Source organism: Pogona vitticeps, chromosome 6 (genome assembly GCF_051106095.1).
Source record: "Pogona vitticeps strain Pit_001003342236 chromosome 6, PviZW2.1, whole genome shotgun sequence".
Taxonomy (NCBI): Eukaryota; Metazoa; Chordata; class Lepidosauria; order Squamata; family Agamidae; genus Pogona; species Pogona vitticeps.
Genome location: NC_135788.1, coordinates 98520249 through 98592005, shown reverse-complemented (window position 1 = coordinate 98592005; position 71757 = coordinate 98520249). Strand labels below are relative to the sequence as shown.

General features: G+C 42.3%; 2 protein-coding genes across 3 annotated transcripts in view; both read left to right on the top strand.

Annotated features, from left to right (window-relative positions):
- Nucleotides 1-22465, top strand: part of FAM117A (family with sequence similarity 117 member A) — a 35473-nt gene extending 13008 nt beyond the window's left edge. Inside the window, exons 2-8 of the mRNA XM_020794010.3 lie at nucleotides 4272-4441; nucleotides 11027-11116; nucleotides 12971-13084; nucleotides 14108-14242; nucleotides 16092-16320; nucleotides 18812-18932; nucleotides 20832-22465. Of these exons, the coding sequence (XP_020649669.3) occupies nucleotides 4272-4441; nucleotides 11027-11116; nucleotides 12971-13084; nucleotides 14108-14242; nucleotides 16092-16320; nucleotides 18812-18932; nucleotides 20832-21177 (1205 nt within the window). The 3' untranslated portion in view covers nucleotides 21178-22465. The remainder of the gene's footprint in view (nucleotides 1-4271; nucleotides 4442-11026; nucleotides 11117-12970; nucleotides 13085-14107; nucleotides 14243-16091; nucleotides 16321-18811; nucleotides 18933-20831) is intronic.
- Nucleotides 22466-24328: 1863 nt separating this feature from the next.
- Nucleotides 24329-51818, top strand: SLC35B1 (solute carrier family 35 member B1). 2 transcript variants are annotated; one of them, XM_020794012.3, is made up of 9 exons: nucleotides 24329-24837; nucleotides 26989-27092; nucleotides 29771-29901; nucleotides 31484-31514; nucleotides 35119-35279; nucleotides 37930-38056; nucleotides 43849-43955; nucleotides 48738-48891; nucleotides 51419-51818. In XM_020794012.3, exons 1-9 carry the CDS (start codon nucleotides 24344-24346, stop codon nucleotides 51469-51471), a joined length of 1362 nt encoding a protein of 453 aa, XP_020649671.3. In that variant the 5' UTR covers nucleotides 24329-24343; the 3' UTR covers nucleotides 51472-51818. The 2 variants fall into 2 exon arrangements, with proteins under 2 accessions (XP_020649671.3, XP_072860475.1); XM_073004374.2 differs by having other exon boundaries at nucleotides 24828-24979.
- Nucleotides 51819-71757: the final 19939 nt, after the last annotated feature.

The window sequence follows — 71757 nt, the reverse complement described above, 5'->3', positions numbered from 1 at the left end:
CTTGAAATGCAGTGCAAGTTGCATGTGCCTCAAATAACCGACCCTGATGTCCTGTCAACAACCAGTCAAGAGAGGCCTTAAATAGCTGTTTAAGTGCTGTGAGTCAGGAGCTCTGAACTGGAGCTGCCAGCGATCTTCCCTTCCTTGGCAGCGCACCAGGAGGTCCCGGATTTATGAGCACATATTAATTTATGTTTAAATGAAAAGCAAACAATCCCCAGCCTTGGGCTTTGGTTGGCATTTCCCCCCCCACCCTCTGCTTAAATGGAATAGCTTGGGAGCGTCATGATTGAGAATGAGATCTGTAAGAAGATACCTTTGGTTCAGAGCTTTCCTGCCTCCTCTACAGACTTGATGATGGTTTTGTGTATGTTCCTCCTGTCAGTGTTAGGCCTTTCTTCTGTGTGTACAATGTTCCTCCGTGTTATAGGGGAAATGAGATTATTGAGAGAAGGCATGTTGGACTGCTCAAATACCCATAACAGTAAAGTGCTGTGATTATTTCTTTCAGTCTTTTTGATGGATTAAAAAAAGTTTGCCATGTAGACTGCTGTCTCCTCACTTGCATGCTATCCTATCCCCATGTTAGATGGGTAGTTAACAGTTTCGCTGCAAGATGATAGCTGTACATAATGCCTTTCTCTTTAAAGTCTAAGAGAAGGCAATGCATAGTGATGAATGAGATTTCATAGGGTTCAAATAAATGCCCCCACTTATAAGAAGAAACAACAGTGTAGATTTATAATGCCCACAGTGATGGTGGTAGTTGTGGTAGTCACAATTTTCTGTTCAGATCACCACATAGTCTTCCCATTGCTAGAATAATTCAGGCATTGGGTCGAGTAAAGCCATTCTACATGTCTTCATTTTTCATACATTTAATTTTGCAAATGTGTTGATGATAACTCAGTGGTTTAGGTATCTGGCTGCAAAGCCAAAAGTTGGGAGTTCAATTCCCCACTAGGCCTCCCTAACAGGCTGGACTCGATGATCCATGCAGTCCTTTCTAGTTCTGCAGTTCTAAGATTATATGACAGGAAGTTATTTGAAATCACCAGTGTTGGCATAGGCTTTCACTCAACAGGGTTTTTTGCACTCTTGTTCCATATCCCTCTTGGCCACAAAGGAATCGGGAGAGGGATCCCCTATAAAGGTATCAGGAGAGGGATCCAGGCTTAAAAGGAAAGTACCTCAAAATGCCAGATGCAGGGGAGGGGTATCAGGAGACAGATATCTAGTTGCCTCATGTGCTTCCAGAGGCATCTGGTGGGGCCACTGTGAGATACAGGAAGCTGGAGTAGATGGGCCCTTGGCCTGATCCAGCAGGACTCTTCTTATGTTCTTACACATTTTCTCCCTCTTAACACTTGTTCCATTCTGCTTTCGATGCTGGGAAATAAATGCTCTAGCCAAAATGCTGTAAATGTCTGCCTCCCTTTTCGAGAAACAGTTGGCAGCTGCACATTCACTGTACTGTAGTTCTTCCTCAGAGCTCCTTAGATGGTAATATAATTGGTCGTTCTGCCTTCACTTTTTCTGGTTGTCTTGTCCTGTAACAGAGCAAGCAAATATAGTATTGACTGGGATTGGGGTTCAAATACTTGCATTGCCTGCAGAATATCCCATGTTATAGCAAGCCTGAAACACATACTTCACTTGCCAAGGTCTTGGAAACTGTCGTTGTGGGACAAGGCTTCTAAGCTGAGATCAGACTGTGGGTCTGGCTCAGCATAAGGCTTCCCATGTGACTTCTATCTCTTGGCTCCCAGCATCATGGTTTTTAACCACTGTGCAAGATTTTCCAGAGCTCTGCATCCTTTACAACAGTGGCTCCGAATCTTCAGATGTTTTTTACTTTTAAGTTAAAATAGCTCTATGTTCTGGGAGGTGAATTCCAAAATTTTTGGAATACCAAAGATTGCAAACCATTGTTTTACAATTATCTTATTGGTTCTTGGGCTGGCAGTGTGAGGGAAATTATTCCTTGGGGAGGTGGCATTACACAGGAGGTGAAATTTGAATGTCATCAACTTCATTTACAACAAGGGGGTTAAGGGAACTTGTGACACTTTAGCTGATTTTAAGCTTTCGTCTCCCATCAGCTTCAGCTAGCATGGCACTGGGGGATGGATGATTGATGTGGTAGTCAAGCAATATCTGGAGAGTCACAGGTTCCCTATCCTTGATATAAGGCCTAACTTTATAATGTTTGGCACCTGGAAGGTATTATTAAGACATTATGTTAGCATAACCCCAGGATGATGAACTTTTGGCACTTAAGATGTTTTGGACTACTGTTCCCAGAATCCACCACCTCTGTTACAAGTGATAAAAGGCTGTGGGAGTTATAGTCCAAGATATCTGGAGTGCAGAAGAGTCATACACACCTGGCCTAGTTCCTCATGCATTTGTAATTAAGGAATAAAGACAGGTCTGTAAAATCATTTTAGGCATTGTGGCTTCCCTAAGACTATGTAACAAACTCATGACAAAACACATGCTCCCTTATAGTGACACATCAAGCTCAGGATTGTCTGTATTCACTGGCAGCAGTTTCCATAGTTTCTAGGGCAGCTAAAGAGATAGGAGGGTTTGACCCCGGAACCTTTTCCATGTAAAGTATGTCCTTTACCACTGACTTCCCTCTCAGCTGTGTTGTGATTTCACAGTTGAAGGACTGGATTTTTGGATCTCTGAACCAAGATAAAATCTTAGGAGATCAGCTTACAGAAAGGTTGATTGTAAGGGAGAGTGGTGGAATCTGAAGAAGAAATATACTCTATGTATGGCTGTTACTGACAAATATGGCTGCAACTTTGGCAAGAGAAATAATCTATAAAAGATTTGCTCTGACACTTCTGTGGAAATAATCTCTCTACTGGGAAAATGTCTAAAATTGCCAATTTCTTTATAGCAGTAATGGAACAGTAGACAGTAGCATTGAGCTCAGCCTATGGCACAGAGGAGCTAGGCCAGGTGTGTATGGCTCTTCTGCACAGAGTCTAAAAATAAGGAGCTAAAATGTATTCTAGTATAGAAGCAATTGGGAAGTGAATATATTAATATGAAACTAGACTGCTATCCTGAGGGATGTGTTACAGTATGTCTCATATTTCATTTCCACATATTTGAAGAAGACACAGCTGAGAGAAGACTTATCCCCAGGGCATGAGTGATGTAGGGGCTGACTTCTCCTGCTAAGTCTTGTGTTTTTGTTCCAGGTGCCAGACTTCAAAAATTTGTTTGAATGGCATCAACTGCAAACAATGCCCATGCATGTTTCCCTTTTGATATCTATAGAAACCACACCCAATGCTTTTCCAAGTATTTCTTCTGCATTTACAAGGGTGTATTTCACAACTTATACATGATACAGTACAAGTTTAGCAAGGATGGTGTGAGGACTCCCCCTTCCCATGCTTTGGGCTTCAGCTGATAGAAACCCTAGTCAGCAGGACCTGTGATAAAGGATTATGTCAGTTGTAGTCAAAAATGTATGGTGAGCCACAGGTTCCCTAGCTCCATGTAAGAAACTTGTTACTGGCCCTGTTGCATTAGAAATCCTGACACATTCATTAGGCTGACCCACGTAAGTGGTGAGCAGTAGAAAATGAGCCTAGTATATTTTGAAATATACTTATCTTATGTGTCATGAAACTCCAAGGCTAGAAAGAACAATCATGTAAAAATGATTATCTCATGGAATCAGGAAGAGCAATAAGCCAATGAATAAAATGGTGACAAGAGACAGACACAGTCAACAGCAATTAAAAATAGAAAATAAGTAGAGTTAACATGGTGTGATGTAACACTGCTGGCTGAAATGCAGTCTTTTGACCAAACATCTCTAAAAGCAAGCTTATTGCAAGTCAAAGGATCCTGGCGGGGAGAGAGCGTTCCAAAGCTTGGGTGCTAGGAATGAAGACAGAATCTTGTGTCCCTGTCAGCCATATTGAAAGTCATGGAGTAGGGAGGTCTTCACATGAAAGACCACAGCAAGTGAGTAGGAAAGGGTTTTTAGGAAATCCTGGCCCCAAACCGTTAGTGCTTTAAAGTTGCAAACCAGCTCTGAATTGGGTTCAGAAAATGGAAGTTATTGATGGTAACACAGCAAGTATGCCCCAGTTAGCACTGAATCAGCTGATGTTTCTAGGTATTGGAGGCAGTTCCTGATAGATTTCCGTGGAGGAATTGAAGCTGGTGGTGAAAGTGTTTGGTAGTAGTTGTGGGACAGCCCAAATTCTTATGTGTTTCTCCTTCTTTCTATCCAGCTAGCGTTCCATGTGCTACTGGCCCCATTGAGAAGGCATGCCGGAATAGACCTCCCAGAGTGAGGCGCACTTCTTCCCTGGACAACGTCCTTGGATCATACCTCCTGGGTCAATGGCCCCGGGATGCTGAAGGAGTCACTGTAGCACATATGCGGGACAAGTCTACCCAGGTATTACCGCTATAAGGTGTGAGACATTGTGGAAAATGAGTTGTGTTGGCTAGTTGGACAAAGAGAGTTAGTTGCAAGGCATCTGTTTTGCTTAGTGGAGGTTCTGTCTCCAGAACTCAGAGGCAGTGGAAACAGTTGGGTATTGAAACAGAGAATGCTCAGCCAGAATTTTTAACTACAAAAGGGATGGGGGCTATTGTAGCTTCAAAAATTGTCAGTCTCTGGCTACCTGTTTTACTTCCTTAGCCTAACCAAGAGCATAAGTAAAGGTCTGTAGAATCAGACTAAAAGCCTGTTTATTCATTTACCCAGTGCTTGCTAACCTTGGCTAACCCAGGTGTTCTTGGACTGCAACTACCAGAAACCTTAGCCAGCACAGCTGGTGGTGAAGGCTTCTGGTATTGCAGTCCTGTGATCGCATGTGTTACCCAAGATTGGGAACCATTGCACTAATCTATTCCAGAAGAGTCCATCTAGATGCCTGTAGAAGCCCCCAAGCAGAATAGAATTCCTCTGCTTGGGGTCTCTAACCACTACTATTTGAGAGGCATACTGTCCTTGATAGTGGAGATAGTATATATGGCCACTTGGCTATTGGCCACTGATAGCTTTTTAATCTCTTTTTACAGTTGTCGTTTTGTGACAGTGAGTTCTGTATAGTTTAACTGTGTGTGTGAAGAAGCATTCCTGTCTGCCTTATCTTTTGTCTATGTTGAATCTTTCTTCATTCACTTTTGATGGATGAACCCAGATTCTAGTATTGCATGAGATTGAAAAATGTCTGCCAGCCCATTTTCTGCACACCTTGAATAATTTTATTCACCTCAATATCTTGTTCTCCCTTATTTATCTTTCCTCCTGAACACTGAAAACTTTCCTAATAGGAGAATATTTTCTAGTCCCTTGATCACCTCAAAATTTCCCTGAAATATAGTTTAACCCTTCTAGGAATTTCAGAATTCCTCACAATATTACCTCCGCTGATCCTGTTTAGCCAAACAATTTATAAAATCTACCTGTTGGTAGTCTTAGGTTATGTTTAAGGGGACCTTGGAGTCTGATCAGTTTGTTTAAATTGGAAACGAGAAATTTTAGGTTTGTTTTCTGCTCAGATATTTACAGTAAATTCCAGGTCTGTGCCTGAGCATTTTTAAAGTATACCTGAACTTTAAAAAGTGAAATACATGTACATGGCACAACTGTACTGCATTATGGTAGCACGATCATATTAAATATCATGTTTTGAAATATGCCAAGGTGCCTTGTTAATTTCCTTGCAAGGCTGGGAGTGCTTAAGTTTCAGTATAATTCCTTTGATGCCCATAACAATAACATAATCATGATCTCAAGTTCTGTCTCTTTTGTTCCATAGCTTTCTAGGGATGGCTTTCCCTTGTTGTGCTTCTGTTGCTTGCAGGCAGTGCTTGACTTCCCTTGGCTTTATAGCACAAGCAGCTGGCCTTTGGCACTCTCCTTCTGGAATGGGCTGAACTCTGGAGGTTTTTCAGCTCTGCTTGTTGTGCTGGGCCAAAACCCTTATATAACATTCATGGGCTGTTGGCCATGTTCGGCCTTAAAAATGAGGGCTCTTGCAATGGAAGAGCTTGCTCAGCGTGAAGCTTTGTAGTTTCCCAGATGGAGTGGGAAGCCTCCAGCCATCGAGGAACCCTTAGCAACATCTAAATATTTCTAGAGAGCAGCAGTGATCCTTTGGCGACAAAAGAAGAACATCAGCTGTACAATTCAGATACAATTTATTTTTAATTTGTCAGGATAGGTCAGGGTGAGCAACTTGGCAGGTTTAGGGCCCCCAGTTTTGCCCCTTTCAGTATTTGTAATGGGTTGCACCAACCTTTCATAGTGCTGATACCTGACAGCAACAGAGGATTTTTTTAAAAAAAATTATTTTACTTGCTCTAAATGTAATGATTGGTTTGCTGCCTAATTTGTGTGACAAACTACTATAAGCAATTGAAAACAAGTAGGTGCTTTTAAGTGGGTTTTTCCTATTTGCTCCCAAATTTTAGCAGTAAACTATAACAAGCCATTTAAAGCAAGTAAAATACTTGCTTTGGATGTCCTGCCTCACCAAAGATTCAGTGGCCCAGTTTTCATTTGTGGTTTTGGAGTGCTCAAAAAAAGAAAAGATTGGAAAGAGCCACATGGTTCTTCCTTGACATATGTGAAATAAAAACTAGAGGGTTCAAACATAACTAAGTAAGCACACTGGGAGTTTTCAAGGTTCTTTCGATACAATTTATTCTGTGATTTTCTAAGTGCTCCTGCAGGACGAAGATCTACCTACTGTATTGCATTCTAGGATCAGCACTTGTGTGCAGTGTACCATTTCCCCCCAGTCTGCAATCTTAACACACTTGAGGGCACCAAGTCCCATTATGCCCAGTCAGCAGTTGTAACCCAAAACAACTGGGCAGCAGCAGTCAGTGATAGCTCATCTATTTCTACCCACATTATAAACTTCTCAAATGGGTGGGCATTCCCCTTGGAATGGCAGAGATGTGGGAAAGTTCCAAGGAGAGTATGATACTGAGACCTTAATAAGAAAACAGTGATTTTATCAGCTTAAGCAGACCATTGTGACAGATATTCTGAACAATATTTAGTATTTCTTGTATTGTGCCGATACAGCACAATGAGTAGGTATCTCAAACTTTGGAGAGCTCTGCTTTGCAGAATGATATTCTCTCTTTGTGCAATGTCCAACAGTGTGTAAGTAGACCCCAATATCTTGTGTTTTTGGGTTATATAGCTTGTTTTTTTTAATGTAAATATATTAGATCTTTTTAGAGGCATGAGACTTGAGACATGTCTTCTCCCCAGTTTAGCTGACCTTGTGGTTTCAGACTTGGTAGCTTCTCAAAGAACTTTCCTCTCCTTGCTTGCTCAGAGGAAGCTCTTTAACCACGATCAGAATTATGAGTTCAGAAACTTCCTCCCACACTACCCAGAGGCTTGGCTTTGAAATAAGGTACCCAGAGTCAGGGCTTCCTATGGCAACTCTTAAGAATTACAAAATGGAATTGGAATATTCCCATCACCTCTTTCCCCATGCCAGAGCTTGTGTAGGCTTTGGTTGGGATTGGAAGCAGTCTGTGGCTTTCTTTCTGCTCAGAGCACGAGACAAACAAGAGCCTACCAGCTAGTTCGCCATCTCTTTCTGATGTGTCTTTGGTGTGACTGCCTTCTGCACTAAATTTTATTCCGTTAAAGTACAAGGCATAGAAAATGTCTCCCCACTCCATTGTGAAATAATATAACTAGGGAGAACATAGCACGTGCAAGTGAAAGGGATAGAATGGGAGTCTGATTTGGCAAAAGGATTAACTCTTCCTGTAGCTGTCTTTCAGATGCCAAGTTAACTCTTAGTCAGAGACATTCATGTTGGTTGCTTCGCAGACACTGTCCAGCCATCTCATCCTCGGTCGTCCCCTTCTCCTCTTGCCGTCACATTTTCCTAACATCAAGGTTTTTTCCAAGGAGTCTTCTCATGAGATGGCCAAAGTACTGGAGCCTCAGCTTCAGGATCTGTCCTTCCTGAGTGCTCACTGGAAGGACAGATCCTGAAGCTGAGGCTCCAGTACTTTAGCCATCTCATGAGAAGAGAAGACTCCTTGGAAAAAACATTGATGTTGGGAAAGTGGGACGGCAAGAGGAGAAGGGGACGATCGAGGATGAGATGGCTGGACAGTGTCTGCGAAGCAACCAACATGAATTTGACACAACTCCGGGAGACAGTGGAAGATAGGAGGGCCTGGCGTGCTCTGGTCCAGGGGGTCACGAAGAGTCGGACACAACTAAACGAACGAACGAATAATGCAAAGCACTGGTAGTTGTAGTGCATTTTCTGCTCCTTAAATAATTGTATTGGCAGCCTTGTGAATACCCCAGTCCCAGTTCCTAACTTACAGTAGTAAGGGAGGGTTATGGATATCTGCATTTTTAGACTGGATGTCAAGGAGGGTGTTTCTCTTAACTAGCAACCCACTGTCTTTCTCTGCTAGTTGCTGAGAGAGGACAGTGTGCTTAATTCTTAAATCTGGGTCTCTTCACTTGCATGCAATTTCTGGCTGATTAAGGCTACTAGGCAAGTGCTTAAATCACAGGTGGGCAACTATGCAGACATTGTTGAACATTCAGCTTCTACTATCTGCCATTGGCTGTGCTGGCTTGGATTAAAGGAAGTTGCAGGCCAACATCTGTAGAGTCATAGTTGCCTGTCCATGGCTTAAGTACAAGGTTGTTTTATTCTTGCTGTTGGGCTTTAGAATTGTGTACTGCCTGGAGACAAAGAAATGGATTAACGCTAGCATAAATGTGGGTTGAGCTTTCTCACGTAATCAACCTTAAATATAAATAGATACATATTTTAGTTATTTGCTCCAGATAAGCTCATGAACTCTGGTGGGGTGATGTAGAAATAAAATTGTTTCCTGTTGCTTCAGGTGGACTTTGTAGGCAGTGTATAAATGCTGGCTCCTTTATTCAGATTTGAGAACAGGAAGGCAAGAAGTAAATTGCAAAAGTACAGAGGTTCGTGACTGCATAATGAAGCCAATTTCCTGACAGAGGCATCCTCAGCTGTTTGGTAATCTCAGCTTGGATAGGGAGCTCTCACTATGATGCAGTTGTTTGTGCTTTGCATTGTCTGTGTGTAGGGGGCTGGTCTGTTGCAACAACATGTAGGAGATGTTATTTCTTCCTGGTGGAATTCTTCAATGCCAGGATTGGTGTCATTTCTTTCCATGGTGAAGACTTAGTCAGTTGAAGTTTACTGTTTTCTTGATTCCACCCACCCACCCATTTTTGCAGGCTTTCCCTGATATTTGTCACTGCCCTCACACCACATTATTATACAGCAGGCTAGCAACTTTCCACCTAACATTGATGTGACACTTTAAGATACGATTTCTTCTTCTGTTTTCCTGCATTTGTCAGGATGTCTGAAGCTTCCTCGTGTACCTCAGTCCCTATGTCTATAAGGTTCTACCAGTTGGGAAGGTGGCTGGCTCTACAGTAGTTTTTTTTTGGTTGTAGGGTTCTTCAACAGAAGTGTTCAGAAAGGCAGTCACCAGATGTTTATTTTGCAACAGGTCTTGGAAGCAGCCACTTACAGCTACCGTGGCAGTGGAAGGAAGCCTTTGGGATAGAAATGAAACTGTCTCCAAACAACCTGCTGAAATGGGAAGCAGATGATCAGAGTGGAAATCTATAGATGAGGGAAACTTTATTCTTTAATAGCTTTGCCTGTAGTAGTGTTCGTCAGTTGATGTTGATCCTGAAGTATAGCATGGTAGAAGCATAAAATGTTTTAGCAGCTTATCCTTCTGAGGTATACCAAGAGATGGATACCCTGTTATTTGCTTTCCCCTTTTATTCCCCGCTTGTAAAGCAGAAAGGCTTGAATAGTGAATCTGGCAAGCTGCTGGTTTGGGAGTACTTGTATTTACCTGGATAATACCAAACATTTAATTTTTATTTTCTTGGGAGGTGTCACACTGGCCCATCACAGCCAGTGGTCCGGTGGGCCAGATAGGCGGGGTATAAATTAAATAAATAAATAAATAAATAAATAAATAAATAAATAAATAAATAAATGTTACCATCTTGGCTCCTTCCTTCCTGTCCTGTTACTTCTGGCTCAAATTATGAAGGTGTATATAGACGAGAAAAAGTGGAAAGATTTTCTTTTCATGAGGGATTTTGTTGGATAAGATCTTATGTGTAGCAGTTTGTAGCAGCTTGATTTATTTGAGGTCTCTTCAGAAGTGGTGACACCAATTCCTAGTTCAGGTTTTTCCCTTCTGCCTTTCCTCTGGGTGTAGAGGTCTTAAGAAGATCCAGCAAAAGTGTATAGTCTACGTTTCTGTTGGAAAGTGAGCGGCAATCTTTGGGTAAAGACAACAAATAATGCCGATCTGTAAATTTGCATACTGGTTAGGAGGCTTCAGAATCACCTCAGAATGATTCAGGTCAAAACTCCTGTGGATTTGACTGGCTCCAGTGTGGGCAAACATGCTAATTCTGGAATTATTCTTGTGAAAGGAGGTAAGGTAGACACTTGCTGTTTAGAGATCTTTCCTGAAAAATCTAGTTGAATTTTCTGCTCATAACTTTAGCAGTATTTTGGGAGGAAGGGACAATTCTGTTAGTCTGTTGCAACAAATAAGTCTCATATCACCATAAAGGCTAACAAATACAGGAGTTGGTCTTCAAGGTGCTACTAGATTTTTTTGTTTTGTTTTGTTTTTACAACAACATTTGCTTCTGTGTGGGAATGTGTAGACCCTCCAGGCAAGCTGTCGCATAAGGACAAATGCAGAGGTTACCTTTTATGCTCTGCTGTTGATATACGTGGCAATGATTGACCAGAGCTTGCCATCCCGTATGCCCTCTCTTTCCATATGGACGTGAGACTCAGTGTTTTTCAACACGTCCTGCAATCAGTCTATACTTCCTTCCTCAGAATGTTTTCAAAATTAGTCTTCAGGAGGAAATTATTGTGCTGGCACTACCCTTTTTAACAGTTGTGGCCAAGTTCTGAGGCACTCCTTTCACTCTTTGCAGACTCCTGTGTCCTGGCATGAAGCAGAGGCAGGAAGGGCTGCAGCCCATAAGCGTTCTGCCTCTTGGAACAGCATGGATCATCGTAAAGAGGTGAGAGAGAGCTATTTGGCAACTCAGTATCTGTCTTCCTGCTGCTCATTCTGCAAAAGAAATTAAGCTGCCAATGTACACGTTGTGCCATAGTGTTTGCACTCTGTATCAAAGAAACCTAGATTTAGTGTCTACCATACCTGATGGCTCTTTCATTTAAAAAGAAACTTTCCCCATTTGTTGTGCCTCACCAGTACAGTCCAGCTGGGATCTTCATTGCAAGCACCCAAACAAGTCAAATGCTCAGAATGGGGATTAAAAATTAGGAGTTGTTTTCAGTTGTTGGTGCATCGAGTGGATTTCACCATATAGTCTTATGGGTGGTTAAAATATACTTGTAATACCTTTTCTATCAATGGAAGAAACAATAGAAGGCGTCTTAGGTAAAACTACTGTAAGTGAAATTTGTAGGCTGGAATACTGTACTATCAGTCCTTGTATGTATGGTTTGTGTAATCTACTGTGGTTAATTGATGTGACAGGGTAGATCTCAATTGAGCAATTGGTCATGCTTCGGCATCTCATCAATTAGCTACAGTAAGTTGTACAAATCATACTCAAACAATAGCATTTTGACCATTTTATCTTGCTAGGATGACAGAGCTGACACTATTGAGAAGCAGATCGTACATCAAATGTCATAAATCATAACTTGAGCTTTCTCTTTATTTATTTATTTATTTATTTATTTATTTATTTATTTATTTATTTATTTATTTATTTATTTATTTATTTATTTATTTATTTATTTATTTTTCATTTATTCTGTTAAGGAGGAACAATATGTAGCTTTTGCAATATGCAATATCCCATCCATTCCTTGTTTTGCAATATGCAATATCCCATCCATTCCTTGTTGTTGCAGGGAATGGATGGGATATTGCAGGAAGTAGATAAATTTAAAAGTGGGTTTGAAAAGATAGCAGTTGGAGCATTGTCTTCACTTATAATGTCCTAGAAGGCATTAGCATTTATATTTAACTTCCATTTACACATAACAGAGAGAAAAGCTGTGTCAGGATTATGTGGCTTCTACATATTGCCCTAGCAGGGGAGTGTTGACGGCAGGATTAATAATCATGTGCTGTCAAGTCAATTTTGACTTATGGTGACCTTTTTCAGGGTTTTTCAGGTATGCAATACTCAGAATTGGTTTACCATTCCCTTGTTCTGGGGGCTCTCTGGGATTGTGCAGCCTGCCGAAGGCTACCCAGGCTGGCTGTTCTCCCAGAAGGTATAGTGAGGAATCAAGACTCCCAACCTCTGGCTCCGCAGTCAGATACCTAAACCACTGAGCTATCCAGCTACCTCTTAGATAACTTGTAAAACAAAAAAATGGCAGGATTTTCTCTCTGCAATATAATCCTGGAATGGGTCCTTTTAAATCTTGCTGAATCTTAAAATCTTTGCAGGCACCTAGGAGGATCTATCAAGACTAAACGGCACAGGAGAAGCAGCAACATAGAAATAAAGAAGAGGGTTCATGTTATGATAAAAATCAGATTTTGCTATTCATTCATTCATTCAATTTATATACCACCCCATTAGTACAAGGATGGCTCTGGGTGATTTACAAGAGTAAAACTTGAAACTCTCAAAACCCTACGGTAACAAAAAATACATTGTGAATTAAGTTATCTTAAATTGATCATCTGGTGACCTAGTTGTTGGGACATTTGCCTTTGTTGTATCAGAGTGATTTGATAGAAGGATAACGACCGGTATAGACCTATAGCTTTGCAAAATTACTAAAAAAATTAGTGTCTTATTTTTTGGGTGGGCAAGAAAGATTGCAAGGAGTAGCTGATGGCCAGCTGGGGAATACTTAACTCTCTCTACTTCCTAATTATCTAGATTGCTAAACTGAAGCAGCAGCTCCAGCGAACAAAACTCAGTGCCTGCAACAGCAAAGAGAAAGACCAGAGCTCCCCCATCCAGGGGGATCACACGGTGCTCTTGTCAACTAAGGTATATTTCATACCTTTCTCCCTCTTTTTCTTATTCTGGCCCAAAAGATGGTTGCAGCTTGAGGAATCAGGGCCCAGTTTCCACTAAACCCTTGGAAGAGGGTCATTTAAGGTTATTCTTGGGAAAGTTGGTTTTAAAGCGGATGAAGAACCTTAAACCCTGTCCTTCAATCTGGTTCACCTGGAGTAAACATTTGACCCTCTGAAGTTATTTATGTGGCCATACCATCATTTTTTTTACTTCCTTACTTTTGTACAGATTTTATCCCATTCTAAAATGTTGTGTTGCCTGTTCTAAAGCTTTGTTATTGGCAGCAAGACCTTTAAACTATCATTTCACAATTTTACCTTTTGCTGTCTACCAGAATGTGGCCTACAAAAACATATCTGAAATTAAATATAGCCTTCAGACTGAAAGTGATTCCCCACTAATAGTTAAAATACTGGATTCTAGTGTTATATTTCTAGTAGTGGAATGTACAGAACCCTTCTGTTCTCCACCCTGTAACACTAGTAGGAATTTGGCCATTTTCCTCTCAACTGCCCATGCTGGTATTATGTGTAGAGGTCCAAGAAATGTGACTTGGTATGCTGGCTGTCTGCTCACAGTCCCTGGGGGCTTTGGCTCAGCTACAGTTTTGACCCAGGCATATTAGGCTCTTGCCCATTATTTCTCCTAGACCTTTCAAAATCTCAGTGACAATTGCTGAGTGAGCCAGGAGCTCATTGTTTAGGGCCTATGGTTGCCTTTCAGATAGTTCCAGGTTCTTTCACTGGAGCATCTCCCAGTCTCGGAAAGCAATCTTAAGGGAGACCTTTATCTGATAATTTGGAGACTTATTTGTCAGGTGGTAGTCTTGGTGGGCCATTTTCTTCTCTCAGGTCAACCTCATAATGTTCACACAACTGATCATGGAGTGGAGGTTGGTCCACTAAGTGTGTGTCTACTTCTGTGTGGGACAGATGTATTTGCAGGAAAGTGTCATTGGTGTCTTTACTCATTATTGTACATCTTTGTTTATAGGTTTCACCACCAGCTCCCTTTCCAGTCTTGGCTACTGTGTCTATTAACCCCTGTTTTCACAACAGCCTTGATGGTATTAATCAGGAATTGGAAGAGGTGTTTGTAAAGGAACAAGGAGACGAGGAGCTTGTCAGGGTGAGTTATGACTGTCTGGGGCAAGATAGGAAACAATATCTAGAGTAAGCATGGAACTTAAGATAGAACTTTGCTATCATGTTGTCTGTGTGCTTGTGTGCTTTACTTTAAGTTCAGACCCATTACCCCATTCCACATGCCTCGTACACATGCACATTTGTATAGTGAGGTGCATAATTAAATTCTCCATCTTCACATTTCCACACAATTTGAACATAGAAAGTTCTGGAAAGCATCATGCCATGTGATTTACAGCATTCTAAAGTCAGCTCAGAGTATCTTTTAAAGATACAGTGGTGCCTCGCTTAACGAGTGCCCCGCTGAGCGATTAAATCGCTTAATGAGGGGCTCTGGGCCATCGCTGGAGCATTCGCTCAGCGATGGCCCCTATGGCGTTTTTTCGCTTTGCGATATTCGCTAAGCAATTCGCTTTGCGAATATCGCATAACAAAGCGGGGGAGAACAGCTGATCGGTGGTTCCAAAATGGCCGCCAGAAGGTCCGCGCTGCATTTTCACGCCCTGCCCTCGCTTACCGAGGGCGCGAAAATGGCGCTATGGAGGAAGATCACTTAACGGTGAGTTTTAAAGCCATAGGAACGCATTGAATGAAGTTCAATGCGTTTCTATGGCTTTTTAATTTCCGTTTAGCGATGTTTCGCTATAGCGAAGGTTAATCCGGAACGGATTAACCTCGCTATGCGAGGCACCACTGCATTTGCTTTGTTTCTGTCAAACTGAGGAGCAAATAACACTTCGCTTTTCTGCCAATTATTTTTAAGTGTTGCAGAAAAAATGTAATGAGGAGGAAAGTGCTTAATTCTTTATCCTTCCAGCCCCCTGTTAGATCTCTACCTCTATAAACTGCATAGTTTAACCCTGACTTGTGCAAATGCTGGAATGAGCACTGGGTAACATTTGTTGACCTGTCCTGCCTTGGGGATTCAAATCTGTGGCCTTTGCCTCCCTACTCACTTTTTCCAAAAGTGATATTGGCATACCAGGTTGTTTCTACAGCTAAATGTTAGTCAGATTGTGGGGTTTTCACTCACAGAAAATTACCTTCTGTCCTGAGCTGGTGCCATAACATTCTCATATAGCAAAGAGGGCATTTCTATCCATGGGATACAGACTTATTTAAGGAAACTCATTTTGGTCTTTTGCGTTTTCCTGTTTCCCAAACACTATGGGATTCTAACAAATACCTTTATTGAAGAACATCCATATTGCTGGCTGCTGCCAGAGGCTGGCTAGATAGCTAAGTGGGTTAGTTATCTGACTGCAAAGCCAGAGATTGGAAATTGAGTTCCCTGTTGTCCCTCCCAGGAGAAGAGCCAGCCTATGTAGCCTTGGGCATAAGAACTGTAGACCACTTCTCAGTACTATTATGCCTGGAAAGCCCCAGAAGAGTTTACGATAACTCAGAATTCGGTTGTCGGCATGCAAATATTCTTATTATGCCACTGCCAAAGTGAAGCAACATCATCAGGTCATCCAAGAGGCCAGTTCCTCCTGTACTGAAACTTTCCACTGCAGCTGGTCGTTACTGAACTATTAGATAAGAATTGGAGCCCAGGTTTTTTCTTCTTCTCCTTATCACTTTTTTAGCTTTGCATTTCATGTCCTTTTGGACTGTAAGCATACGAGACAGGGACAATTTTGTTTTTGTTGATCTTATATAAGCTGCTCTGGAATCTTATCGTTTTTATCTTACGTAACCCACTTGTTGGCTGAAGAGTAGAATGAAAACGTCCTAAGTCAAAATTCATTTGCCCAGATTTCTCTTTTGCTCTCAACATTCCTGCTGGCCTCCCCATGCTTAAGATATATCTCTTTTTCTTTCTTTCTTAGATTCTGGATGTCCCAGATGGCCACAGGGCCCCAGCCCCACTCCAGGGAGTCATGCAAGACTCCTTACTGCTCCAGCTGGATCCCAACAGTAGCAGCTGTAGCAGCCTTTCTCTTTCTCCATCCCCTTCAGCTGCACCCATGCAGTCTCCAAAAACTCCTGCCCGAGCAACAATAGAGGAGGCCTCTCCCAGTGTGGTAGACAGACCCGTGCAGGATACAAAGGGAAAAGGTAAGGCTTTTGGGCCAGCAGTGGTCTTCTCCCAAGAGGTACATTGTCTTGAAGAGTGGTGAATTTGAAGAAGCTTCGAAAGCATTGTTGCACCAGATTTCCTTTGATGCAGTAGCTGAGAGCTGTTGGACATTGTAGGCTGTACTTGGCAGGAACTACCTGTGCTGTCCATGAAGAGGTGGGAGAGGGGAAAGGAAACAAATGAAAGTATGAACATATTCTGTGATTTTAATTATGTAAAAGAGCAGTTATGAATTCTAAAATAAAAAAGGCTAGCTTACCCTAGTGGCTTTTCCATAGACAGTTTATTTTTCCCTGGCTCCTTCTAACTTAATACCCATAAAAAGGAGGGGCAGGAGAGCTAGGAATCTGATCATGCTCCTCCAGAGCTTGATGTCTCTTGAATGTGTCTCATTCCCAAAATAAAATGGCATCCCAGGGAATGAATCACTTTGAAAAGGCCCTGGCATTAAGAGCTCTGCTTAAATCTTACAAACTAAATGCCATGGCTTCTTTTACTGAGTCATTCCATCTTATGTTCAGTCTTCCTTATGTCCTACTGCTTTCCAGTTTTCCTAGTAGTAGTGTCTTCTCTAGTGAGTCTTGCATTCTCATGTGTCCAAATATAGTAGTTATTTTCTCCATCTTCAGACTTAATTTGATTTAGCATGCATTTACTTTATGGACGTGGTGGCGCTGTGGGCTAAACTGCAGAAGCCTGTGCTGCAGGGTCAGAAGACCAAGCAGTTGTAAGATCGAATCCACGCGACGGAGTGAGCGCCCGTTGCTTGCCCCAGCTCCCGCCAACCTAGCGGTTCGAAAGCATGCAAATGCGAGTAGATAAATAGGTACCATCTTGGTGGGAAGGTAAACAGTGTTCCGTGTCTAAATCACACTGGCCATGTGACCACGGAAAGATTGTCTTCGGACAAACGCTGGCTCTATGGCTTGAAGAGCGGGATGAGCGCCGCCCCCTAGAGTCGGACACGACTGGACAAAAATTGTCAAGGGGAACCTTTACCTTTTTTTATGCATTTACTTGCCTAAGTTTGCATATTCACATATCTTGATCTTGGGTCTTGACAGTAAATGTCAAATCCAGTCTCTTTTAACTGCAGTGCAAAGATTTTTTCCCCCTGATGCCAGTCCTTAACCAAAACCAACCAAAGCTGTAAGAGTCCCTAATGCTCAGGAACCACTTGGATGCTTGAAGCTCTGCTGGAGTTCACTGTGCTGCCTGAACTTCAAATAAAGTATCTATCCTTGGGCTATTATTAGCTGCTTGTGTCACAAGACCAGTCACTTGTAAAGAGTTATAGGATTTCATTCTAGTACTTCTTGACTAACAGATTAATTTCAAATTAAAACATGTTAAAGATTTCTTAAATTTAGTGCTATCTGATGTCTTTAATTTTGCTGGTGTCTGGTATAATTAGTACATTATTTTGTATGGCGTTTCTCTTTGCTTCTGTATTTCTCTGAATAAGTAGCTTAGCATAGCAGATCACACTAGAATACAGTGGTGCCTCGCACAACGGGTGCCTCACACAATGATGAATTCACACAACGATGCCTTTTTCTGTTAAATTTGCCGCCTCACACAGCGATGTTTCCTATGGGGGATTTTCACACAACAATGTCTCTTTTTCGTTCCTGTAAAAGTGTCTTACAATGTTTGGAAGCCATTTTAAATGCTTGCAGCGGTTAGCCCACCTCCTGAAACCTATGCAAACTGATTTTGGTGTTGTTCTGACACTTCGTTAATTTATGATGATTTTTTGTTTTCTCCATTGGAAACCATTAGACAGACCATTCAATGGTTTTCAATGGAGAAAACAAAAAATTACCATAAATGAACGAAGTGTCAGAACAACACCAAAATCAGTTTGCGTAGGTTTCAGGAGGTGGGCTAACCATTGCAAGCATTTAAAACGGCTTCCAAACATTGTAAGACACTTTTACAGGAGCAAAAAAGGACTTCGCAAAGCCATTGAAATGTATTGCGTCGGCTTCAATACATTCCAAATGGAGGAAACATTGTTTCACACAGCGATGTTTCCTATGGGGATTTTCACTCAGCGATGGCAGTCCGTTCCAATTGGAATGGATTAACCGGTTTTCAATGCATTCCTATGGGAAATGGTGTTTCACAGAACGATGTTTCACACAACGTTGATTTTTTTGGAACCAATTAACATCGTTGTGTGAGGCACCACTGTATGCCTATTGAACCAATGGGAATTTGTGTCAGATCCTCTGAGTTCCATTGATTCAAATGTGCCTATTCTAACTGACTTACTACACTAAGGTAAGTTGCAGTTCAAGTAGGCCCATTTGAATCAATGGGACTTACAGAGGAGTTGATTCACCAACTCCCCATTGGTTCAGCGGGCTTATTCTAATGTATTCTAATACCGAGCTAAGCAACAAGATTTTAGCCAGTGTGTCATGCTGAATTTAAGCCTTCCAATATTGTGTTTTGTTACACCAGAAGACAGTAACACTTCTCCAGTTGTTGCCTTTGCTCTGTCTCCTCGTCCCAACCACACCTATGTGTTCAAGCGAGAACCTCCAGAGGGTTGTGAAAAAATCCGTGCTTTTGATGAAGTGATGTAAGTAGAAGGATTTTTTTCTCTGGAATGCACTTCTGTTCTAGGTGACAGAGCAAGAACATATTGTTTGACATCAGTTTTCTTCCAAAAAGCTCATAGTAACATACATATGCCGTATTATCCTCACAATGACCCTGTGAAGAAAGCTATCCTGAGAGTTAATGACTGACCCAATGAATCTCAGAGCTGAGTGCAGCTTTGACTAACAGTCCCTCCAACCCTTGTTTTACACTTCAGCTTCTACTCTATCTATTCTGCTAAAAATGTAAGGGTGCTATGTGTACTGTGTACTTCAGCTATAACACTGAGCAGGAATCAAGAGCTTTTGAAGGCATCAGAGATGAAGAAAGGAAATTCTGCCACTAGGCAGCTAGCAAGTCCACCGGGCAAATATATCTCCTCCACACCTTGAGCAAACTTGTTTTTTGCTATTTGAAGAATAGCTCCTTGTCCTGTGCTGTCAAGTTGTTTAACTGAATGATGACCATTAAAAGGTTTTCAAATTATGTGACAAGTTCAAGGAATGGTTTATAAGTATGTGCCATCCATTTTTTATTCCAGTTTCTGAATTTTTCAAGAATTTTCCAGACAGAACTCTGGGAGTCCCAGCCCTCAAACTCATACGAACAGTTATCTATATTTCACTCACATGTAGAAGAGCCTCCTCAGAGGCTGCATGACTATGTGTATTTCCTGATGCTAATGGACAAAAAAGGAAGATGCCAATGTGCTTCTTGGTAGATGTTGTTTCACTGCCCTTTATGTTCTATAGAGGGCACCTCTTGAAGATCTATGACCCATAGGAAGCACCATGTCATCTTCTGTTTTTGCACATGAGCAACAGGAAATACAGTCTGGAAGTGTCCGTGCAGCCTCAGAGAAGGCCTGTTACCAGGTGAGTGAAATATCTGTAGTTGTGGTACTCCAGGTCAGAACTCCATAATTCTACCTTGGAATTGGTGTCTCCCCCCTTCCTCCTAAAAGAATGGCACATTCCTAGTGATTTATCACTGACTATTCCACAGTGAATTTCCAGCGTTGAATGGGTATTGGAACACAAATTTTCTGACTCTATATCTATTGTTGTATACACACTGGCCTTACTAGAATGGAATTTACATGTTTCTATTTAAGGAAAACTCTCAGTGTCAGTGGTAGCATGGACACACTTGATAAATATGCTAGAAGTCAAAATACTGAATCTTTGATAAAACAAAAGCAGTGGAGTGGAAGTGCTGTGGGAGAGGCTGGAATTTTGTCTCAAATGTATACTTCTGACCCATATGATGGCCTGTTTGGCCCCATAGTAAGTAGAAACAGACTCAAGTGTATTTAGGATTGGTAATATACATAGTTGAGGAACTATTTCTAGATCCCTAGACATCAGCATCACAGTTGTTTCTGGGCACCCATAGTGGCTTATTGGCAGACCATTGTACTTAAAGCCCACTCATGCAACGGTTTCAGTTAATGACTATGAAAGAAGAATTGTAGCCCTTTATACACTGAAAAATTCCAAGAATTGTAACACTTTGTACATTGAAGAGTTTGTCACTGCAAACACTGTACTTTCTCTTTGCGGGCAGCACTTCCTGTACTAACAAGACTCCCTTACAATGTAAAAATTTGGAGAGATGTTGGCTTCCACTAATGTGTGAAATCTGGTTTTATATATAGATATATACATCGTTTGCAGTAAGACAGAATGAAAACATGGAAAATGCTTTACATATATACATATCTGTTCTCATGCGTGTATATATCTTCCATGTATTAATTCCTTATTTCTATCTTACTGCAAAAGATCTTACAGTGATCAAATAGTCAAAGCTGTCAAACATGGTATTATAGTAATCCTTACATTTTCCTTTTCCTTTTCACTGTGATTTCTTTCTCTAGGTCACCATGTCCTGATCAGCCTTTCCTGCCATCCTGTCCTGATAAGAACAAAGTCCACTTCAACCCGACCGGGTCTGCCTTTTGCCGATTCAGCTTGGTGAAGCCTCTTATTCCCAATGTAGAGTTCCTGTTCAGAGACTTCCCTTCGTCTGCCAGTCCCATGCCACCAGGCTCGTTCTCCTCATGCCTGCCTACTTCCACAGTCCCAGTCCCCAGTTTGCAGAAAGACTCAAGGGGAGACGGTTTCAGTGAGGCCCCTCTGTCACCTCCACTGAACTTGGAACCGTCGTGGAACCGGCACCAGACTGAAGACAGTGTCCTCTTCCATAGTTCCTTGGTTGTTTGAAGCTCAGGAAGTAAGGAAGACCCAAAATCAATCTGTGGTCCTTCTGTGGCCTGTGGAAAAAAGAGTGCCTTGGAATTGGGAAAACTGAGCACTCCCAACAAACAGCCTTAAAAGTGCAGATTGCCAATCTTTTGTAACCACAATAGGTTTGATTCCTCTTAACCCCTGGTACTTAACACCCTTCCCTTCCCTATGGGTTTGCGTCAGTTGTCCTTCTGCTATTTCAATGTCCAAAGAGCACCTAGTTTTCTCTAATGGGATATTTTCACTAGGAGCCATCAGATTTGTGTCTCTGTTCGCTTGCTTAATGGGGCAAGAGCTCATTTATAGTTCTTTATTAATGATCTTATCTTTCTCAGGCTTCCTTTGAACTAGGGAGTACAGAAGAGCTTACACATAGCCAGAGGCGGTATGCACTGATTTGGTGGAGGACACCTGGGAAAATAGTAGAGTCGGGCAGTCTGTTTCCAGGGATGTTAATTATACAAAAATCCACATTTAAGCCTCCTTTTTTGTACCTCTTTTTGACCTCTATGGAAGTTGCAGGAACACAATCGCCAAATGCTTGAAGCATTTTTCTTTTAATGTTCATGCTGTAACAGGTAGCTGAACAAGCAAACATTCAGCTAGTGTGCCTTTTTGAGGTAGATGCCTTCAGATGGGTTTTCTTCTCTTATGGAACAGGAACAGGGAATCTCCTGAGAATGTTGCTTCTACTAGAGTTCTGGAGAAGGAGACTGAAGTCCTAGGTTTGAATTTCCCTGGTGGAATGCAACTATTTATGGAAGGAGTATATATTATCTTTTCTTTTTTAAATTACAGTAAGTTGGTTGGTCTAGCTACTGTCTTACACTCCTCCTCCTCTAACACGTGAGTTTGGGGAATCTGCTTAACATCAATACCAACTTTTAATGCACATGCAAACACTCCAGAGATCTGAGGCTCACTCACACCTACATTTTGTGTCTTCCCCACCCACAATAGAAAGGCCTTAGACCTGGTGTTGCCTTGACTGCAAAGTATATAAAGAATGAGAGTGACTTTTCTTTGGTCATGTTAAAACTTTTTGATTGTATTGAAAGGGTTTTCTTGAATCTGAGATTGAAAAACTATATTTTCATTTGAAAACCATATTTTTGCAACTACTTTTGAAGTTTTGTAATTTTAATGTATGTATCACAAAAGGATAATGGAGAAAACGTTAGCCTCAGAGGGTTTTTTTGGCCTTGTGTTGAGTTAGGGTTTTGCATATGTTGGTGTTTAAACCAATTAAAAATTGTGCATATGATTTGTATAGCACCTTGTTGAATGAAAAAAGGAGGAATTAATGGGGCTGGACAGAGTATTGGATATATGTGGTGTTCTGGCACCAGCAGTTGGCACGGTACTAGTCACCAAAACTAAACTAGAAGCTACCTGAAGCTGCACATGGATGGCCTAGTGATGAATTAGTGATAGCGTTTACATATCACAATAAATTGCAGTGTAGTCTATTAATACTCATCTTGATGTGATTGTGAACCTGCATCTATTAAGAAGTCATGGTTTGTTACTCAACCACAAGCTGAACCATAGTTTATTTTTAAACCATAGTTTCTTGTGACAAATTTACCTACTGTCACAGTTTGTTTCCCACTCACCAATCTGGAGACAGAATCTTAAAACAGACAAAAACACTGGAAACACCTGCCATGGTTTGTTTGGTCATCTAGCATGCAATTCACACAACAAATTGTGGGTAGAACTAACTGTACCACCACATGACGTGTGAACAGAGTATCTGTCATTCATTATTTGGCATCACATTGCCTCAACTTGTGATCTCCAAATCATACTGTCAGTAACAACCCTGTCCAGCTCTTGCAAAGTAAGTTCCTAGCTTTATTGAGTTTCTTACTTAAGCCCTACATTTAATTCTAGGAAAAGCATGCTAAACTAGAAACTATATTGGAAGACGATGGATTTTACTTTACATAGTATATTAGAGTTTCATCTCTCCAGTTGCAAGACTAATCGTAACACAGCAAATTGATAACAGGAACAGCAAATGTTACTGGTGTGATGTGTTAAACATGAAGAAGCAGAGAGAAATCAGGTATTATCAGGTAAAGATTTGACCCATCTGAAGCCCATGTAAAGTAAAACCAAGGCACTTGGATGCTGAGTCAAAACAAGCTTCTGTTGGATGCTATGGCTACTTTAATATGCTGCCTTTCACCTTGTAGGGGACCCAAGGCAGCTCACAATAGATGAAACATTAAAAAACTCAATATAAACATACTTAATGAACAAATATTTAAAATTTTAAAAACCAAGTTTAAAAACAATTTTAGAACATCTAAAAGTCTGTAAGTTAAAAACCAGCCTTCCTGAGACAACTTGTTAAAAGTCTGCCTGAAGAGGAAGGTCTTCATACAATGAGGACCAAAGCCATTAGTTCTGTCTAGGTCTCTGCAGGTCTTTAATCAAAGAATAAACATTCCTGTGAAATTCCACTTTCAGGTTCCTGCTCAGCAAGGGGGAGGATTCAGACTACAATTAAACTCAGAATAACAAATTCTGCTGAAACTGTTCCAAAACTGTATTAGGTCAAACAAAACTGGCTGTTGGGTCAAGCACATGTGCACAGAAACGTGTGCAAGCCAAAAGCACTGACGTGTCCTTTGGGTTAAGCAACTGGCCTAATACTTTCTTAATATTCTTCTGGCCAGCAAAGATGGATAAACTACCTAATCTTTAAAAGGGTAAATCGAAGATAAAAGAGTTTTAGGGAACGGGCCCTGAACCTATAGTTTTGAACGGGGTGAGGGTGGGGAGGAATCCTGCGTTTTAACAGCACGTCTTATTCCAGAGAGAATAGGTCAGACGTACACCCTCGGTTTGTGAGCGCAATGTTCTCATACTTTTATTAACACGTATTCACATTTCGTTTATTCTGTCCCTTAGTAAATAATGCAATGGACCCAGTACACCAAAAGTAAGCGTGGACAAGCCAGGTCGCCCACGGCTATTTGATAGGCTTACCGTCGCCTAGCAACGGTTATTCGCATCCTCCGCCCCCCCTCCTCTAGTACCGGCAATAAGAGGCTGACACGAGGAAAGAGGAAGGGAAGCCCCGCCTTTAGCTCACCCAAACAATCACAGCGATCCACATTGGCTGACGCATATGAACTTGCAGCCTCGCTTCTGTCAGGACCCACCTTGGGGTTGTCTGCCGCAATGCCCAAAGAGCCTCAACCCGCGGCCTAGGGAAGGAAAAGGCGACACAACGCAGCAAGGGAGCGGGAAAAGGAGACGGCTGTGCTCGCAGCTCTGCGCGACTCAACTGGCCGCGGTTCCGCCGCGTTCAGCTAGTCAGGCAGCGCTCAGGACAGCCCTCAGCCCGGAACCGGTGGGAGGCGGGTCCTTCCGGGCTGTAGTCGCAGCCGCTTCTATGAGGCCTTCGTTTCCCCCGCCGGCGGTGCCGCTGCGGGATGTTTGCGTGGAGCTGTCACAGCTGAGGCTGCCGGGACCTCAAACAGTGCCACCGCCGAGCATGGGGGTGAGCGGAGGGACGGGAGGCGGAGGGGCTGCCCTTTACCCGGAGCGGCTACGGCTGCCTCTCTGCTGCCTGGGAGTCTTCGTCTGTTACTTCTGGTACGGCGTCCTGCAGGAGACAATGTAAGTCGCCCGAAGTGGGAACGCTTTCATTCACTGCCTCTTCATCCCGCTTGCAATTTGGGTGCTTTGTGTTGTGAGGGCTGGCGACAGACGTCTCTGCCTTCATCCATGGACTTTCGCAGATGATAAAGATCCTCCGGAAGTCAGTCTTGTCCCTGTTACTCTCCCACCCCTAGTTTATATATTCATTTCTCTAAATGCAGACCCTTAACTATAGCAAGATTTTCTGTTCCTTCTTCCAGTCGCTGCTGTATGGCCTAGGGAGGTTTCTGTAGGCTAGGTCTCAATTTAGTTATGCTTAAGGGTAGACCTATTAGAATCAATGAGATGTGACTTAAACGCAACTTGCCTCAGCGATTTAAATTAGTTCACTTTTAAGCATTACTTTAAGCAAGCTTGTGGTTTTAATTGCAGTGCCACAGGTAATGCTCTCGTTGGCGTATCTCTCCGCTATTTAGTGTGTCCACGGGTGCTGGAGTATCTGTACAGAAATTTTGCACTTCATACAGCTATTAAAGCTACAAAAACTTCTCCTTTCTCTTCAGTTTTGCAATTGTTCTGCATTCCTTTCTGTCGATGTGCCTATAATCACACAAGGCAGAGGAAGAAAACCCATGCATTCATTTTTTTGATATTGTTTTATATTCAATAATTTCAAGGTAATTAAATTCTAGAAACTTTGTAGGAGCAACTTTCTGCTATGAGCACAATGCGCTTTTCTTAACTGGAGGCAATTTTTATACTATCAGGTTCCTTCTCTGTGCAGCTCAGGTTAAAAACAAAAGCTGCAGGGGTTAACAGCTGGTAACTAAGGTTTTTAGAAGACTGTAGGCTGCTGTGTCAGTGTCATCAAAGCTACCAACGTGAATTTGACCCATCTCCGGGAGGCAGTGGAAGACAGGAGGGCCTGGCGTGCTGTGGTCCATGGGGTCACAAAGAGTGGACAACTTAATGACTAAACAACAACAAGTTGCTGTACATATTTTAAAAAACAAATGAGCTCATAGGACCTTGTTTCTGAAAATACAAGTAGAGACTTTTGCAGTTAGTTTCCTTGGAAACACAAATAACTGTTAAGAGATACAGAGGCTAGGAGGGATAATTCTGATGTGTGTGCTATAGCTGTACCCTAAAGCACTATATTTTCACATAGTGAATTTGTCCTTGGCTCTTTTTTTCCCTCCTTACATTTACTGCTGTCTTGGATGAAGTTTTTCATGGCTTAGCTTTTCAAAGTATACTCTTATGAGCTATTTGAAACTTTACTCTCCTAACACTTGGCTGCCTGGTCTTGCTCTTTTCTTCTCCCTTTTTAACTGTTATCCTCCATGTTATGCTTGTCTGGAAATTCACATAAACTCAGTAAGACTTATAATCTTCTGAAGGGACCTCAAATGCTTTCCAAAATGCATACTTTCATAGTTTTGACAAATACACTCACAATAAGACACACTAATCACCCATCTCCTGAAAAGGACAAAAGCTGATCTCACAGCCATAAATACTCAACTCCCAAACAAACTGCACCACAGCACAGAGTGCTGTCCTCTGAAGATGCCGGCCACAGACACTGGCGAAATGTTAGGCAGAACAACCTTCAGAACACGGCCAAAGAGCCCGAAAAACCCACAACAACCATTAGATCCCAGCCGTGAAAACCTTCGCAAATACAGAGTATTCTTTGTTCAGTGGTTAAGTAGTATCTTTATTGAAACACTAAAAAGTTGCAAATAAGGTGAGCTTTCAAGTTCTTTAGAACTCTTTTATTAGGTAAAGGTAGTATAAACCTTGTATTAAATCAGAAGATCCAAAGATAGGCCACATGTGATGTTCCTAGTTCATGCCTTGGAAGGCAAACTGGGTTATACTGTATATTCTACATGAGACGGCGTGACAAAGGTATTAAATTGCAGGCTCTCCATCCTCTGTTGCCTGTAATCTGAATGTCTAGGGAAGAAATGAGATGCGCTGGTGACCCCTGGTAAATTGATGGAACATCAGGAAAAGACAAAATGTTCCATGGCCCATCATTCCACCCACAAAACTAGAGCTTATGTACTTGTAGATGATAATGTGCAAATAAGATATAGTTGCGCCCATACATGTCTCATTCTCTGCAACTGACCCTCATTTTATTTTGTCTTTCTACAGCACAAGAGGAAAATATGGGGAAGGAGCAAAGCAGGAGAAGTTCAGATTTGCTCTGTCTTTAGTCTTTATCCAGTGTGTGATAAATGCCATTTTTGCTAAACTATGTAAGTATTTCAAAAGAAACAGGAAATCCCTGTGGTTTGAGTTTTTCAACGTACACTTAATACTGTTGAGAAATCTCTGTATTTTTGTAAGTACCATATTTTTCTGTGTATAAGATGCCCGCATGTATAAGACACCCCCACTTTTCTAACCCAACATTAAGAAATCTAAGTGGGGCTTAGCAAGTGGTGGGGAAAAGCAGGGATCAAAGTGCTGCAAGATAGCTTTGATCCCTGCTTTCCCCTTTCTTGCTAAGCCTGCTTAGCAAGTGGAGGGGGAAGGCAGGGATCAAAGTGCTTTGATGATTCCTGCTTTCCCCCTCCACTTTCTTTGCAACAAAGTAGAAGGGGAAACAGGAATCAAAGTGCTCTGATCCTTTCCCCCCTCCTTACTTCCGTGTATAAGACAACCCTCAATTTTTAATCTAAAGATTTTAGACAAAAGTATCATCTTATACATGGAAAAATACAGTACTTCCTGTCATCCTTCCCAAGAAGGAAGTGCAGTTGCTTCAATGTGATTATTCTTATATGAGTCATGTATGGTCAAAAGATTTGTCTGGGCATTTCGAGCCTAAATAGGAAATTCAGTCCTTCTTTCATGGAAGCAAGAGCAAGCTTGTTTTCTGCTATTCCTAAGGCCAGGGCCCACACTAATGGATTCAAATTGTAAGGAAAGAGATTTTGGGAAGAATATCATGACAGGAATAGCTTTTCAACAGTAGAACAGACTATCTCAAGAGGTAGTGGACGTTTTTAACCAAAGATCGAAGGATTTATTTTCAAGGATGGTTTAGCTATGGTCTTCCTGCTCTGGGCCCATTAGCCTTTTCTGTCCTTTTCATCTATAGAGTTATAGATGAAATGTATTCGTGAAGGGTTTCACAGCTGGGATCTAATGGTTGTTGTGGGTTTTTTGGGCTCTTTAGCTGTGTTCTGAAGGTTGTTCTTCCTAACGTTTCGCCAGTCTCTGTGGCCAGCATCTTCAGAGGACAGCACCAGAGCATAGAGTGCTGTCCTTTGAAGATGCCGGCCACAGAGACTGGCGAAAAGTTAGGAAGAACAACCTTCAGAACACGGCCAAAGAGCCCGAAAAACCCACAACAACCATTATAGATGAAAGTTTGCTGCTGCTGCTTACTCTGATCAGTCCTTACTGTCTCTAGCTTCTTGAGCAGGGGACATTTCTCAGAAGTTTCCTTCGGGGTCTCACAGGTGTCTGTGTCAGAAGAGAAAGCCAGGGAAGACTGTTACATTTTGTTCTTGTGCGCTCTTTTCCCAGTTTTCCAACAATGGCTGGATGACAAGGGTCAAATTAAATATAGTTTTATTATTATAATATTCCCTGAAGGAGGAGAAAACACATTGAAGAGAGTGATTTGATCATAAAAGCCAACAAGAGAGCAATTCCCACCCTTGTATCCCTTTCCCACCATTGGCTACATCAGAGATGTGCATCGTTCCTTGTATTGTTCTTACTGGCAAGGATGAGAGATTGAAATATATTTCTTGCTGGTGAGGCTTGTGCTCTCAAAGGTGTATTTGTATTGGTAAGAAGAATATTTTTTTTAATTTTCCCTCCCTAATTTTACACCAAAGTGCAGAATAGAATGGTATGTGTGAAACTAGAATGCCTGCTGCTTTATTTTAGAATTTTAAAGTCTAAATGGGCTGTTGGCATCTTTTGTAACAGTCATTCTGCGCTTGCTTTGTGTGTGAACAGGCATCCATTGCTCCTCAGATGGAAAGTATATTGGAGACGTTTTACATAACTTTCAGAAACTCTGAGGAATTAAAACAGAGTTCTTTGTCCAGAGATGAGAAGTATTATGGGACCTTAAGAGTGTTCTATGAGGCATTTCATTGAGTAAAGGAGGTCTAAATCAGTAAAAACAAGGAAATCAGCATTGTTTTTGTCCTTCTTTGTTTCAGGATCGTGTGATATTTTGCAAAATAAAATTACCATTAGCATCATTAAATTTATTTGATCTAATTTGTTTTAATGTGCTTCCTTGTTATTTTAAGAGGAGAAATTTAGGGAACTGGGGTAATTATAAAGATATTTAGGGATTTTTTTAAAAAAGAAGATTAAAAGTAGTATGTGACTTGTAGGTTTATTAATAATATCATTACTTACGAATAGTGAATGATATTACTGTTTAAAATAGCTTTCTCCATTTCTAAGGAAGTTTAGTTTTGGGATGCTTCTTTTCACAAAAAAGAAAACCAGCTGGAGGACACTTATCTATGTAATGTCTTGTTTGACCGTAACATTTGTTTCCTGCCCCCTCATGTGGCCTCTGTTCCCTGCTCTTTTTTTATTTTTTATGTTTTTAATGGACCCTGCATAGTGAAGAAAAGTAGCCCACCTGCTGTTTATGTCTGCCTTCACGTTAAGATCAAGTGATCTGAGAGACAGAGATTGGATCATCTTTCTCCAGTTAGGTGCCTTTTAGATGTGTTAGACAGCACGTCCTCTCATTCTCAGCCAGGCATCTTGTTGAGGGATGCTTTGCATAATATGTCAACATATTTGGAAAGTGCCTGGTTTGGGAAGACGGGTTCCACCTCACCTCCTTTTATACATGGAAGTAAGGCCCTTGCTGTTCTATAGCTGTTAAACAGTATGCTTTGATGCCAACATGACTGGTTTTTTTTTTGCACATTTTCTCTCCAATTAGTGATCCAGTTTTTTGATTCTGTCAAGGTGGACCGGACGCAAAACTGGCTCTATGCGGCTTGCTCCATCTCCTACCTAGGAGCCATGGTCTCCAGCAACTCGGCTCTACAGTTTGTCAACTACCCAACCCAGGTGAAGATTGGCAGGTTGAAGGGTGGAGAAGTGGGCTGATTGTAGGGTGGAGGACGGTCTTCTTATGGAAAGGTCTCCTTGTTGATGAAAAGCTTGGTATGCGGTTGCTTCACTGTAGGGCAAACAGTGTTTTAAATCCCCAGAGCAATGTAGGGTAGCAAGATTTGGCATTGGCTACCTTGGGTCCTTTTAAGGAGAAAGGTGGGGTAAAATATTATAAATTAATTTGCTTCAGGGCCATTGGAGGGGCCATTATTTTAAAAGCATTACCATTTCAGGTTTATAGAGAGCATCCCAGAAGTTCCCATGTTCCCTAGAACAATTCTCAGTTTGAATATCCTGACTCTTCCAGGTTAAGGGAATTAGTCTATTAGTTCCAGAGCCAGGGGCCCCTAAAAGTTTTGAGAGAGAGTATAGGCTCAGAGTATTCAAAACAAGTCCTGTTTGTTTCCCTCCATATGGCCTCTGGTGACCTTGAAGTGACAAGGCTTGTGCAGCCCCACCTCAGCGTTCACCCAGTTTTCTCTCTTCTTTGTGAACTGCTCTCCTGGTGCATGTGTTCCCCTATGCATTTTCATTCTTCCATAGCCAGGGATGGGGATCCTATAGCCATCCAGATGTTTTTAGCTGCAACTCCCACAATCCATTACCTTTGGCCATAGGGACTGGGACTTTGGGGGAATTGCCACCTTGAACGACTGTAGATGCTGCTGCATTAAATTTCCTTTTGAAGTCCAGCATAGCGTAAGAGAACTTGTCATTCACATCATCATAATCCAGGGAAACCTTTAGCCTTCCAGATGTTTTGCAGAACACCTACCAGACAGACCTGCATTTTGCTTACTCTGGAGAAGAGCCTAGCTTGAAGATTCTGTGGCTCGGCTCCGGCCTCGCTTCTTATTTTAAAAAAGAAGCTGCCCCAGTTCTATCTGTGAGGAGTCTTGCTACTCATTAGATTCTATAGAGGGCAGTATAAAGCCTGATGGGCGGCAAGGCTACATCTCCTATGAAGCCCTAGTATGAGAGGTATAGCACCAGGACAACTTTCTTTTTTTAACAGGAAGCTAGTGAGCAAAATGTAGGTGTGTGTCTGTGGCCTGAAACCCCCAGAATTCTGTCTGAGTAATTCTTGGAGAATTCTGGGGGCCCAGAAAATTCAAATGGCACATCCCTTACTTATATTTCTAGGAGGATTTTTAAAAAAAATTAAATGAGGAAGATGTCTAGTGAATAAAGAAGTATAGTTCCATAGAGTTCGTCAATTTGCAGACCAAGACAATGCAAAAATTTATAGAGCAGAGAGGATTAAGAGAGGCAAAAACACAAGCTAGTGAAGTAGAGTGAGGGGGAATAAATATGAAAGAGGAAAAAGAGCAAAGAAATCCTATAAAATAGGAGGTGGAATCTTAAAATTGATGTAAAGGATTACTATTTTGGCAAAGGGGACAGCAGACGTACTCCCCAAAATATGGAAATTCTCTCTCATTGAGCAGCTTTTACCTAAATTTGGTATTAAGGGGGTTCTGATGTTTTATGGTTTTTGAAGGCTAGATTTAAATAAGTTTCCTTTTCCTCTGTGTAGGTCCTTGGGAAATCTTGTAAACCCATCCCAGGTAAGCAACCTATTAAGCTACAACTACAATTTGGTGTACACTTTGCCAGAAAATTGCTTAGATAAGTTAGACATCCATAAAATTATTTGAAAGAACTGGTATGAAAAAGAAGAATGGAGGATTTACTGTTAAAATCATGTGGCTTGTGGAATTAGGGGAGTATGATTCATAAGCACTGAAGTTCTACTTTAGATCACTGAGGGAGCTAGTTACATATTCTTGGTTTGCGTGTGTTAAATCATCAGTTCGTCTCCCTGTTTTCAATATTTTTTCAAATATTTTCAAAATGCAAAGACAATCAAAATTATGTGAGTTTATTGCTGTGCTTGTGGAAATTACTTTTACATATACTCGTCCACTTACTTTATTCCTGAGATTTCTTTATGTATTTCACCTGGTTTTTTGTCTTTTAAACTGAAGATACAGGGAAAACTTGGAAACATTCAAAATCCTATTTAGGATATGGTACAATTGTAACGTGGTGGCGCTGGGACGTGGTGGCGCTGCAGGCTAAACCGCAGAAGCCTGTGCTGCAGGGTCAGAAGACCAGCAGTCGTAAGATCGAATCCACGCAACGGAGTGAGCTCCTGTTGCTTGTCCCAGCTCCCGCCAACCTAGCGGTTTGAAAGCATGTAAATGCGAGTAGATAAATAGGGACCCCCTCGGTGGGAAGGTAACAGCATTCCGTGTCTAAGTCGCACTGGCCATGTGACCACGGAAGACTGTCTTTGGACAAACACTGACTTTATGGCTTGGAAACGGGGATGAGCACTGCCCCCTAGAGTCGAACACTACTGGACAAAAATTATCAAGGGGAACCTTTACCTTTACCTTTACAATTGTAAAAGTTGACAAGAGTTAAAAAAAATCAGTGGTTAAACAGATTCCTTGCTACCATTCCTTTAAGTAACCTAGAATGGCATGTGAATTTTGACAACACTCTAATGAGGTAGATTAAGCTGAGAGGCAGTGACTAAAGCCCCTTAGTGGATACTCTAATAGAGTGGTAATCTGAAGCTGGCATTCTCTATGTTCCATACTAGAGATTAGCACAAACCTCCAGACGTTATTGGACTGTACAAAGGCTAATGTTCCTGCTTATATCAAGTGTTGAGGAACACACAAAGGGGGCACCATTTCATTAGTATCTTGTTCGTAGTTTTCTGGAGTCACCTGATCAGCCAACCTGTGAATGAAATGCAGAACTAGGCAGGCCTTTGGTCTGATCCAGCATGGTGCTTCTTGCATTCATATGACTACTATTGCCAGGGTCCATCACCAGTGACTGTACTGGCTGAGACTCTCAAGAGTTTCAGTCCAAGAGCATTGGAGGCCATACTGTTCCATTACTTACTCCAGTTACTTCACTGCAGATACATATATTTTTAGGTTCTGTCAGGAATCTGTGGGATGGAAGGGGGAGTCTTTTAATTACTGAAAATCAACACAGCTGGGATGACTTTGCCACCAGTATCACCACCAGCAGTTTTTGATAATTGAGGACTTTCCTGTTACTGCTGCTGTTTGTGATGTCATTAGCCTTTGTAGCCTTTTGTTGTGGCAAAAGAATTTCAGCCCCTGGGTGGGTAACAATACGTAAAATAAAGCACAGTAACATAAGAAGGCATGCCAAATACTTAGTAACCTGTCATTGAAAGTTAGGAAAAAGTATTTGATGGTACAAACAGTGACACAGTGGAGTTGGGTACCATGGGCCAGGTGGGCCTTTGGTTGATGGTGCTTTTCAAGCAGACACTGGTGGCTTTCAAGCAGACTGTGGACAGCCACTGTGGCAGGATGTGCTCTCTGGCTATTTGGGATTGACAGGAGAGGGGCTTGACTATTCTATTGGTTTGCAACCTTTGGTCTTGCAGATGTATCTGAGTCAGCATGGGCAGTAGTCAGGGATTCTGGGACTTGGACTTCCAAATATTTGGAGGGTCAGGTGTTCAAAATTAGCTGACCAAGAAGCCCCCTCCAGCTACACGGTCTGTGAACCTGGATGTAAGTCTACAGACTTTCCTCAACTCAATTCAGATCCTGCTCAAACAGGAGTGGGGCCACAGAACCCTTGAAAACTCCTGGTTATAATTCAGTTTCTGTCCTAGAGATTCCACGTACTTAGAACTGTTTGAGCTACATGCCGGATTCGTAGGGTGAAATCATAATTGAATAAGTGCAGCGCCTAATACAGTAGTAGCTCTTGATTTGTGTTCGGTGCTTCATGTATCACTTTTTGTGGGCAGCGGCAGGCAAATTGTGGCCTTCCAGATGTTTTTAGACTGATGCTCCCCTTGTTTCCTTTCTATTAGCTATACTACCTAGGGCTGCTGGGAGCAGCTTGCCAAAAATATATTGAGAGCTGTGATTGGCCATGTAGGGGTTGGTGCTGGAGATGTGGAGGTTCTGGAGATTTTGAAGCCATAGGGGTACCTCCCCCAAGTTCTTTTCTGTTTTCCTTGCAGACAAAAATTAGAAATTCTGGTGGGGAAATGAAATATGTCTAATTTTTTTCGTGTCAAGCTTTAACTTCTTTTTTCATTTTAGCAATATTGCCATGCTGCCAGTAGCAGGCTGTCTTTATAACTTAGTTCACACAGGAGTCTGCATAATTTTTTTATGAAATTCAAGAATATCCTATACTAAAGAGAAATCTACAAACTGCTGCATACTATGCATTGCAGTTCACAATCAATCAATCAATCAATCAATCAATCAATCAATCAATAAACCTCCCATATTCTCCTGTCATCATGGAGATGGCAGTATTTACTGAGCACAGACATTTGGCTTCTGTTTTGTATGTGTATATCTTTACAATACATGCAGGAATTCTGTTTCTCTACTTCTGCAAATTATCCTATGTATGACTATACCATTCAGTTCATAGATATGTGAACAAAATCTTGTTTTTAAACCATTAAATTCATTACAAAAATCAAAATAAATAGTTGCAGTGTTTTTCTAAGCTTCCCAAAGTTTCTGGGTTTTCCATTGGAAAAACGGAAGAGATGTAATTGGAAAAGCAAATGGAGGGAAAACTTGCATACGTTCCCCCCACCCCATTTTTTTAATTTTAAAGGAAGGCTCTTATGTCTCTGGTGGCCCGTGAAGCTTTGTTGGCAAGTTGTATGCAGTGCAGTGTTTCCTATTTGAGAGGCGTGGCAACATTAGCTGGAAACTACAATTTCCAGAATCCACTAGCCAAGCTTGGAGTTGTAGTCAGAAAGTAACATTTCTAAGTTCCAAACCATAACAAGAACATTTTGACCTCCAACCAGGTTACTAAGAAAAGAATATACAGATGTGGCTGTTTCTAGATGTCATGGCTGTTAATTAGATAAGATCAGATTTAGAGACAGAGTTTGGAGGCTTTGCCCACAGGGGCTTTCACTAGTTAGTCAGCTCAAATTACTCATCTCTTGGACTTGATAGGCAGCATTTGGTAAATAGAATGATGGAAAGTACTTTCCCCCTTTGTGACGGGGTGAGAGTCTTGCTTCGTGGGGTACTGGTTGCTGCACCACAGTAAAGGATGCCATAACAATCTGCCGTGGTTACATTTCCCGGCGGTCACTTCTCCATTGTTCTTTTTCCTCTGTAGTTATGCTCCTTGGAGTGACAGTGCTGAGGAAGAAGTACCCACTCGCCAAATACCTATGTGTCTTACTGATCGTCACTGGTGTGGCCCTTTTCATGTACAAGCCAAACAAGGCAGGAGACCTGGGAGATGACCATATTTTTGGATATGGGGAACTCTTGCTGGTAAGTCCTGAGCGTTATTAAAGTCTCTGTTGGTAATAATTGCATATTAAATTGGTGCTGCACAAGAAGGGAGGAAGATTTGACCCAGGAAGTATAATTCTTGCTTAATATGGTGCTGGTTAATTCAGTTGTATGTCTACTGTGCTAATATAAGCTTGGAGCAGAGCATGACAAAAGGAACTTTGCTGTAGTGTTACTTGTCCACAGCTTGTTTAAGAAGCCTAGTGGCATATCAAGCTTACATCAACCTTGGGAGGAAAGTTAGGCTAAGGAATAATGATTTGCCGAAAGTTACCTGATAAGCACCTCTCATGTTAGCTGGGGATCCTGGGAGCCGCCATTCAAAAATGCAAGCCGCCTTGGGTCCTTTTTAAGGAGTAAAGTGGGATAAAATAGGATGGATGGATGCATGGATGAGCAAGCAAGCTCTGGCTTAATTTTCTCTGGACTTGGGTAGGCAACTGGCATACCTCTGGATTAGGCAACTTTAGCGTTGATCCTAATTTCAAAAGCTTTCCACAGACAATTCATACATCTAGCAAGAGTGAGCTGTGTTTTTCCTTATAGTCCAGTAGGTGGGAATAAAGATGGGAAAAGAGAGGAGATTGACACCACCAATTAATTTTTTGGCTCTGGCCCCACGCTTTCCCCGACAGCCGTCAGCAGAAAAAAGATGCCAACCTCTCTCCTAGACGGGCAGCTCTGTATGAGCTTTTAATACTGTTGTTCTTTTGCATGTTTGAGGAGAGCACGAGATCCTACCAATGCAGAATAGTGTATGGCTGATCAAAGAAGTGATGCTGGTAAATCAACTCCAGCACACTATTCAGAGTTAATGATCTGTGTAGCATTTTAGGGGAAACACATCCGAACATGCTCATGTTTTGCTTGTATAATATAAGAAAGGATCCAGGGTGGTCAGATTGTAAAGCATGAGTAGCCAGGGAAGAAGGTTGAAAACTATGGCTATTATCCAAATCTGCTTCCTGTTTAAGTGTTTATTAAGCATGTAATGCTGCAGATATTTGGCTGTTGATATAACAGCTGTAGGCCACCCTATGAACAGCTCCTCCCAAAGGAGTACAGCAGAAATGTATTAAATTGATAACAGATGCAAAAAGAACTGTGGTTTTCCACCCACCCATCCTATTTGTTTGTTACTGAGCTTGGCAATTTGATTGCCCGAAAGAGATGATTTTGAACCTCAGAGAATAAAATGCATGTCCTTATCACACATCTGTAAAATGGTGATATTAGTGAGGACAGGTGTGGGTGATCTCAGCATGGAAGAGGGCCATTTTGCATATTTCCATTAAAAAGTTGGACAGAATGGTTGCCTATAATGTTTTTTGTTATCTGAAAAGGGAGTTTCTACAGTATTGTAAAGATGTTATAACTAGAGGGAAACCTTTGTGCCCTCTAGTGGCTGAAATAAAAGGTGTGTGGGAAAAGACAATAATGCTGGGAAAGGTTGAAGGCAGTTGGAAAAGAGGAAGACCAAATACGAGATGGATTGTCTCCCTAAAGGAAAACACAGGCTTGAGTTTGCAAGCGCCTAGCAGAGCTGGTGAGGACAGAATATTTGGGAGATCACTCATTCATAGATTTGCTGTAAGTTAGAGCTCATGAGTTTTAAAAATTCATTTTCCATTGGGTAGGGGAAAATCATAGGAAAGAGGATTTGGAACAGGGTACTGGGGTAAATAAAAAATACAGCATGTGATAGAAAACAATATATATCATTATTACTTTTGCCAATATGTTTTCTTACTAAGCTTACTTCACACTTCTCTTGCCATTTTTTTCTAAGCCATTTCACACTTCTCTTGCAATTTTTTCTTTTTTTAAAAAAGGAAAAAAATAGGAGTCAGAGATAATTTGACTGCACAAGGGCGGGCACACAGTGCTGTGAGCTCCTGATAGTATAGCATTCCAGTTCAAAAGCTCCTAGAGCAGTGATGGCGAACCTATGCCTTGCATCCCACAGCTGGCACACAGAGCCCTCTCTGTGGGCACACGAGCCATAAGTCACTAGATCGCTACCCTTGGCAGCCAAATCTGAGGAGGTGGCTGCCATCACTGCCCTAGATACCACCTTTTAAAGCAAACAAAATTATTTCTCTCTCAAGTAAAAGTTTTTGGCGTGGTGTGAGGGAGATGAAGATACCCAGGGATGCTTGAACACAACAGGAAAAAGGAGGGGGCCCTGGGGCTTGTACATTGCATATCCGATTGTGGGGTATCTAGCTATACATTTAACTTTAAAAGGTAATTATAAATTCATTTTTAACTATGCTTTTGTGGAGCCGGGAGATTTAGTGTAGGCAAAGACCAGCATGGTTTCCCAGGAGGCAGCAGGAAGTACCTTGGAAACCAGCATGTATGGTGAAGATGTTTGACTTCATCAGTAACTGCCCTTCTGTAGTTAATTTCCATCCTTGAAAACTGAACATGGGCTGTTTCTTGAAACATGTTGCTTGAGTTTACTGAACTTTGGTGGATTCTATCAATTTCTATACTGCAGCCCCCCCATTGGTAGGAAATATTTGGGTCGCAGATCCTAACGGCCTTTCTTCCAGGATCAGGGTACCCTTTTCAGTCAAGCTCCTCCCTATCTGTCTGTCTGTCTGCCCTCCCTCCCTTGCTACAGTTGCTGTCGTTGACACTGGATGGCCTGACTGGAGTGTCTCAGGACCACATGAGAGCGCACTGCCAGACGGGCTCCAACCACATGATGTTGAATGTTAATATGTGGTCTACTCTGTTCCTGGGAGCTGGTAAGGATCTTCTGAAGGGGAAAGTCTGGGGCATCTTGGATTGAACTTGGTGGCCCTGATTCACCATATTGTGAGAACAGCAGGAAGCTGTATCCAGGCCGCTGCTGTTCCTGCTCATCCAGAAAAAGAAGAAAAGGGGAGAGCAAGGAGAGATCCTAGTGCAGAAATTTTGAGCATGTGGTGAGGGTACTGATCCAGTGGGTGAGGGTCATTTTCACCTCCTTATATGCTAATGATATTGATGCAAAGCAAAGGTGTTTGGTACCTTAAGAGACTAATACGTTTATTATGTAATGCATGTTTTATAGTATACATTTTCATGAAATCTTTTCATCAGAAGCATGATGGGTTGCCCAGAAACTCAGGTAGATTTATAAGATCAGAGGAAAACTAAACCTAGGAAGTGCAGACAGTGACATTATTTATGGCATTATTAATGGTGGCTGTTCACAAAATGTCACTGTACTTTTTGCTTTTAGTTTCCAGACCGTGCTGTCCTAGACCCCAGGGGCCTATGTCGTGTGCCATAATCCCTGAGCACAGTAGTAAAATAAATCTGCCACTCTTTTCAAGTGTCACAGGACTCTGTTTTTGCTTGTGGTTCTGCTGCAACAAACTCACATGGCTACCCTGTTGAAAATTGTTATTGTATGGCTGACAATGTGTCCCTTTCCAGCAACCTGTCTTGGGGCAAATACTGCCATTTATGAGATTGTTTAGCAACTAGATTGCCCAACAAGCCAGTTTGAAGCTGAATGTGGCAATTGCTGTTCCTTGCTCCAGTGGAGTTCCACTGCTCCTTCTTCCCAGTGTTCTTTTTCCCCTCTGTCTCTCTCTGTCTGTTTCACACAAACACACACACTAACTGTTTTGCTTTAACCCCAGCTTTTCATCGTGTTTCTGGGTTGCAGCTGCTGTGCTGTAGTTCTTCAAATGACCACAGTGTGGAGCTGTTGCTGCTGCTTTAGCAGCCTGTAAGACGCTTCCCCTCCTTGGCCCTTCCTGTGTACAGTTTGGATTTTGCCTGGACTTCAGCTGCAGATTGGCAGTAGCAGCCTGCTCCCACATAGGGGTCTCCCTTGTTCCAGCAGCATGCGTACCTTTCCCATTCTGCTCCACTTGGAAGAGTTAAGCCTTTGTAATTTATTTTTGTGTGCAATGGTTCAACACATACCCCCCTCCCGGCCCCCCATAGTGGCTGCCTTAGGAGAAGGGGCTAGATAATGAATGAAAAGGACTAACCCCTTGCAGGGAAAGGAATGTGGAGAACAATTATGCCCTCAACAGGAACAAGGCACCATTAAAAAAAAAGAAAAAGGGAGGTATTGAACTGCAGTGGGCAGGAGCTGCAGAAGAGGCTCTGTGCTGATTGGCGTGTCACTTCTGAGCCTCCCATTAGAGCCTCCCCAAAAAACCAAGAGTACAGAGCATGTCAAAGGTAGCTGCTCCGTATGGCTTCAGCTGTGAACTGCCTGCAGGATTTGCCTGTTCTCGACCACAAAAGGACATTTCAGCATCTATGATGTGACACTCAGCCCCACACAGTCCTTGCATCTCACAAAATTTAGTGGGCACCAGCCTTGCCTACCTAGCAATACCTGTCCAGCTGTATTCTCCTTTGATATCTCAGGGCTGGTTTCCCCAACCTGGAGCTCTGGTGTGTTGGATTTACAGATATCACTATCCTCCGTCACACAGATACATTATTGTACTGGCTGGAGTTGATAGGCCTTGTGTATTTGGAGGATAGCACATAGACTTGCTCTAGGCAGGAATATGGCTGTTTTAGTGCTCCAGATGTAGTTTGAGTCCAGTACTCATTTACCCTTGCTTTTGGCTCTACCTTCAGAGGCTGATGGGCATTGATGTCTGTGGACATCTGAATGTCCACAGGTTTCTGTACTTATGATCTACAGCAGTGGTTTCCAACCTTGGGTCCCCAGATGTTCCTTGACTACTGTGGTAGAGGCTGTAGTGCCTCTTGGATGCAGCAACTCCTAGTGTCTTCCATGCTTATGGGGGCCTGGCTGCTTGGACATTCCATCACACTTATTATCAAGTGGCCAATGAAGAGCAAGGCCTTCCTGGTCACAGAAGATGCTGGGAGTTCTTGGCACCTAAGAAGTGCCACAGCAGGAAGAGGGAGTGTGAGGAAATGAAGTCAGTGTCAGAGATCCCTCAGATGAAGCCATTCTCTGTGAGGGATGAAATCTAGATATTTGGTAGGGTTGGCTTTGTGGGCTATAGTGCCCAGAATTCTCTGGGAAGGCAAATTCTGGGAGAGTCTTGAGAATTGTGGGAGTTGCAGCCCAAAGACACAAAAGAGCCCACCCTTAAAAGGGGGATGTGAATATTTGGTGGTGCACAAGATACCTAAGATGATGACTTGCAAAATTGTGAAAGTTTTGTAGCAAGTGGATTAGATGCAAAGGTTGTGTTAGGACGGAATGCCATTGTGATGGTGGTTCCTTTTTCTTGGGATGGTGATGGGGAGGATTCATTGTTGCCATTTTACAGGGATGTACCGTAGGACCACAGTATCTGTAGGGGATTGGTGCCAAGCACTTTGCCCCGTAGATGCTGAAATATGCAGACATATTGAACGCTACACATTGCATGGTCTCTTTCACCCTCTAGTGGCCAGTTCCAGTAAATACACCCTGAAAATACAGCATTTATATTTTTCTGTGTATAAGACGCCCCCATGTATAAGACTTTTCTAAAAGTCCCCACTTTTCTAAGCCCAAATTAAGAAATCAATATTTTAAACATAAAACAGAATACATTTTTATTTAGTAATTAGGTAATATTTACATACCAGTACTGTCATATTATGCATTACACTTAGCTTTGAGCATATCACTTTATTCAGCCTCTGGGCTCAGAATGCTTGGACATTACCAGTTCCTGTTGCATCTGAGCACTGTCTACATGCTCCACCTCCAACGAGGTATGTTCCAGTTGGTTTGTTCAGCATCAGCTGACATCACTTACATAATGCTTGTGATTGGAGGAAGCTTAGCTGCCTCCTGATTGGAGGCAGCTAAGCCTTGTGATTGAAGGAAGCCTGTTTGCAGAGGCAAGGCATGGACAGTTTTGCAATCACGTGGTTCTCTCTTCAGCTTACATCCATGTATAAGACAACTCTCAATTTTTAGTCTACAGATTACAGCAGTGTATTGTCTGTATTATACACAGAAAAATACAGTATAAATAGGTATTTCTAGATTTTTTTATTTACTATTTTCAACTAATGGATAAGTGGATCAGTGGATACTGATCCCGTGGATAGGGGTCTTCTACTGTATTGAAATGCTCTCACTCTTCTTTGCAGATTTCTCACTTCATCCACTCCTTGTTCAGATTTGGGATTCCCAAGCTCACACTTTGCTTCTGTACTTGATTATGGATACAAAAGCACCAAAAAAATAAGCTGCCTGTGTAAAATTTCAGTGTTATGTGTCTAAAATATTCAAGAGGGGCTGGAGAAAGATCCAGACCCAGCTCCCAAGTCCTGAAAAGGGAATGTGTGTGCTCTCCTAATAATCAAGAAGGGACATTTGTGCTTTTGTACTGTGGTAGCCCTACCAAAGGAAAGGTAAAAGAGGGGCTTTCTGTACAGGTGGGTTAGGAGAGGCTGCCACCCCTTGCACTTAACTTTCTGAGCAGGAAAACTGTCTGCTACAAATATACAGGCATGTAGGAGTGTTGCTTGTCAATAGAAACAACAGCTGGATGTAACAAGGGTCTGACCCCCTGGGGTTGGACCATCCACTCATGCATCCGGCAGTGGCTCCACTCTCCTTTCCAATCACTCCAGAGCTGCCAGTCGGCTAGCCACTTGTCAGCCTGGCAGGGAGACACATCTTCCCTCCTTCTGCCAGGAGTGGATAGTCAGCTGTGAGTTCTGGAGTGATTGGAAGGGAGAACAGAGCTGGCAGCGGCAGCAGATGCATGAGTGGGCAGCCTGGGCCCAGGGGAGCGGACCCTCATTACGTCAAACTGTGGGGGTATTTGTATACGAATACCCCCATCTCTGCTTGTCAGTGGCACCCTAGAAATTCCATTTTGTTTTCCTTATAATGCAAAGTTAGAAGTGCTGGAAGGGCCACACCCAGGTAACATTAATACATAGAAGGGAATTCAGAAATAGAGGCATACCATTCTTAAGGAATAGCTGTAAACCTCTTCTTTCTCTCTACAAATTTTGAGTGAGGAGTCACCTGAGTACAAGTATTGGGTCATTGGATGGTTGGCCTACTACTTTATAGCAGTTTTGCATTACAGTAGAATTCCCTTATCTGCGGGTTCAGTATCCACTGATTCACTTCTCCATAGTCTGAAAATATTTAAAACATTAAAATCCTAGAAACATATATTTCTAAATGCGAAGTTCCCAGAATTGGTCACTAGAGAGAGCCAGATATAACGCTTTGTATAGTGTTCACTATTAAAATATTTAATCTGCATTTTTCAGCATCCATGGTGGGGGTCTTGGAACCAATCCCTGCAGATACAGGGTCTACTATATTCTGTAGATCAGGGGTCTCAAACTCAATTTACCTGGGGGCCGCTGGAGGCAGAGTCTGGGTGAGGCTGGGCCGCATCAGATTAAAAAAAAACTCACAGAATCACTGTGCCAAAGGAAAAAAGCCCCCATAAGTACCTGCGAAATTAAACAGAACGGGGCACCCCCCACAGGTGCGCACACGCACATGCACATACACAAACACACACACACACAGGTCCGGCAACCTTCCTCTGAGACCCCCCCTCAAAAAAGGTGCACTCAGCAGCAACAGCTACCCCCACCATGACAGGGAAGCAAACTTTGCGAGGCGAGCCCAGGCAGCCTCTAGAGCCGAGGTGGCTGAAGCAGGATGAACACAAGGAGGAGGAAGAGGAAGCACCATCAGGCGCTGAGGCGGCCGCTGGCCGGGCTGGTGCTGGGGGTGCCGAGAGAGAAAAAGAACCAGAGAGCCACTTCACTGGAAGAGGCGATGGCAGATGCTGTTGGTGCTGTTGGAGGCCCTCTTCAAGGATGGGACGGGAGTGAGCTCCCCTCTCAGGCATCGCTCGGTGGCAGATCGTGCGCTCATGGAAAAGGGCCGGCAGTGGACCTCGCTCGCCAGCTCTCCCCCAAGACAGTGCCTCTTGCACCCTCCGTCTGGAACTGCAGCCTTCCAGCCAACCCGCCTGTCTGCCGGCTGGCAGGCTGCAGTTCCAGATGTAGGGTGCAAGATGCGCTGTCTTGGGAGAGAGGCGGTGAGGCTAGACTTTTTGACTCTTTGACAGCAGAGGACATGTGGGTGCTTGCGGGGGGGGCAGGCAAGGTGAGGGCCACAAACTATAATCCGGCGGGCCGCAAATGGCCCCCGGGCCGCATGTTTGAGACCCCTGCTGTAGATGAAAGGTAGAGAACCTCTGGCCCTGCAATTCCCCTCGGCCTTCTCTGCTGGCCAGTCTCTGTGTGGCTGATGGGAGTTGAGGTCTACAAGATCTCAAAGGTTATAGATGCCCAAGCTGTGAGGTAAAAAAACTCGATTCTGTCATATTCTGTTCCATTCTGCTTGCAGAAGTTTGTATCTCCCTTCCAAGCTAAACAGAAAGTTGAGAAGCATTTGGCTCTCAACCTTTCCTAGCATTTTTGCCTTGCATCTCACTGGCTGTGATACACAGGTTCTGCTGTAACGATCGCTGGCTTGTGAGCCAAACCACTTTGGACACAGATATCAAAGAAAGCAAAGAATAGTTTGATCTGTGCTTTGAATCTTTGTTCTTTTTCTTTGTAGGTATCTTGTTTACAGGAGAAGTTTGGGAGTTTTTGAGTTTCACCGAGCGTTACCCCAGCATTATCTATAATATCCTTCTCTTTGGCTTAACGAGCGCATTGGGCCAGGTAGGTGAATCATGATTCCTGCCCTGTGTTGTATCTTAAGTGTGTTTCTCCAGCCGTCAATGTATTTCCACTTTTGATTTTGTGTTCAAGGAGTGTGGATTAATGTAGAATAAAGAACTGAGAGCTCTCCAGTCGCAATTCCCAAATGGCTTAGTTATCAGAATAGTTCCAGAGTAAGAAGCAATGCACTCTTCCTTGAGGAGTCTCTCTGTAGTAGAGCAAAGTTTTGGCAATCATTGGATTTTTTTTTTCCACAGGGCTCTCTCTCTCCCATAAATATTGACTGTGTGTGACCATTCTCTTTAAACCAGGAACCATGGTTTAAATCAGTGGTGTCCAACCTTGGCCCTCCAGATGTTCTTTGACTACAGCTTCCAGAAGCCGTCACCACCTCTGCTGGCCAGGATTTCTGGGAGTTGAAGTCCAAGAACATCTGGAGGGCCAAGGTTGGACACCACTGGTTTAAATCCTGACATACTACAGGTGCATGTAACCTGTTTGTGCCTGCTTCATTCCTTCCTTCACAAAAGCAGGCAAACAAGGCAGGAAAGGGGTTCTGTATGACAACTAACACTGGGATTATGGTTTATTTATTGAACTTATATCCTGCACCATCTGGCAACCAGTCCACTCTGGGCAGCTAATAACGATATGAGCAACAATATTAAAACACTCTAAAAAATAAATTAAAACATAACCAAATAGGGTAAATTAAAACAGATGACAAAGGTGGTGGTAAAAAGGGTAATGGAGAGGATGGTAAAATGGAGGTCGAGATCTTAATGCTTTGGGAAAGCCTGGCGGAAGATGCATCTAGAGTGTAAGCCAACTAGTTGTTTTTATAGATTCTGGTTTGTTTGGGTACTGTTTTAATGCTGGATTGGAAATCCCAGGAAACTCCCCTTCTGGGTTCAGGACAGGCTGTGGGCAGAAGCAGACTGATAAGTCACATTGCCTTCTCTTAAGCCAAGGTTCAAGGCTTTGAAGTAATGACCCAACATGCTTACAATATGTGTAAATAGCACAGGACTACAACAAGATTGCTTCCTTCATGCAACCCCCTTCATGAATTGCTGCCTTGTCGTGGCAAAGGGGCTTGAGTAATTCAGAGACGCTATGGGCTATGCTGTGCAGGGACACCTAAGACGGACAGGTCATAGTGGAGAGTTCTGACTAAATGCGATCCACCTGGAGCTTGAACTGGCAAGCCACTCCAGTATACTTGCCAAGAAAACTCCATGGACAGAGACAAAAGGCTAAAAGATATGACGCTGGAAGATGGGCCCCTCAGGTTGGAAGGCTTCCAACATGCTACTGAGGAAGAGCGGAGGACAAGGACAAGTAGCTCCAGAGCTAATGAAGTGGTTGGGTCAAAGCTGAAAAGACGCTCAGCTGTGGATGCACCTGGAAGTGAAAGGAAAGTCCGATGCTGCAAAGAAAAATCTGCATAGGAACTGGGAATGTAAGATCTATGAACCTTGGTAAGCTGGATGTGGTCAAACAGGAGATGGCAAGAATAAACATTAACATCCTGGGCATCAGTGAACTAAAATGGACAGGAATGGGGGAATTCGATTCAGATGATTATCATATCTACTATTGTGGGCAAGAATCCCATAGAAGAAAGGGAGTAGCCCTGATAGTCAACAAAAGAGTGGGAAAAGCTGTACTGGGATACAACCTCAAAAATGATAGAATGATTTCAATATGGATCCAAGGCAGACCTTTCAACATCACAGTAATCCAAGTTAATGCACCAACCACCGATGCTGAAAAGGCTGAAATTGAGCAATTCTATGAAGACTTACAACACCTTCTAGAACTGACACCAAAGAAAGATGTTCTTCCCATTATAGGAGATTAGAATGCTAAAGTAGGGAGTCAAGAGATAAAAGGAACAACAGGTAAGTTTGGCTTTGGAGTTCAAAACGAAGCAGGGCAAAGGCTAATAGAGTTTTGTCAAGAGAACAAGCTGGTCATCACAAACACTCTTTTCCAACAACACACGAGGCGACTACACATGGACATCACCAGATGGACAATACCGAAATCAGATTGATTATGATCTCTGCAGCCAAAGATGGAGAAGCTCTATGCAGTCAGCAAAAACAAGACCTGGAGCGGATTGTGGCTCTTATCATCAGCTTCTCATAGCAAAATCAAGCTTAAACTGAAGAGAATAGGAAAAACCATTGGGCTAGTGAGGTATAATCTAAATCAAATCCCTTCTGAATACACAGTGAAGTGAAGAACAGATTTAAGGAACTTGATTTGGTGGACAGAGTGCCTGAAGAACTTTGGATAGAGGCTCGTAACATTGTCCAGGAGGCAGCAACAAAAACTCCCAAAGAAAAGAAAATGCAGGAAAGCAAAGCAGCTGTCCAATGAGGCCTTCGAAATAGCAGAGAAGGGAAACAAAATGCAAGGGAGATAGGGAAAGTTACAGAAAATTGAATGCAGACTTCCAAAGAATAGCAAGGAGAGACAAGAGGGCTTTCTTAAATGAACAATACAAAGAAATAGAGGAAAAGAATAGAAAAGGAAAAACCAGAGATCTGTTCAGGAAAATTGGAGATATTAAAGGAACATTTTGTGCAAAGATGAACATGATAAAGGACAAAAATGGGAGAGACCTCACAGAAGCAGAAGACATCAAGAAGAGGTGGCAAGAATACACAGAGGAATTATGCCAGAAAGATTTGGATATCCCGGACAACCCAGATACTGTGGTTGCTGACCTTGAGCCAGATGTCCTGGAGAGTGAAGTCAAGTGGGCCTTACAAAGCTTGTCTAACAAAAAGGCCAGTGGAGGTGATGGCATTCCAATGGAACTATTTAAAATCTTAAAAAATGGTGCTGTTAAGGTGCTACATTCAATATGCCAGCAAGTTTGAAAACTCAACAGTGGCCAGAGGACTGGAAAAGATCAGTCTACATCCCAATCCCAAAGAAGGGCAGTGCCAAAGAATGCTCCAACTACTGTACAGTTGCTCTCATTTCACACGCTAGCAAGGTTATGCTTAAAATCCTCCAAGGTAGGCTTCAGCAGTATGTGGACCGAGAACTCCAAGAAGTACAAGTTGGATTTTGAAGGGACAGAGGAACTAGAGACCAAATTGCTAACATACGCTGGATTATAGAGAAAGCCACAGAGTTCCAGAAAAACATCTACTTCTGCTTCATTGACTACGCAAAAGCCTTTGACTGTGTGGACCACAACAAACTATGACAAGTTCTTAAAGTAATGGGAGTACCTAACCACCTTATCTGTCTCCGGAGAAATCTATATGTGGGACAGGAAGCAATAGTTAGAACTGGATATGGAACAACTGATTGGTTCAAAATTGGGAAGGACAGATCCTGAAGCTGAGGCTCCAATACTTTGGTCATCTCATGAGAAGAGAAGACTCCCTGGAAAAGACCCTGAGGTTGGGAAAATGTGAAGGCAAGAGGAGAAGGGGATGACAGAGGACGAGATGGTTGGACAGTGTCACCGAAGCTACTAACATGAATTTGACCAAACTCTGGGAGGCAGTGGAAGACAGGAGGGCCTGGCATGTTCTGGTCCATGGGGTCATGAAGAGTCGGACATGACTTAACGACTAAACGACAAGATTGATTGATTGCTAAACTGCTCTTTTTCTAGTGGATTCTAGGGTGATGTACAGCACATATAAACTTTATTTAAACAAACACGTAATTATGTGAAAGACATAGTTCTGAGGATCAAGATGTCAACGTTGGTGTCTATCGTATTCTACTGGTCCAATGACCACCTTATAAATGCTTTTAATAATATATAGTGCTTGGAGAGATTACATCCTGAGGTCTTGATAGTCTTTGCAACCTTTACCCAAATCTGCTCACTTGAAAGTACTTTTTTTGTTGTTTAAGAAAAAAAAGAACCATTGGTATAACTACTGCTATTCTGTGCAGCTTGTATAACTAGTCGTTAGGAACCAAGTTGCTATTTTTATCTCATTGCTTTATCCTTTCTGCTGGAAAAGCAAGTAGCAGCATCTTTTGCCTTCCTGTACATTCAATAATAGCTGGCTGGATGGCTCTGCGATTTTAAGTATCTGGCTGTGGAGCCAGAGGTTGGGAGTTCCATTCCCCCACTGTGCCTTCTGCAAGAGGAGTCAGACTAGTCTTGTGCAGGCTGCATAGTCTCAGAGGACCCCCAGAAGAAAGAAATGGTAAACCACTTCTGAGTACAGTGGTGCCTCGTGCAACAGTCGCTCCATAGAGCGACGAATCCGCGCAACGATGCCATTTTTGCGTTCCAATGGCTTTTTACTTTCCGTTGAGCGATGTTTCACACAGCGAGGGTTAATCCGGAACGGATTAACCTCGCTGTGCGAGGCACCACTGTATTCTCTACTTGGAAAGGATCACCATAAGTCAGAATGGACTTGATGGCACAAGATGATGATAGTCAATAAAGGATTGTGGAATTTAAAAAGGAAACATTGTTCAGCTCTTTGGGACCATGAGGATGAGAAATAGTTGTATTCTCGAATTGTCTGTATTATTTCTTACAAGTGTTGTGGATTTTGGATAGGGCAGCACATTGCATTTTTCTGATTGGTTAAGCGTAAATATGGCAGGACAAGGGAAGTGCCTGATAGTGAATTGGGGAGGGGGTTGGCTTCCATTTAGATCAGAAGATGAAAGCAGAGTTATGTTGACTAGAGGATTTCAGGAGTCCAGAAAAATAATTTTTCCAGTCTCTTCTTTCTACTTTTCCATCCTCATTGTGTGTTTTTCTCCATCTTGTTGCAGAGTTTCATCTTCATGACTGTGGTGTACTTTGGCCCCCTGACCTGCTCAATTGTCACGACGACCCGTAAATTCTTTACCATTTTGGCTTCAGTTATCTTTTTCGCTAATCCTATCTCCAACTTGCAGTGGGTGGGCACCATCCTGGTATTCCTTGGTAAGTTGCCCTTTGGCACGCCATTCTGTTTCTTTGTTGGGGCATGACGGCCTCATCTCTTAACAAAAATCCCAAAGCAGCTCAGCAAAGACCAAAGTCTACTGGTTATGTAGCATCTGCTTTTGTACAGCAGCCTCATTAGTCTCTCCATATGAGATTGTCCTTGGCTTGTGTACTGTTTTAAAATAACAACAAAATAACAAATGCAGCAAAATATCTAGCCACTTCCAATGGACGATATTTCCCATGTATTCCAGCCCCTAAACTGCAAAACAGGAGCCAGACTTCCTCTTTCCATTTTTACTGTGGCAGCTGACCCTGAAGTATATGATGTCTTCTCTGAGTTTTGCCTGAAGTACAGTACTCGGGAACCACAGCTTTTATCACCCTTCCAATCTCTGGCTTAATCAGGGGCCAAGACAATTGCAATGGAGACAAGCTGCTAAGCCAGTGGTTGCCAACCTTGGGTAACCCAGGTATTCTTGGACTGCAACTCCCAGAAACCCTGACTAATGCACATCTGGTGGTGAAGGCTTCTGGGAATTGCAGTCCAAGAACACCTGAGTTACCCACAGTTGGGAATCACTGTGCAAAGGCATTTTTTCAGGATTTGTTTTGATAGTCGGAGAGAGAGAGAGAGAGAGAGAGAGAGAGAGAGAGAGAGAGAGAGAGAGAGAGAGAGAGTATATCTGCATGTGTGAAAAAGAGAGAGACTAGAAGGACAAATAACAGGTAAAGGAAGGGGTGGTCCTGCTCCCTCTTGGCTTCAGCCCTGCCTTGTGGCACTGCCTTGTAGTCTGCAGTCTTTTCGTAAGAGGCAAAGTGGCCCTTGGTCACTCCAAATTTTCCCAACCCTGGACTAGAACGATCTGCCACAAGACTCGGTTCAAGATGCCTGTTCTGTCCTTCAGAGCGCTAAAGAACTGAACAGAGAATAATTTAGGAATCAATGCCTTCCACTGGAGCTATCTTGAGAATGTCATTCTTCTTCTGGGGTCATTCTTTCTAGTTCCTTGACAATGGATACAGAGAGCCTAGAGGTGGGGGACGGGGGAAAGAGTAGCCTTTTGGTTGTGGCCTTCAGCATGCAAAACAGCCTCCCTGAAGAGGGACCAGTGATTCCTCCTTGGCTATGTCTAGATGAGTCTGAGGACTTCCCTGTTTCCTTCTGCATTTCGGGGGACATAAAATAACATAATAGTTTTGTATCCTGCAATTTTTTAAAACTGATTTTAATGAATTTCAATTTATTATGGTATTGTTATTGCAAACAACCTTGAGAATACACAAGAATAGAAAGGCAGGATATATTTAGTAGAATGAATTAATTAACACATTTTAGATAGCAGAACCATCTGGCACTTCAGCCTCTCAGACCACGGTGCTGAGAGAGAGAAAAGTGCCATTTGACCTCTGCTTGTGCTCGTCTCATAAACTGCATGTGTCTATCTGCGCTGAGATACATACAGATAATATACATATAACTGTGCACAAAGAGAAAAATGCGGCAGAAATAATTGTGGTAAAATAGTTTTGCTTCCCCCTTTAGCTGCTCTGACATGAATCAAAAGGAGAAAAGTGTTTGCATGTCTGTGTTTAGATAGGGGTGAATACCCTGTAGCTCCCCCAAAAGCCATTTTTACCTCTTTCCCCACCAATTTCCAAAGATATTTTTGCTCAGAAATAAGAACTGTTGCTCTCAGAAGCATTTGGGATCAAAGGTTCTCCTCTAGATCAAGGTACCCTTACATCCTTCGTCCTACCTGGAGAGCCCCCATTTGTTTGTTCTGAAAGTGAGCGTCACTTATACAAAACTAGAAATGCTTCTCCAGTCACTTCTAATTTCATATAGAGGAGCTGCTGTGTGGCCCCGGAGAGTCTGTAGGCTGGAAAAATTATTTCTGAGTGCTTGGAGCTACTATATCTATCCACAATTATGAATTTTCTCACATTAAGCAGCAGGATTTCAGCCACTAATTTTTTTTCTTTCAATTCATATCAGAACAGCTGTGGAAGCAGAAGCACTATAAGAGCATTATATCTGTTGTGTCAGATGTTCTTAATGCACACATTGATAGGCTCACCCAGCATCTACTCACACCATCAAACAATTGGTTGGGGGGGGGGTGATTATTAGTCTAGATCACAAATGACCCCACCTGAAAAAGAGGCAGGTATCTGAACCCCCAAAAGTTTCTGACGTACCATACATTGTGTTTTGAAGAACGAGGAGGAAAGAAAACCAGAGAGAAATGAAACGGTTGTGTATACATGTGCTAGCACAGAAGGGGAAAGGGAAGGTATTTAAAAGTGGAAAGGCTGACCAAGTACGTCACCCACACAAGCCATGTTACCCACAGAAGCCATGCCAGAGGTATCCCTTCTCAAGCCAGGAACGCTTGCCCAGCTTGAGCAGCCTCCGGACCCAAGGAGAACCTTCAAGGGTATGGATGGGGTCACTGAATGCATGGAATTGTCTGTGGGCCAGTCCCTGAAAACCTTTTCTTTCCTTCTTCTTTCTTTGTAGGGCTTGGACTAGATGCCAAATTTGGGAAAGCATCCAAGAAGACCTCACATTAAGGAGACCTTGGACGGTTCTGTTAGAAACCTCAAATGTAATGAACTGTTAACATTGTCTTACTCCCTGGCATTTCTTACTGGAGTGGACTCTAGATGATTGCTAGGAGAAAGGGAATGGGGTTTTATGGGAATTGTGAGAAGGGGATGAATTGTTTTTATTCCAAAAAACTGGGTTATTATTTTTAATTGAATGTTTTGTTTTAATTCATGTCAAATGGGGTAAACATGATCCACATCTGCTGTCTCCCCACCAGGAATCAAAGCTGGGGTTGAGGGATTGGAAAAAAGAGAAATTCTTGGCAGATGAGAAGGAATGCTTTGTAACAAATAAAAAGAAAAGAAAGAGATCTGCCTTGTCACTCCCTTATTAACCTTGTATTTATTTTGGGATGCTGCTGTTGTTTTTATTTTATTACACTGCTCTGCCTGTTTTCCACTAAAAGATAACTTCCAAGGCTAAGGACTATTATAAATGAGCACCACGTGATCTTCCTCTAGCGAGAAGCATTCTGTGTTCACGTTTATATCATGGTTGTCGATGAATCATTAACTTGAAAAGATTTTATTGAGAACTAAATTTCCACATGAGGCCCATTTACAGAGCCATGTTTACTCAAGAGTAAACTGGCCCACTGTGTTCCACAGCACTTACTCCCCAGCTAAGCATACATAGCACTGCAGCCACACACTGGCAAGTTGGAGAATGAAGATCTGATATGCTATGGCTGCCAGCCAACTGTTGCTGTGTGTTCATTTGTACGGCTTGGGCAATCTCCAGCCTTCTAGCCTCAATTCCCAAAATGCAAAAGAGGGAGTAACAAGAACCTACCAGTCTGATGCAGAAATTCAAATATTTTTCTTCCAGGTGTGAGCATAAGGTAGATCTAGATTTAATGGTAAATCCCTGTTTGATTTTATGGTAGGTCAGCAAATTATGATTCCTAGTTGTTTACCACTTACAACAACAAATAGGTTGTTTGAATCCAAGCCTAAAATTTAATTACCAAAATCCTGTTACTGAATGCAGTAAATTGCATAGGAGACAGCCCATTGAATCAATAGGGATTTAGTGAGTCAATTCCTCTGAGTTCCATCGAATCAAATGAGTCTATTCTAACTACAGCTTACCGTATTTTTCGCTCCATAAGACGCACCTTTCCATAAGACGCACCAATTTTTTAAGAGAAGAAAACAGGAAAATATAATCTGTTTTCTTCGCTCCATAAGACGCACAGACTGTCCACACCCCTGTTTTGTGGGAAAAAAGTGAGTCTTATGGTGCAAAAAATACAGTACTTCAACATAGTCTTAAATTAGAGTAGGCCCATCTGAATCGGTGGAACTCACAGAGGAGTTGACTCATCATATCCCCATTGATTCACTGGGCCTACTCTAGTGTAGTTAACTATGCTAAACAGGATTTTGGTCAGTGTGAAACGAAGAACATGGAAGATAAAGACCAGTCAATTTTTCTGTGGAAGAATTAAGATGTCCGTTCCATTCTGGTACTGAAAGCAAGCTCCAAAGATCAATCATCTTAATCCAAGGTCTGCATCTGATTCATGATCCTAACTAGAGTTATACTTATTGAATGAACAGAATGTTTTAAGGCAGCATTTATATAAAACTTACTGAGTAATTTGGTCTATTCTAGCTGACACTAAGTGGATGTAGCTGGAAGTGTAAATTTTAATAAGGGATACACTCAGTGATGGATTTAATGTGCTTTGATATCTTTGAGATGGAGTGATTTATTCACTCAATAAATTAATGAATTTAATTATCAAATCTGCTTTGATTTGAATTCTTGCATTGAACAGGGGATTGGACTCATTCCAATAGGCCCATTCCAACTCAGTTATTCTGTGATTCTATAAAGTTCGAGCAAAAGAAGTGTTCAGTTGTGTAGCTAGTTACCAGTATATTTTCATGCAAAAACACCTTTCCAATATTGCAGCAACAAACATAAGGAGTGTACAAATGAAATATGACACCATCAAAATGCTGCACTGCATGTCAAATTCAGTAATGATCAGAGTTTGGAAAGCTACTTTAAAAAAATAATAATTTACAGTTGCAAGACTCCTCCAATTAAAGTTACTATTTTTGTTCCATTTTTTAAAAATTATACTTTCTGTCTCAGTTCTTCATTCAGGAGGAGGAGGCACAGCAACAGCACTGACTTGAATGTAATGCTTTTGCCTCTCATTTACTTTGCCTACGCCTTTTTAACTGTAAAAGTCTACATTCTTGTAACTATAAAAGTAACCACAAAGTTACATAACTTGACAAAGGAACTGTTAGGTTATAATTAAAATGTAGTTCTATCTTCAATGTTGGAAAAAGGAGCTAATTACAACTAATTATTTGCAAAAGGTCATTTGCAAAGCTCTGGCCCTGCACAGTAATCTGGCCCTGCACAGAAAGAATCAGCTGCTTTGGAGAACATGACAGAAGCTGTACCAAGTTGTGATCTTTCCTCCTCTAATCACAGAATGGACATGTTTTTGGTTCTCATGAGAACAGAGAAAAACTAGAAAGGACTAGACCAAGGAAAGTCATAGACTCAAATAATTAAGCAAGTAGAAGTCCAAATCCCGTATGTTGATCCTTATGATTATATGAGCATCGCTGAGGCCAGCTTGGGCATTGAAAGCTGCCACTTCTATTTCACTGTGTGTTTCTCTGTCTGGCTACAAGATCATAGAGGGAATTGGCTGTACCCAGCTGCAGCCGCCTGCAATGGCTGGCAGCCATTCTATGATCATACAGAATGCTCATTTAGGCTCTGGGCTGTTTGGCAGAAGAATAATATCATAAAGCCACTTACTTCTAAGAAAAGGAAGGGAAATATGGTCTAGGATGCAGTTCTTGTACAAAATGTAAAAACTGGCTGGAATTTAAAGGTGGGGAGGCAGGTGGCTTCAGATGACTGTTAAAAGTAAGAGGGAGAAACAGAGGCAGTGACTTGGAGGCTTTGGGCTTTAGTGCAGTCAGGTTTTGATCCATTTCTGGTGTAAACTAGGTCTAGTTAGCATCTGAAGACCCTGGAGTTGATCATACCATGACAGTGAGGGGTATATGACTATTCTCTATCAGTGACACCTTTTTGCATGCTCTGGCTCTCCAGCCTAGACCCCATAGTGTGGGAAAGTACCTTTTTGTACTACAGCTTCCAGAATCTCCTATCAGTTGGCTTGGCCAGTGAGAATTCTGGGATTTCTCAGAAGTTACTTCTACAAGCTTTGAAGGAGGTTTAAATATGTTGTTGTGAAGCTAAAGTGTGGAGAAGGAAAACTATGTGTGCTGCCTTACATGCTCTGGAGGAAAAGTAGAATATAAATGTAACAAATACAATAAATCCTATATTCTTAACCTGTGGTCTGCGGACCTCTGGAGGGCTGCAATGTCCTCACAGCTGGTCTGTGAAGGTTTGAAGCAATGTTATGATCTTTTGCAGTTAAAATAGAAAGAATTACTGTAATGAAAGAAAGAAAAAAAGAAAAGGAAATAGAGAAAAAAATTAATTTCCCTTGCTTGTTTATGTAAAACTTGGTTTTTTTAACCTACTGGCTCCATTAAAAACCAACAAAAGTAAAAGTAACAACAACAACAACAACAACAAACAACAACAACAACAACAACAATTTGTATGGAAGCATTCCAATAAAAATATTATAACAGAAGTATGTGCATTAACACATTTAACTTATTTCTACCTTCTCTCCAAATTTGAAGATCTTTCATAAGAAACTTTAAATAAATATTTGATGCACTTCAGAATTTTAAATCTTGAGTTAAGTCTTAGAGGCTCACAGCAACAAAAGGTATTTAAAGGGGGTAAAGAACAGGCTAAGAACTGCTGCAGTAAATGACTCAGGTCAGAGAGCACCAAAACAAGGGTGCAGTTCCTTAAGCTTCACAGCTGAGGGAAATCATCCTGCCACCCACCCACCTGTCTCTGGTCCGAGGCCAGCCCAAGCCTCTGTTAACAGTACAGTTCTCCAAAATCCCTCTTTTAATTAACAAGCAGCCCCTGAGAGCACCACCATGCCTGCTGCTCTAACCTCCTTCCCTAGTGCTCTAATGGGAAGTGGGGGGGGGGGAACTGTGAGCGTAAGACTGCCTTCGAAGCCAGCACGCCAAACTCTCTGTGGAACAAACTTTACACATGAAAGCGTGTCTCCACCAGCTGTCGCTACCAGCCTCCATCTGCTCTGCGCCTTTGGCCTCTCGCCCTTCCAGATGGGACCTTGATCTCCTCTCCTCTGTGGCTCTGGCAAGTGTGCTCGTCCCCCTCCACTTCCCATCTTTTCCAATTTCTCTCCAGTCATCAAATGACTTTTATAGTAATCTTTCCTGATGTCCCCTTGGTCTCTAGCTCATGAAGGCTCCCACCCAACCCAGTTCTCGCGCCAAAGTCAGCCTTTAAATAAAATAAAATTTAAAAGGACAATGACACTGAATAGTCAAATTGGGAGATCTTGCTCTAAACCTCATCAGCCTGTCCCAACCAATAGGGAAAGGAGGATATTCTCCACTTTAAAGAAAAGCACCTTCTCTCTCTAATGACCTCTGTAAAATTTGGAAACCTATTTCCTTTTAGAAGAGGCATGAGAGCAAAGGGTCCAATCTGTTTTAAAATACGAAGGAAGCAGGGACACATGTCAGTTGTTTCGCTTTTTTTACATTTACTTGCTTGCTTACTTACAGAAAGAAAGAAAGAAAAAGAAAGAAAGAAAAAAGGAAAGGAAAGGAAAGGAAAGGAAAGAAGGAAAGGAAAGGAAAGGAAAAGAAAGAAAGAAAGAAAGAAAGAAAGAAAGAAAGAAAGAAAGAAAGCAGACAAGTTGGTTCTGCCATATGGCAACCCCTCCCAGGGTTTCCTAGATACAGAAAGGGTTTACCATTCCCTTTTAGGGGTGCTCTGGGATTGTATAGCTTTCCCAAGGCCACCTAGGCTGGTGGTTCTTCTACAACGTAGAGGGGAATTGAACTCCTGGCTTCAGTGCTCCGTCTATCTCACTGAACTTGCTTTACTGAAATTGCCCTATAGGAGGTGTTTACTCTCCATCTGGGAATGTTCTGCCTTCACCTCATGATGCCTACTCTGACCTTTTCAAATGCAGAACTGGGAAAACACTCACACACCTCTTGTGCTGTTATCACTGAGGCAAGATAAGAGGTGATTGAAAGCCTAGGAGGCTACTGCATGAAACCGATCTGTGCCTTGCCACCTGGGAAGTGGTTGCATTGAAATGAAATACCCGGGGTGGCCTGAGAAGCTACTGCATGCAGTTCGCTGTGCTTTGCAGCCTGTTATGTATTATAATCCAATGTAAGGCAGGTTTCAGCAGCAGGATAAATGTGTGAATTAGGTTTAGCGAAGTGGGAAGGGGGAGAGCTAGTTCTTGCTCATAATGGTTACGAGTTATGTTAATGGTGAGATCCTCAGCATGGAAGCTGGCTGTAATTATCATGGGTGTGAAATAACACACTTTGAATAAGCTCACTCCTTTATCAAGGCCTGACCTTTTGCATTCTGAAGAGGGTTCCAAGATTGATCCTTAGTTTATAATAATTATGTGCCATATAATTTACAGTATCTCTTCAAGGGTTTTTGAGGTATGAAGTACTAAGGAGTTCACCAGTTCCTCCTTGTGGTGGCGCTCTGGGACTGTGCAGTTTGCCCAAAGTTGCCCAGGTGACACACCATGTAGTGTTTACTCTCTCTCTCTCTGTTGGCCATTCTGAAATACCTGACTTCCTGACTCCCCAGCTAGACACCCCAACCCACTGAACTATACAGTACTGGCACTTCAAATTAAGTTTTGGCTTACTCACTGTTTCTATCTATCACAGTCACGTGCAGCCTGCCGGACCTCCAAATGTGGGTCCTGCAGACTTCCATGCTTTTATGTGGCCATAAAATGACAAATTAAATCCCTCCCACCCCCAGGTTTCAGGGGGACACAATGGCCATTTCTACCAATTGTTTAGGGGGTGTTATCATGAAATTGGAGTTATGTGAATTCAGCAGCTACAGTTCAGTGAAGTCCAAGGAGGGCAAAAATGACCTTAAATCATCTTAAGTTGCCCACCTTTCATATATACACATTTTGTTCTTTGAAGCAGAGTTTGGAAATAAAATATTACAAGTAACAGTGCTGCCTTTAATGGGGAACAAAGTTTTAAAATTTATTTGACAAAAATAACCGGTTACATCATTTGCCCTCCTCTTGGGTAGTGAATAATGTTCAGTCATTACTGAACTTTTCTCACTACTGGGGGAGAGTATATTTTGGCAGGCTTTCTGAAGAGAAATTTTTCATGTATTAGGCCATTTTTATTGTACTGTATTCTTATTCATTTCTCTATCAGAAAAGTAGCAAGCTAACAGGTGGGCATAATGTAGGAGTCATTTTTTTTGTAAAAATTGCAAAATAAAGAGTAGTGATATATGGAGTTTCTACTTTATAAGTTGTACAACAAATTAGTTTTTGAAAAGAACATGTGAAACCTCTAGTTATAAGATTAAGCAATCACCTCCAGTAAATTTATCATACCCTGAAGCTGTAATTATGTTACTGTGCAGGACCCTTGTGATTAGCAAATCAAAGGCAAAATATCTCCCCCAAGTCCATGCACACATTCAAGAGCCATTTATAGTTACATCCTAAAATCCTTCTTATTTGATTTCCTGACAGTCCTTTTCCCCCTTCTTTTTTATAACACTCTTCAAATGGTTCTCAAAGCTCTGGGATTTTCTACTGGGAAATAGCACTACTGACCCCAAACTAAGTAAGAACTGAACCAGTCTGCTAGGTTTCAAGATAACAAGACTGAAATGAAATGCTCCACAGATCTGGCAAAGAAAATACGAGGCTCTGAATACGAATGTTAAAAATTCACTATGGGAATATTTATTTATTTATTGCTTGCTTGCTTGCATGCATGCAAATACTTTAATGGCAATTATGTCAATTGTTTCTGTGCCAAATGTGCTAGTTTTCAAAGTACAGTGGGGTCTCTACTTAAGAACATCCCTACTTAAGAACAATTCCACTTAAGAACAGCTCCATTTGCTAAATTTTGCTTCTACCTGAGAACAAAAATCCAAGATAAGAACAGGAAAAAAAACTTTCCTGCTCTTTTTTTAACCTTAGGTCATCTTAAGTTAAAAAAAAGTTCTCCCCCTAGTGGTAGAGTACGTATTAACCAGCTTTGCATTAGTTCCTATGGGAACTAATGCTTCAATGTGCGAACGCACCTCTACATAACAAAAAAACAGCCAGAACAGATTAATTGGTTTTCAGTCCATTGCTTCAAAATTAGCTTCGTCAGAAGTGCTTTTAACACTGTTCCCTGACCTAAGGGGAAAAGAAAAAGAAAAAAATATCCCCCTCTAGTGGTAGAAGGCGGAATAGCAGCTTCCCATTAGTTTCTATGGACGGAAAAGAGCAGATACAGATTAAATGGTTTTCAATGCATTCCTATGGGAAATGCAGATTCTACATAAGAACTTTTCCACTTGAGAACCACCTTCCAATACAGATTAAGTTCTTAAGTAGAGACCCCACTGTAGGTTGCAAATATGGTAAACATATACAGTATTTGCAAGCAAAAGTACAATCTCCTTGATTTCCTTTCCCTCCTTACGTTAAAGGTAGATACAGCAAAATAGTCAATTTTTATTTCACTTGAGGCCGAAGCAACACCTTTGCAATAAAGTGGGAGAAATGGAATTGCTGCAAGTTAGATGGAAACAGGGGCGACCCCACTTGTAAATTCCTCCCCCATCACAGCACTTTTTTCTTTGTTTTAATCTGGTGTGGCTTGGCATGCACACTGTTGCTGGGGCCCTGTTGGGGTCTAGGTACAACATCACATCCCCCCCCTGTTTACTTTTTTAAAAAAGGTGTTCATGAGCATCTGATGTGCTATTTTACATACAGGATTTTTTAAAAAGAATCACACATCTGCATATGTGAATGGACATACAAAGGAGGGGGAAAATTAAAGACATGATGGTGGGAATAGACACCTAGAATGGTCAAAGGAGGAGCCCAAGGGGGGACTGGTGAATGGGATGGGTAGGGAAGGTGTGGGGAGACAACTGGCAGGGAGAAAGGGGTCATTATGTATTGCCCCAAAATGCAAAGGATCCATTAAAATTGTGGTTCCCAACCCTGGATGACCTATGTGTTCTTGGACTGCAATTGTTGGAAGCCTTCACCATCAGCTGCACTGTCCAGGGTTTCCGAGAGTTGCAGCCCGGTAACACCTGGGTTATCTAAGATTGGAACCACTGCACTAAAAAAATGGATCAGAAAACAACTGGATTGCATGACATTTCGACTGCTGTAGGGCTTGTTCTCATGCTACAACAGGAGTTGTTGCAGATTTGATCTGGTTTTGCTGGACAATGTAGTTTCAACCTCAGTTTATAAAGGGGCAATGACAAGAGACCAAAAGATCAGCAGCTGGTAATTGAACAGAGGTATCACTGAGTTGCTATCACAATAGTCTCAAGCCTTGATTCATAAAATTTTACTGTATTTATATAACATGTTACAGATCACTTGTAGCAGCTGAGTGGCGCTACCAGGGCAGGACTGGGAAGCAGAATGTTGACAGCAGGTAGCACACAATTGTGTTCTTCCAGAATTAGAGGATATGCCTGGACTACCATCTCCCGTTAGTCGCAGGGGTTTAACTGCTTGCTGGCCTGTGGCTGGGCCACATCTTCTCTTAACCTTCAAGCTGCTCCCACCTCCAGTATGCATGAGGGTTGCATGGAGCTCTGACTCCCATTAAGCCAAGTAATGACTGGCCTGAGACACTGCTTCAATTGTGACACTGTCACACAGAAAAGCACACTACCTCTCCTTCCCTTGCAATGTTGTGTATATAGGAAAAGAAGACATTGCCTTATGCTGCATCAGAATTGGTCTTGTCCAGGACTGTCAACTCTTGACTGGCAGTGTTTTCCCGAGCTTTCTGCAGCCTTTTTTCCTATGTCATCTGAAGATCCTCAACGTTACTAGGTAGTTTCCCATCCAAGGAGTAACCAGGCTTGGCTCTGTTCAGTTGCTGAAAACATTAGGGTGGTGTGGTGGCCTGTAGCTATCCCCCAAGGATTAACCTTGATCTTAAAAAAAATATAAGTCTTTGGTTTCACCCACAAGCTGATCACTGTGGCCCATGCTCGTTGTGGTTGCTTTGTTTTTATTATTATTAATTTTGTTTCTGAAAACGGACCTCTGCTGGAAAACCTTCTGAGCATTCTTGTCAGTTCTTAGTTGTTCCAGAGACATGAGTGGACTATTCACATGGATACAAAACTCACCAGCTGATGATGATGCTTCAGCATCCACTGGCCCCTCTCGGAAGAAGATGTGCGATAGATCTGTGAAGAAAGATGAAACCTTATCTCTTAGCCGACTAAGATGAGGCGTCCATGGGGGGAAGAACTTGGCAGCATATCTCTTCTTCCTTTCATCCTTTCCTGTCAGAGTTGGTCCCCAATGCAACTCTGTTTCCCTAATAAATAAAATTGGACAGAGAAAAAGAGCAAAAGAGTGAGAAAAAGAGAGCACACTTAGCAGAGGAGGCCCGACATGACCTCAGAGTGAATATTCCAAGCCTGCAAACCTTTGGAGCCTTCCTAGTGATGTGAGAAGGGAGCAGGGAGGTGTTGCTTCTTTGTGGGCATGACTGCAAAGGAAAACCAGGCTATCTTGTCCATATGATATGGTAGACATTTCCTAAAAGCTGGCAAAGATTTTTGGTCACTCATACAACAAAGTTTATGTTCTGAGATGCGGATCATATGGGATTTCTCATAGAATCCAGCCCCAGAAGGCTTGTAACAATTGTGCAATTGCTTTGATATATGGCTAGTTTTGGTTTACTCGTTACCCTTAATTCTGCTCTTCTGCCAACAGCTGACTGGGTAGCAAAATAGGTTGGATGCCTATCTGTAGAGCCAGAGATCAGGATTGATTGCCCAGTGAGGAGACAGCCTAGGTAGCCTTGGGCAAGCTGACTAGTCTCAGAACGCCCCCAGAAGGAAATATTGAAGAACACTTAAATACACAACACTAGAAACCCCTGGTGTACATCCCAATGCCCAGAATGGACTTGACGGCACACACTAATATAAAGTATGGCAGGGAAATGATGCGTGTGTAAGGGTGGGAATGACAGTAAATTTTATTTCCTAATGCCCAATCAATGGGAGATGCTGATTTCCAAACTTCAGTTGGGATTCAGATATGAAGTGGCTTGAATCAAATCAAGGCAGAATCCAAATCAGCAAACTGAGCTCTGAAGCAAAATGAGGGTTCCTGTGCACAGGCTTCTTATTTACAGTCATTGTGGGGGCAGAGGTAAGTCCAAAAGGCCATGTGCCATTAAATAACAGAACCTAAGAGGCTAACAAATAAGATTCCTTGGGGAAGCAGATTAGTGGCCAGTCTTTCCCACACTTTGACTAGGAAAGCAGCTGGCAAAGAATCCCAGTGAGATTCATGGCTGAGGAGAGTCTTGCACCCGAGTGGCCCCAGTCCCGGTCCAGCATTTTCCTACTATCCTGATTCCTTTTAAGGAAATAACAAAATAGGAAAAACCAGTAGGAATCACTTGTAGGTCACAATTTGATCTGTACGATAATTGATGTTGTACATCCCAGCCTACCACAGGCCATTTATTCTTTCCCCTGATGTTGTCTCTAGGAGGTGCAACATCTTTAGCTTATTTTCTTCTCACCCATGACAGCTCACAGAGCAATTAGACAGTGGCTATCTTTTATGACACAAAATCCTGAAAGGACACTGGTGCCTGTCTATGTGTGTACACTTGCATGCCTGGGAAATGAAGGATCAACACACAGTCCCCTAGATGTTGCGCTACTGCAATTCCCATTAGTCCTAGCCAGCATGGCCACTGATGAGGCATAATAGAAGCTGATGTCTAACATCTGCAGGACCACCAATGGCTCACAATCAAGGTTGACTGTAGCATTCACCATGACCTTTTCAGGACCCAGCTGGATAAGGAAGTTGCCAGTGTTGACACACTAGTGGACTTCAGTATCAGGACTTTATCCATGGCAGGTGGAGCAAATTGGGGAAGTGGCCTCACCTGGGGAAGGGCTGAGATGTAGCTGTACCTGGTGAATCCAGGAATATAAAGGAGGGAGATGGAGGCCAAGTGGGAGGGGAGACACCAAAGGAAGCAGCAGTTAGGAGTGCTCAATGCTCCACGAGTGAGGTTCGCAGCTTAGGTGTACATCCCAATGCCCAGCCTTAGCCCCACGGACAAGCCTAGGCTGGAGATGTAGATTTCTGCACCAGACTGTGCCCAAGGATCCAGACCTCCTGGTGGAACCCTGAAGCAGGCCCATGCCCCATATCCTGCCTGACACCAACCCACGTCTAATGCTCATCATGGCAGAACCAGTTCAAGCACCTCCAATAGATGGAAAGGGGTCTGGGAGGTGCTGCTTCCTTGTCAGCCCAGACAAAGCAATGGTCAAGAGCCAGAGGCTGGTACACCAGGTAGGACTGAATAAAAGTCTGCCCATCTTTGAATACTGTGAAGTAACATACCCGAGTGAAAACTATGTGAACTTGCAGGACATGGGAGGTGAAGGAGAACCACCCTGCCTGGACTGTAGTGCCATGTCTCACAACCAGAAAACCTAGCTGTAAATGGTTCTCTGATAAAAGGTACATGGTTAGAGCACAAACCACTCTCCAGTGTCGTGATGACAACCCTAGGAGGGTTGTTTGACCTCCCTTTGCCCATGCAGGGCCTGGGGATGCACACAGTCACATATATCCTGCTCTGATGGATGGGCTTCAGCCTTGCCAATAGCTACATTGTCCTTTTCAATTGTTGCCTATATGCATGACTTTTCAAAATAAATGTTGGCCTTAGGGCCATGTTTGTTTCCTCCCCTTTCCTCTGGCATTGAGAAACAGGCAGCTATCTCCAATCCACAATGTTCACTCCATTCATTTTCGGTCCCTCCATGAAAGTGGACTTTCTCCTTGTCTTTATTAGTTGTGCTTGTTCCATTTCCCCTCCATCATTCCTTGCCACTTGTCACATGAGATAAATCACCCTCTTCTTCCTCTACCAAGCCCTCTGGCCAATTATCTATCCTTCTCTGCCTACCTGAAGGCGGGTGGTGGTAGAGGAGGTGGAAGGGAAATGCACCAATAAAAGTCTTTAGATGGCTTCAAGTCAGTTCCTGCTTTTTCCTTGCAGAAAGCAGATTGCCAAGATAACACTGAAGATTAATTTCCCTTCTGTGGAGGGGAGCAGAGTTGAATAACTCTGGGAAGCTTTTGACGATTTTGTGTGTTTCGGCAAGGGGGCGGTGGCGGGCTGAGAATTGCACATCTTCCTCAGCCCTGTGGATGCTGGCTGAATTAGTGGCGTCTATGAGAAGGAGGAAATAATTTCACACACCATTAGGACTGTTGGGAAGCAGCAGGATCAAGTTTTAATGAATACAGGATCAAAAGCATCTTCAAGGCAACCAGCCGCTGAAAACAAGAGACAGGCTCGGCGGGGAAGAGAGAGGACAGAGCTGTTTCTAATGAGAAACAAAGAACAGACTCAAACACACAAGGGAGTTGAATCCGCACAATGACACATTTTAAAGTACAATTTCCTCCTCTCTTACAGATTAACTTTGATATATATTTTCTCAAACAGGTGTATATAACAGCCTCACACAGACAGCATGCAATTAAAATCCCCACATCATATTTAAAGGTGATCTTAAAAAAAAGAGAAAGATACAGAAAAGCAAAGAAGACTGGTGGTTGATTTAACAAAACCAGCCACCTTTCCTCCCCACCGTTACCCTGAAAGCAATGAAGTTTAAACTTCTGAATCACAGCATCTGCAGTGCTGGTGATAGTGTTGCATGGAAATAACCAAAGATGGAAATACACATTTAGAAAAGTGTTTGTTTAGTTATCTCACTTGCCTTTTCAACATCAGTGCCTGTAGCTTAGTCAGAGTTAGATGACACCAGAGAAGAGGTCCATTTGTAAGAAACAGTTCCTGGGTTGGAAATATAGCAACTAACTCCTTCAGTCATATGAGCCACCATGGCAGTCCCATCTGTCATGCAAGGCACATCTGCTGAAGTTCCCTCTCCCACACACCTCCTGTACTATGAAAGAAAACAGGAGCCCTGTTGTCCCTTTCCTGTGGACCTTCTAGCATTGGGCCAAGTCAAGTTCCTATAGCCTGACTCAGTACTACAATGCACCATCTCCAAGACAAGAGATTTTCTTCTGCTGCTATCTCACCACTCTTGCTGGTCAATGACTTTTAATGAGAAGTGAGATAGAGAACAGTCCAATTCTGGTTTCCTTGTAGGGGACAATAGCATCTTGTACCACTCCTGATCCCCTTTTGCTGGAGGCCAAAAGAGAAAGTGCTTAGAGTTCGATCTCCACGGATTTTGTCCCCATCATCATGCTCTCCAAAGTGAAACACATTGCCAAAGTGCATGAAGCAAAAAGTGAAAGCCAGGAATGGATTAGAATCCAGGAGATCTATATTCAAATCCCCATTTGGCCATGACATGCACTGGGGTGACTTTGGATGCTGTCATTTGGCCTGACTTACCTCACAAATTATCATGAGGATAAAGTGGTGGTGGGGAGATGTCCCCTGTGCACTACACTGAGCTCACTGGAGGAAAGTCAGAATACAAAAGTATGTAAGTAACGGATGATAAAATGCTGTTTCATCCATCTCACCAGCAATAGCAGGAAGATGGTTTTTAAAAAACAGGTCAAACTTACTAATAATAATGTGTTGTTGGATCAATTCTAACTCATGACAACCCCTTTCAGGGTATTCCAGATTCATAATACTCAGAAATAGTTTCCCACTCCCTTCTTCTTGGGGCATCCTGGGACTGTGCAGCTTGCCAAAGGATACACAGGCTGGCTCTTTTCCTGGGAAGCACAGTGGGTATCAAACTCCCAAACTTCTGGCTTTGTAACCAGATACCTAAACTACTGAGCCAGAAAAATATGTTCTATATAGCCAGCTGCTATTAGAAGCTGGCTATATAGGAAAGGGGGGGGGGAATGGCTACCTAATTCTGACAGAGGTTTCTATTGATGACATTCAGGGTATGGCCCCTGAAGGGGAGGGGGGAAAGGAATGACTTCTGCACCTTTCATAGTTGTTTGGGAAAGGGGCTTCGAGGTGTAACTTGTCATGCAAACTGAGAAGGTGTTAGAAAATGGGGAAGTCAAGATCTTGTGGGATTTCCAGATCCAAACTGATAGATACATTGAACATAACAGATCAGATATAGTAGTAACAGAATGAAGAAATGTCTGGATCACTGACATTGCAATATCAGGGTATGCCAGAGTTGAAAATAAAGAATTGGAAAAACTAACAAAGTAAAGAGACCTGGCAATCGAATCATCTCACTTGTGAATGAAACACACTTCAGGGTCCCCGTAGTCATTAGAGCTTTGGGAACAATACCAAGAAATTTCACACAGTACTATAAGCAGTTGCAGATCTCAGATCATCAGAGCTACAAAAAATGGCAATACAGTGGTGCCTCGCTTAGCGATCGCTCCGCATAGCAAAATCACTTAGTGACGGGGTTTAAGCGATTGCAAAAGCGATCGCTTAGCGATGGTCCCTATGGCGATCATCACAAACCCCCATTTTCGGCCAGCTGATCAGCGGTTTCAAAATGGCTGCTGGAAAAACAAAATGGCTGCCCGCTGTGTTGCCTCGCTTTAGAAGCACCGAAAATGGCCGCCCTTATGGAGGATTTTCGCTTAAGGTTAGTTTTCAAGCCTATAGGAATGCATTAATGGTGTTTTAATGTGTTTCTATGGGCTTTTAAAATCCATTTAGCGATGAAATCGCTTAGCAATGTTTTTTCCTGTACGGATTAACGTCGCTAAGTGAGGCACTACTGTATTAGAAACAGCATACATATTGCGCCAATATGTAACAGATACTTAGCTTTTTGGTCACTGGAATCATAGAACCATCATAGGGTTGGAAGGGGTCTTGGAGGTCTTCTAGTTCAACCCCCTGCTCAAGGCAGGAGACCCCATACCATCACAGACCTCATACCATCCCAGACAGATGGCTATCCAATCTTTTATTGAGAACCTTCACCAATGGGACACCCACAACATCAGGAGGCAAGCAATTCCACTGCTTAATGGTTCTCACCATCAGAAATTCCTCCTTATTTCCAGGTTGGATCTCCCTCTGGTGGGAGAACCATCCATTGGTTCTTGTCCTACTCTCAGGCGCAATGGAGAATAAATCTATGCCCTCTTCCCTGTGGCAACCCTTCAGATATTGAAAGACTGCTATCATGTCTCCCTTCAGTCGTCTCTTCACTAAGCTAAACATACCTAGTTCTTTTAGTCATTCTTTTTGTATTGTGGTGACCAGAACTGGACACAGCACACCAAGTGCGGCCTCACCAGCACGGTATAAAGTGGTACTATCATTTCCCGTGATATTGATGCTATCCCCCTGTTGATGCAGCCTAGGACTGTACTGGCTTTCTTGGCAGATGCAGCACACTGCTTACTCATCCTTAGGTGATGGTCCACCAAGACACCTAAATCCCTCTCACAGATACTACTGTCAAGCCAGGTACCACCTATCCTGTACCTGTGTATCTGGTTTCTCCTGCCTAACTACAGGACCTTACTTTTCCCACCACTTAACTGCATCTTATTGGATAGGGCCCAGTGTTCAAGTATGTCTAGATCCTTCTGAATCCTGAGTCTATCGTTCAAAGTATTAGCAGTTCCCCCAGCTTCGCGTCATCAGCAAATTTGATGAGTGCTCCTTCAGTCCGCTCATCCAGTTCATTTATGAAGATGTTAAAGACCACTGGGCCCAGATATGGTTCCATTGAGGACCACATGTTGAGTGCGGTTGGTCAGCCAGCTGCAAATCCATCTGGTAGTTGCGCTGTCTATCCCACTTTGTTCTATCATACACAGAAGTAGGTTGTGGTCTACCTTATCAAATGCCTTACTGAAGTGGCATTTGGAGTACATTGGAGTACAACTTCAGACTGCTGAGACAACTTAGTGAGTTTCCAAATGAAACGATTCCCTCCACAAAGCAAGTTTTCAGGGAATAAGGTTTCAGCCAAGGCATTTTCCCCTCACATGCTTATATGCATTAAGATCTCATTTCAACAGCCTTCAGATGAATATTTTATTTGTTTATTTATCAACTTATTTATTGAATTCATACTCTGCACCATCTGGCAACCAGGCCACTCTAGGCAGCTAACAACAGTATGAACAACAATCTTAAAACACAATAAAAATAAATAAATACAAGCCAAATAGGGTAAATTAAAACAGAAGGTGAATAAAGGTGGTAAAAAGGGTGATGGAGAGGATGGTAAAAAGGTATTATGAAGTATTATGAAGTACTAAAGCCCAGAACAGAGCTTGGAAATTTTCTTGGACTATAACTCTCTTGGAATACAATCTGATCTCCCGGATTTTTTTTATCCAGCATGGCTATTAGGAATTGTAATTGAAATAAAAACTTTTCCAAATTCTGACCCAGACACGTGTTTACTGGTACAATTAGGCTTTTCTCTTCAGTGAACACAACTATTTAGAAGGCCATTCAGAGAGATAAATAGGTACAGATGGCATGTTATGGTATGTGTAGGAAGGAAGCAAAGCCATCTACATTTTGACACCACCAGAAGAATTACCATTCTCGAAGGCATATATTGGGGCCCACGAAGGCCCAGGAAATGCTACATAAATATACCAAAGAGATAAGGAGAATCTAGGCACATCCTCTGCAGACTCAAAGACTCTTTTTAGGGTATATCATGACCCTGGGTCAAAGGGACACGGGGGCACAGTATGGATACTATATTATAGCCAATAAGAGTAGGTCCATGGAACATCTTTGGCCAATGGACAGGAGGATCCAGATTTTGAAGTTCAAGAAACCAATCAGGATAATCCCCTTTATGGCTCTTTGTGTAAAACCCTATAAAATACCTATGCAATATGTGATCAGGGCTCTTCTCTGCTTTTAAGACGAAGGGCCCTAGCTGTGCTTATCAATAAAGATTGGCTTTACTGGCAGCTGGTTATTGTGCATCTTAGCCTGTTGTCTTCGCCGGAGAAATTGAACCCTGATTTCAGGGCTAACATTACCATGTTAATAAATTTACAAGGTGTCATCAAGCCAATTCTGACTTATGGATTAGTGACCCTTTCCCGTGTTTTCTACTCAAAAGTTGTTTACAATTCTTTTCTTGTAAGAGTACTCAAGGACTGTGTAAATCACTCCAGGCCAAACAGGCTGGCTTTTCTCCAACAGGGCAAAGCAGGGAGACTTAACTCCTAGGCTTGGGTGTTCCAACTCACTGAGCTATTCAGTGAGCCTTATTGTGTTAAAGGGCCAATTACTGGAAGATCTTTGACTGGATTCCTGAGTTCACCTAAAGCAGATCCAGGCAATGTGCACCCCCTCCAAATGCTGATGGACTGTAGCTACCGTCATCCCCGACAATTCATAGGCCATGCTGGCTTGGGTTGAAAGAAAAAGAAGTCCAGCAACACCCAGAGGGGGTCACCCATAACCCACTCCAGGTTTAAAAGGTAGAAACAGCTTTATAGAGAATGTGTGGAAAAATCAGAGCAGGGCTATGTCATTTTCTCATTTTCCCCCCGATTTAATTTACTCCCCAAAGCTGCTGCTTGCCTCATGGAAGAAAGCCTACATGGCAGAGCTGCTTTCAGTTGTTTATTTATTTATTTATTTTTAATGCAGAAAACGCAATCACCATTCTGAAATTGGTTGAAACTCTTTTGGCTCATTAAGTCTGTGTAAGTGCGATGACATAACTACAACAGCCACTAGTTAATGAGTTGCCACTTACATGCCTCATCCTGTACCAGGCCATATGTCTGGTGTGAGATGAGGGCTAGAAACAACCTGTTGCAGCAAATGCCAATTTGTTGCTGCAGTTTACCACCCTGAACTTGCACCAGTTTAGCTGATAGGATTCTGGCCATCCAGCTGGGCCTGAAGAATTAGACCTAAAAGAACCAGCTTAGAAACTATATGATGTATGCCACATGATGGAGTAGTGGTTGTGGCTAAATATGGGCTCTGTTCAAAACAGTAATTTAAAAAGAATTAGATGGAAAAAACATCTTGGAGTGGGTTTTGAACTAGAAAATAAAGACACAGAAGAAAAAATTAAACCAGAATTTGGAGAAGTTGTCTTTTTTGAGCAGCTTACAGGCAGCATTGCTAGAAACCTTGTTGGTTTGGTGGACTCCAGAGTTAAACCTAGTTGTTACTTCCAAGAACTAGAGAAGATTCATTGATCAGTCAACAGAAATGGTACTCCTGCTGTTTCAATGGATTTACTTTAATTGGGACTAGCAATTGGATTTAATCCCCAGAATTTCATAGTGCCTCCAGAATTCTGGGATTTAGAATCAGAAAAAAATAATGCTTCCCTTTCCTGTCCTTCTGCCGCAGGGCCGCAACGTCCTGCAGCTATTTTGCATCAAAATAAAATAAAAAGTCCAAACACTGTTACAAACCTTTCCTTTGTGTTTTTAGGGTAACACTCTTGGTTTAGCTTTGACATTGCCCACTAAGAATTGAAACAAGGCAAAGCAGGAGCTAATCTGACATGGGGCTCACCAGATGATCAGTTCTGAGGTCTGTGAAGTAATAAAAGAGAAGTTAGAGCCTCTGGGCATATGCAGAGTCGCTTACACCTGTACTTCCCTTTTTAGAAATTAAGTACTTGGAAAAAATACACTGAAATACATTTTTAAATGAAAAAGTCTTTTGAATGTAGCTCTGCACTGCCTTTGAACACATCAAAACATTCCTTTTTAGATTACCTTCAGAAAATCAGTTGTGAAGATTTCCCAGTGGCATAAGGAGAGGTGAATCAAATTGAGCTTCCATTGTCTGTTTTGACTGCTGCATAGATAAAAGTCCTATTAAGTCCCTCCAGTGAACGAATGGCAGGGTTTTGTTTGGAATACTTTTTGTTTGTTTTGCTAAAACAAAGATTAGCAAATAGAAGAAATAATTAAATAACTGTGGGTTTTGTACTGCCTTGATCGTCAGGAGCTTATATGAGTTTTTAATTAGTGCTGCATTTTCAATAAGTCTATCTCTACGTGTTACCGATTCTTTCCTGGATAACGGGGAGATAATTATGAGAATCCTGTTTGGTGTTTTTCCCCCCCTTCCCTCACTAAAGGAACTGCTGATATATTTAATCATGATGTAGAAATGCTGGCAGCTTTCATACAGCCCAGCCTCCCTCTAATTACATTTCTAGGTTTTTAGCAAATTGAAAGGGAAAAACGGAGGAACAAAATAATTAAAAACTGGAGAGGAAGTGAATGTTATTTTTAAAAAAGCAGATACAGTTAAAAATCCATGCATGCCACTACTTTCAAGGACATTGGTTTAGAAACTTTGGGAGACAACGGGCTGTCAAAATGCCACAACCAAAGCTATGTCAATGGTCACAAAATCTGCTGCAGCCTTTCAAAAAGAGGAGAGAGAATCCCAACCTGTCTCCTATTGTTCAAATGATCATTAAGAACGTAAACCTCATGCGAGGCTGGTGGAATATTTGCGTGCCTCCCACCAACGCCAGTGTCAAAAATCATATGGCAGAAATCTGCGGTGAAGTTATGTTCCATACACAGAAGCCTCTACCCATGTGGGACCGGCCTCCACAACTGTCTTAAGATCCACGGCAGCCTTTGCATTTTTGAAAAGATGTCATAGTTAACTTATCCCTTCAGACTCTGAGAACCTCATATACTGACCTCAAATAACATGACTTGTCCTGGAAAGAGAACATGGTTGTCTTAACCAATCTAACATGACATCTTTGCCCACTACTGCTGTTTGTTTACTTTTAATCTGGAGCTGCAGCCTTTGTTGACTGCTTTCATTTAGACCAGTGGTTCTTAATTTTTTCTATGCTCCTACCCACCAATCAATCACTCTATAAAAAAAACTGGGTTCCAAAACAAAACAAAAAACAACACCCGAACTTTTCTGAGAGGGACATTTATATCTTTATAGACACTCTGTTATTGTTTATGGTAAATTCTAAGGACATTAAAATTGCAATAATATTGGGTAGCATCTTAAAAAGCAGAGACATCGCCTTGCCAACAAAGATCCGCATAATCAAAGCTATGGTTTTTCCAGTAG

Bases quoted from the DNA above. Each gene is read 5' to 3' on its own strand.
- SLC35B1 (XM_020794012.3), top strand. From the start codon at position 24,344: ATGAACTTGCAGCCTCGCTTCTGTCAGGACCCACCTTGGGGTTGTCTG. The intron at 27,093-29,770 runs GTAAGTATTTCA...CTCTCCAATTAG, and splicing joins TGCCATTTTTGCTAAACTAT to TGATCCAGTTTTTTGATTCT. The intron at 31,515-35,118 runs GTAAGCAACCTA...TTTCCTCTGTAG, and splicing joins ATCTTGTAAACCCATCCCAG to TTATGCTCCTTGGAGTGACA.